A 71574-nucleotide genomic window follows, 5' to 3' on the forward strand; every position below is an offset into this window, starting at 1 on the left:
TAGGAGGAGGCGTCCTAATGTCTGCAGACATCTATGGCCGCCGCCCAATCTGTTGCTCGCTGCGTTCATTTCACGCACTGCCAGAAGTGCTTTGTGATTATCCTGATGTTGATGAAGGCTGATTCCGGCGGCTCGTCGCCGGCTCCTCGGCTGTTTCTACGCATCTCAGCGAAACGTCTCTCTCCATTACCGGAGGCAAATTAATTTCCACTCAATGGCCAGACCTGTTGATCATCCGCAGCATGAGCGTGTGAGTGTGTGTGAGTGTGTGTGAGGCTGACGACCTCATGCGATGATCGTCGTAGGTGTTATCTTGACACTAATGCAAACTGCACATGATAGCGTAGAAATACTGAGCGGTGGCTCTGGAGAATCGGCGCCGGACCCACCTGCTCAGTGAGCTGAACATTAGCTTTCCCTTTAGCATTAGATTATGCTGCTGACACTCCAGGCCGTCGTCACTGTGACTGTCAGGATTAGCATTAGCATTAGCAGCTACAGTTTGGGCCCTGCACCCCGACTCCAAATGCTAATTATGACCGTTATCCAAAGTGATCGAGATATTTCGGATATGCAGCATCTGCTGATACTAACAGTCACATCAGTCGACGGTTCGTAAAGAAACATTATGCTAACATCTGAAGAACAAGTAGCTTCTACTCATGCTGAAGCTAACTGTCCAGATTACTGAGTACTAAAGCTAACTTATTTAAGCTCTTAATTTTTATTTATCATCATATCATTTGCTGTAAACACACTTCTTACTGCTGAATGGGCAAAAAATACTAATGGAAATCAACATTCTGCTCACTTCCTCTCCTGTTCAGCATTAAGGCTCAAGATCAACACATGCATCATAACACCAACAACCAAAAAAAAAAAAAAGCCGAAATGCAGCCAAGAACATGAAATCCGGTCTGCTTGATTCATGCTGTAAATGACCACTTAGACTAAATACGGCGTCACTACAACCTGCTGTGATGTATTGTGGCGTGCTGGAGATCCCCTCCACCACGGCTGCACCGAGGGTAAATAAATACGCTTTAAAGGAGTAAATGAGCTTGAGCAAAGTGGCCCTTTGAGTCCCCATGTTTGTGGAGCAGCCATAATGGAATCTTTAGAGCCGTGAACGGTTTATAGGCATGACAGCCATGTTTCGGCACGATGGGCTTATCCCTACGCACGGCGCTAAGGATATTAGGGAATCAGCGTAAAGCAGCATGGAAATGATGACTGGAGCAAAGCCTCAACTCGCTGGTATTATAAGCCCTCAATTCTCCTGCTCTCCATCCTCTGGAAGGGGGGAGGAGGGGGTGGGGGGAGGATCGGACTTGGCAGAGCTCCACCGTGTGATATCCTCCATTATTTTCCTGCTCAGTCGCACAATTAAAAGGATGTCACTCAATCTGGGGATCGGGAAAATTGAGAGGAGGTCAGTGTCGCCCATTGTGGCGTTTTTCCTTTCAACGCGGTGCAGGATTCCCCCGTTGGTCCATATGGAGCTGGGTTGGAGGACCTGGAGCGCTGCCAGCTCCTGAAAGCCTGGCAGCCAGCTCCAGCCCTCTGGTACCAAGCCCCGAAACAGACGGGAACCTTTTCTCTCGTTGCATTTCACCGGGCCAACTGTTAGCTTAGCTTTAGCAGAAGCAAAACAGGCTTTTTGTTGAATTCACCTCACTGACTCGACCAGGAGTTTTTTTTTCATATGATCTCGTGCTGAAGTACCCGGGAGCGGTCCGGCTTCGAAAGCCTGAGTCTTCACTCAATCTGGGCCCCTTAAAGTCCCACTCTGGTCTTGGTCTTGGCTCGATCTTGGGTTCAGTGGTCTTGGCTAACTGTTAGCTTTAGCAGAGATGCCACTCTTTTTTTTAAGTCAAACCTGCTGTTAGCTTTAGCGTTAGCAGAAGATGGCGTCTCTCACTGTCCTGCTTACTGAGCTCTCTGCCAGCTGGAGCTTTAACACCAGTCCCTGCAGAAAAAAACTCCATTATGCTAACGCATAATTCAATGCATAATCAGCCAAATACCACGTATTTTTGCAAGGAAACTTTTTTTGAAGATGCCACACTTTCACCACATAAATCATTGATTTCCACATAAAAAGCGTAACATATCCGGGGCTTGCTTGACACATGTATCTCCGCAGAAAGTTTGAAAATGTTGTGTTTACTTCACAAGCAGCCATTTTGCCCCCGCTGCCTTGTAAAGGTAATGAAGCAACGTTGCTCGATGTGAACATCATCGGAAAGCTGCTAGCTAACCCTCTGAAGAAGTACGGTTATTCCAGGAATAATAATAATACAGACAATAGAGTCCTCTTTCAAATCGAGTCGTTTCACGCTGGAATCGATCTGTGGATGATGTGATGTGAAGGAAGGTCTGGCTTCGCCCAAATTATTTTCTCATCTCTAACAAAATAAAAGAATAATCCTTCAAAATTCTACATGTAAAAGTTCTCTAAAAACATTTATATCAGATGTTAGTACAATGCACTTTTTATAAACCTTCTCCTGAAATAGCCACTCATTTATTTTGGCTTTTTTTTTTTTCTTTTTATAAATTACCGCAATTCCATCGGATAAAATTGTACATATTCTGTCACTTTTTTTTTAAAGAAAACGTATCGCATGAGCAGTGGTTTTTGGCAGCAACAGTCACAAAAAACTTTAACATAAACATCTCTGAAGCCCTCTTGCTTGAGCATCGACAATCCTTGATGTTGTCGTCTCCTCTGTTGCTAACTGGCTAAGCTCCTGTTTACACCCGAGAGAGAATGCAAGCAGCATGAGCGTTAGCATCAGTAGGAGCTAGCTTCCCTTGACTGGACCAGAGCCAGCTCCTTCCAGCCGGGCTCGGAGACGTGAAGCCGTTCCGCTGTCGTTGGCTTCACTGATTTCACAACGGCTGCCAGTGTTTGTGTGTGATTAACAAATTGCGCGTACACATTAGCATCGGAGTGCTAAAAGCCGGCGCCGCTCTCTGCAGGAGAGGCCGGCGTGTCGGGGCCGGCCACAGCAGAAGGATGATGAATGTCCCGCCTCTTGTCCCCCACCGTGAATTACAGACCACGGCTCCAAACTATTTTTCTTGGCGAGCAGGAGCACGCTCGTGGCGACAAAAAGGGGCAAACACTGTTCATCATCTGCCCCACGACAGGCCTCCCCGGGGCAAATTAGGCAGGCGGCCGTATCGACTGGCACGAGCCGGGAGTCAGTGCCCCTTCACTTTGATTAATCTGCCCACGTTCCTCCTCCAACTCTATCAAAGTAATCTAAGTGAAGACGCACAGCATTGATCTGTAAACAACACGGCTCACGTCTCACCACAACACCGTCTGCTGGAAATAACGCACATGACCTGATAGTGCAGCAACGAATGTTATGTCCCCCGTTGGAATTCAGTAGAACTATTGAACAAATCAATGTAAATCTGAATGAATATTACAAAAATATACAATAAAAATTATGTTATTGATCAAAAATGATTAAATATCTGTTAAATTTGTAACTAAACATACAATAGAAAACTTGACATCAAACTGTTTCATGCAAGTGTGGGAATATAAATAACAGTAAAAGTCACGTCCAAAATCTAACAAATATAACACTTACAATGCTAAATGTTTGATAGTGATGATAAATGTTACCAGCCATGAGTGTAAAAAACTCATAAAAGTGGTAGTTTCCATATTAAAAAATGTGTTGTTGCAATTCCAACATTTTAATACATATAACCATTAAAAAAATTAATATGTTACTGTTCAAGTTTTTCCTTTTGACTTTCAGAGTTGTATTTCGTTGTTTCCCAACTTTTTCAGTAACTACAGAGCAGTTAGCTATTACATAATAATTTTGCTGTCTGTGTAAGAGTTACTTTTTTAAGTAATCAGTTACTTTTGCAGGAAGCAGTAACACAACGGGAGGAATTATAGAGTTCATTTCGAAGGATTTATCTATCAAAGAAACTGGTTCCTTTTTTAGAAAAAGGTTCAACTTTCAGCTGCATGTGGATGGCAGGTTTTCTAAACTTACACGATCTCAGTGAATAACAACAGATGAGCAGTGGCACTGTGATCTCAGCCTCAACGTGTTGTTTTATGTTTTCATGCATTTGTAGTTTCAGGCAGAATGCGGTCGACCGTCATGAGGCTCTGATTGTCTGATTCATTCTTTTCTTTTCTGTTAGTAAATATGATTTTATTTACTTCAGCTGCACAAACAAAATTTCCTTCACATTCCTGCATTACATTAACAGAAGATAATGGACAGATTTTCATTCTTATTGTTGTTATTTTATTTTAATGTTTTAATTCTTATTCTTTTTTGTTTTTTACACAGCTTTAAAAAATGAGCCATCATTTAGAACGTTTTAATTCTACAAAGTTATGAATAAAATATTTCATTAATATTCTAAAAAATAAATCAAATAAATCAAATAATAAAAAAAACATAAGTATATTTTAAAAAGTGTTAAATGTTTTTATTTTTGATAAAGGCTGTTTGAGCTCTTTTATTTTTTGCCTTAGTTTATAATAAGCATGTATAACTATTCCATGTCATTTTAGAGATAATTTATGGCAACTTTTATTAATACTTTGATTTCATTCTCAGTGCGCATGTCCATGACGTAACGCGCTCTTGACGTCACTCCGTCAGCCATCATGGCGGCGTCCTGTGTGCGCTCACTGGGCTTGGTTCTGGGGAAATGTGGGACTTACAGCTCTGGAATAAACACATTCGGGTCTCAGCTGAACCGCCAGGTAAATAAATACGCCCGTTTTTCATAAAGCCTCTGCTGCAGCACTTAAACTGCGTGCAGACTGAAAATGAAGCGCCATGCTAACGCTCCGGCGTCCTTGAGTTAGCGTCCTGTTGGAGCCTGTTAGCCGGAACTCCCTTAAGGAATCATCCAATTTCAAGTTTGATTGTGTCCTGTCTGCTTAGGCGACGATATCAGATTCCTAAACGTGTCCTGATTTAATAATCGAAGGTGTCTCTCCCGTTCGGCCACAATTTCATGTCAGTCTAGAAGCTGCATGTGTCTAAATAACAACATTTTGTGTGAATGCTTGTCGCGCAGATCTGTGTGAGCGCTGGCCTCCGCAGGAAGAACCTGGCGGCCGCAGGGCCGGAGAAGTTCACCATGGAGTTCATCCAGAAGCAGGCGGAGGAGTTTGACATCGGGAAGAGACACTTGGCCAACATGATGGGGGAGGACCCGGACAACTTCACCCAGGATGATATCGATGTGAGTCCCGAGCTGCACACATGTCCGCCGATTTCACTGGCTGCAGTGCAAGTGCTTATTACATTTCTGCAAGAATCCCCGAAATAACAACCAATTTTACCCCTTTGCATCACATGCAGACCTTTATTTGGCTTTATAGATTTATACTATCAACAATAGCATGAGATTTTAGCTATTGATGCTATTCAACAACCATTTCGAGAAAATATGTCTTCTGTAAAGCAGCTATCCGGCAGATATGTTATTCTAACGAGTTAGCATTTAAGAAAACGAAGCACAAACATCTGAGTGATAGGATAAGACTTCAACCAGAAATAGTTAAACCTGATTTGTCAAAAAACCGTAAATATTAAGTATTTGTAAAGAGGATAGGGTTGGGACTGACTGTGTGATAAAAAAAAAAATAAAAAAAAATAAATAGATGATGGTCATGTCAACAACACAGTGAAGTTTAATAAAGCATTTTAAAATCTTAAAAACAGTTGGACCAAACCAATGTAAACATTGTACCATCAGTAGACAGTATATGGGATACGACAAACGCTAAAGGAAAAGACCTTGGAGTTGACCTTCTTTATGTTTTTTATCAAATCAGATGATCGGGGCGGTCGCTTTAGAGAGTAACAACAAAACCTTTTTGATAAATTAATGAATTGTTTTTTGGTAACACTTTACTTGAAGCAGCCGGTATTACACATTGTAAGTAGTTATAAACACTCATAAATGATCACAATGCTTTATAACCCACTATGCAGCATAGGATTAGGATTAGGGTTAGGATTAGGTTAGATCCTGATGTTATAAAGCATTGTGATCATTTATGAGTGTTTATAACTATAGTTATACAGTGCTCATGTACTTATAATGTGTTAGGGGTGCTTCAAGTGAAGTGTTACCGTTTTTTGGGTTTTTTTTTTTTTTTGCCAAATGTTGATCGTGAAGTAGCCAACTGCTGATCACAGAGTAATCATTAAAAGGTTATTTTTTCCAATTCCTGCTTACAATTTCATGAAATTGCTTCAGTTTCTGATTACATTTCTTAGGTCTTGTGCTGTTTTGTTTTACTGCCTGAAGTGCAGCGGTGGCTCTGAGCTCATCCACACCGTTGGACCGGTGTGTCGCCCTCTGTTTAATCCGCTGCATCATTCAAATTGGAAATGCCTCAGATTCATGTGATCACCTCAGATTTTGGCTCTGCTGGCTTTGATTTCCTGGCCGATAATGAAGTGAGCCGTCGCCGCGGCGCTGTGAAAAACAAAGCGACGGCTGGCAGATGAGGCGGGAGGCGGAAAAGAGGCGGGACGAATCAGGCTGATGTTTACAGCCACAGGAGAGGCGGACGCCGACCGCAGAGACAGGAAGACACTGAACACCTCCTGGAACCAAACAGAGCTGTCAGATCACCACGACTCCTGTTATCACATTAGTTCTCATGATTCCACACTTTATTGTCATGATTAAATCACCTTCTTATCTCATTTATTGAACATGGAGAGAATAAAAAAACAACAAATGTCATCTGAAACAAAGGTTTAAAGTGCTGATGACACCCAATAAAGTACAAATACATGTCAAAAATTGAGTATATCATGAAAATATGTTGTATTTTTTTGTTGCTCATTTCCGTAAGTCAAACCGGTGTGTGATATGGGTTCATGACACATTTACTATTCCATTGATTTAGGCTGTGAAGAAGAAAACGATGGATGCATCGTGTGAGATTTAGTGAGTTAGGAAGTTGAGATTCAAAGAGGGGAAAGTGAACAGTGGAGGAAATACGAGACGGCGTTTGGCGGGTCCGTACGATCTGACGGCTCACAATCGCGAGGATCAGATGAAAGCATGAAATCGTGTTCAGACTTCTTCTCTCTGCTCTGGTTGTGTAACCGTTTCTGACCGCTGAGCTCTTCCCCGGAGAGCTGCCATATTGCGTGGACTCTCTGGAGACACACAGATGTGTCTTCATCTGTTCCCGCGCTTCGCCGCTCGCTTCACCTCATGGCGCCACGCGACAGTTTAACTCAGAGTGTGATTTCCATCACGGTGCTGCTGTGATAATCCTGCAGAAAGCTCGAGAAAACCTGCGTGAAGTTTTAATTTGAATATTGTAATCTCTTTATGTTTTTACTATTCGGTCTTCATACCTGTAGAAAAGCTGTGAACATCGACGTGTCGGTGTCTCTCCATCATTTCTCCAGAACAGTTGGGATCTGGTTTGTGAACGCGGATCAAATGTCCGGGGAGCTTTATCTGAGCCTCATTAATGCCGCAAGCGGATTTTAGCCCCTTTCTGTCTGATTTTGGTGGTTCTGACAGCCTTAAAGGCAGCAACCTGCTCCCTGCAAGCCGCACCTGCTGCCGCCTCGCTAATTGAAGCGAGGAGGAGGAGGAGGAATAACGGCGCCATCTGTAGCCCCGCTAATGACACTGTCGGAGGACGCTGAACTCGGCGTGAACCGCGGGACGTCCACGCCGTCCTCTGCTCGCTGTCAGCGAAGCCAGAACTTCGGCCTCTCCGCCGCTCCTCGCCTTTCCTTGAACCCGCCGGCAGCTGGCGCCTCGTCCGGCGTCACTTCGACCTCCGCCGTCCGAACACGTCTCTCACACCGTCCACTCTTCCTTTTTATTTTTTTTTCTCTCTGTTCACCTCTTTTTATTCGTGTTTTCTCTCTTCGCTCTCAGAGGAGCATCGCCTACCTCTTCCCTTCCGGCCTGTTTGATAAGAAAGCTCGGCCCCTCATGAAGGTAAATCCAAAGAGAAAACTCAAGTATCAAATCTTAATCTTACATTTAAATAATTCTGTTTACAAGCAAGATTTTCCTTTTCTGTGCAGCATCCAGATGAGATCTTCCCCAAGCAGAGAGGTACGGTTCCCACAGCTCTGACCTTTGACCCCACCACCTCCTCACTGACCTCTGGGTGTTTGCCGTGACCCCGAAATGAGCTGCTTGTGTCCCGTCTCTGCCGCAGCTGTGCAGTGGGGTCCAGACGGACGGCCGTTCCACTTCCTGTTCTACACCGGCAAGCAGTCCTACTACTCCTTAATGCACGTGAGTGCAGCCGCGGCAGTGTGACGCTCTGCGGGGCTCGAACATGAAGTCACCCTGAAAACAGTACTCAAAACTTTTCCAGTTTCTTAAATTGATGCAGATTAAATGAACAATTGAATTATTACGGTTTTGAGTGAATACAGTGACAAGATGAACGAGACGAAGAAGTGACGGTGTGAGTGGATCTGAACCGCACAAACAAAACACCGCATCTCTCACTTTGTGGAATTAAAGAAGCTAATCTGGCCCCCTCCACCCGCCCCTCCGTCTCCTCCGCACACGGCCAGTTGCTCCTGGCCTTTGTCGGACCTTCTGTGTGCGAACATGCCCGGCTTATCCTCTCCTCTGGCCTCCTTTTCTGCACATAAAATGGGTTTTTGTGCCTCCTCCTCCTCTCTGGTCGCAGGTCGGAGTGGCAGCGGATTAGCTTCACCGAGGAATTAAACATGTGGAGAATAATTGACGGGGATATGAGCTCTCACTCGGGCTGCGGCTGGCTGCCTCAGGAGGAGGAGGAGGAGGAGGAGGAGGAGGATGTGACCAGCATCGCTCCCCCTCCCCCTCCTCGGCTGGCCCGTCTTGGTGCAGCAGCTCGGACTCCAAATCATCAGACCTTGAAGATCCACGGCAACACGAAAGCTTCAGTCAGCCTCGATTTACACACAGAACAGCTGTAATTGGCAAAAAACTGATAGAAAACTGTCACATATGGACGACAAACGAGACAAAAAGTGCTGAACTCCCTCCAGAAGACAACAAATCCACATAAAAACAAGCACAAAGAGAAACAATGAACGCAAGAAAACAGTCACAGAAACATCGAAACGTTAAAGAAAAATGACTAAAAGGTTATCTGTGAACCAAAGATCATTTTCTTTATTTTCTTGTTCACTGTTGTTGGTGAATTTCAGGAGCTTTACAGTAAAATCCTGAACATCGAGAAGCACCAAGACCGAATGAGGGCCAAGGGAGTTTTCTCCCCGGACGCCAAGCTGATGTGAGTCCAGAGAGACGCTTCAGTTCTGGACTTGATTCTGTCTTTACTGACTTTTCTGCCCCGGCTGGATCAGATCTGAGCTGCTCGTTTCTCTTCCAGCTCTCCCGGGATGAGCAGGTGGCTCACCAAGGAGGAGCTGGAGGCGGTGCTGGTGGAGGCCATCTCTCCTCACGACGTGAGACCCGCCGCCCGCCGTCTTTTAACCCTCTCCGCGCCGCGGACGGTGAATGTGACGCGTTCTCGTCTCCTCAGTACGACCGGCTCATCCAGCTGATGGAGCGCCTGCTGGCCGCGCCGTACGGCGCCGCCGAGGGGGAGTTCGTGATGCGGTACCGCCGCCAGCTGGAGGCGCAGTCCGCCCAGCAGGTGGCGCCGGCGCTGGAGAGGGACGAGAGGGGCGTGGCCTACAGCGAGGCGGACGGTGGGCACTTCCTGTTTAATCTCTGGCTCGTTTCTCCTCCTCATATCTGTAGAGTAGCTGTGAACAGCATCATGTCCTCCAGTGTCTCATTCAGTCCCTTCCTCTGTCACTGACGGCTCTGGTTCTGCTTCTGGTTCTGGTTCTGACCGGCAGGGCGGAGGAAGACGTCGACCTCCACAGTCGTCCTCCGGGACTGCGGCTCTGGACGCATCACCGTCAACGGCCGGGACTACGTGCACGCCTTCCCCGTGCTGCAGGACAGGTAGGAAGCAGGGGAACTCGCCGCGGCCTCGGCTCCCGCTTTAGAATGCACGAGCTGACGTGTTTTAGTCTGAGCACCCCGAAAAAATTAAAAAGCAGCTTTTTCACTCTTCACAGCATCTCCTCGTTTTTTATTTATCTCCTTGTACTAAGTTAATTACACAGTTGAGTGACTGTGTGTGTGTGTGTGTGGGTGTGGGTCTGTCTGTGTGTGTGTGTGTGTGTGTGTGTGTGTGTGTGTGTGTGTGTGTGTGTGTGTGTGTGTGTGTGTGTGTGTGTGTGTGTGTGTGTGTGTGGGTCTGTCTGTGTGTGTGTGTGTGTGTGTGTGTGTGTGTGTGTGTGTGTGTGTGTGTGTGTGTGTGTGTGTGTGTGTGTGGGGGTGTGTGTTAATGTCCAGAGCTGGTGTTGTCACGCAGTGTGAGGACGGGCTGTAATTGGAGCGGAGAGGTGACAATTGACTTTGTCAGCAGCCATAGGCCATTCAACACACACACACACACACACACACACACACACACACACACACACACACACACTGATCCGGTTCTTGCTGAGTCAGAAGTTGCTCTGTAATATGTGCTGGTGAGATTGTAAAAGAAAGCGTTGTCTGAAAAGTCAGCCATGCACACACTCAATGAGCTCAGCCTTTGATACCACTATCTGTTAAATGGCTCACACTCATTCAGCCACGCTCCATTCTTTCATTATCTCCTCCTCCTCCTCCTCCTCCTCCTCCTCCTCTCAGGGAGCAGCTCATGTTCCCGCTGCAGTTCCTCGGCATGCTGGGACGCTTCGACCTGGAGTGCACCGTCAGCGGCGGCGGCCGGTCCAGCCAGGCGGGGGCGCTGCGGCTCGCCATCTCGCGGGCGCTGCTCAGCTTCGGGTCGGAGAGCGACCGGGAGGCCATGAGACAAGGTTCCATCAACGCAGTTTTATTGATTATTATTAATACTGCTGACTGACGCCGTCTGAGGAAAACTTGTTTAGGTTATTGAAATGATCACATCTGACTTTCAGGATAAGAAGAACAGTTTTAAATGTGGGTATTTGACAGTAACTATTTCTGTAGGGAAATGTATAAAACATAAATGTTGGGAGTCGTTTCAAACTGTAATTTATTGGAACCTCCTTCTGCGCCGCTGTTTGAAACTGAAGAAGTGTTTCTTCTTGCTGTTTGTGTCCAGCCGGTCTGCTGACTGCCGATCCCAGACTGAGGGAGAGGAAGAAGCCTGGCCAGGAAGGAGCCCGACGCAAATTCACCTGGAAGAAACGCTGAGAGACCTCTTCCGGACTCGAACCTGCGGCCGTCGGTCCGGGCCGTGCCGTCCCCTCCACTGTCATTCAAAGTGAACTTGTGCTCCTCGGTGGTCGGGTGCAGCTGATGGAGGCCGATCTTCCTCTTGCTTGAGAGCCAGAGACAGAGTGCAGTGACACCTGTGTGCCACCGGAGGGAGCTGTTTCATTACAAGTCTGAACTGTTCAAGAGTCGTGAAATAAATTAAATGTTTTCATATTAAAAACTATATTTATTTGATGTTTTATTATTTAAAACATAGTTTGATGTCAGCATTGTTGTTGAAAAACCCCTTTAAAGGTGGCAAAATGTTGGAATAAAACAAATTTAAGAGGAAATCCGAAGAATTTCTCCACCTTTTGAGTTGAAACATATCTGTCCCTCTATTCCGCTTCATCCTCTTCAGGGTCACGGAGCGCTGGAGCCAAACCAGGTAACCATGGCTGAGGGCAGGAAACGTCCTGAACAGGGATTAAAACCATGTGCACACAGGGAGAACGTGCAAACACTGTACCGAAGTCTGCGTCCTAATTTGAACTCTGACCGTCCAGAGAATGCAAACGTTTTATTCCTGCTAACATATTGTCAAAAAACAACAGTTCAGATGACATTCAGTGTATCAAAACAATTAAAAATAAGTTCAAGGAGGAAAAACGATCGATATATAGAAGGAAGGAGCAAGTTTCATCTCATAGCCAGCGGTTTGAGTTGACAAATTCATTTAGCCTAGACTTACACTTTTTTCATGGCTTTAAGTCTGTTGGAGTGTTCAGAAGACAAAATGTAATGTTGGAACTTGTTATGAAAAGTAATATATCAACATTCATGTAACCTCAGTGAATGTAATACTTTGACATCAGGAATAAAAGTTTTAAAACGCTTTTAAGCATCCAGTTATCAAACGGCCCCAACAACACATTTTCCCCCAAAAGAGGTGAAATATCTTGAATATTAATTTGAATGAAATTACACAATTTCTGCCAAATAATTGCTTCAGGGTATTTATTTCAAAGACTGCATTTTATGTCAACATCTTTCTCAAATCTATCTTTGAACGATGTTTTAGCAGGATAGATTTATGGATCAAATTAAAAGGTTTCCACATATTAGGGAGGAGCTGAACCTTTTTCCATCACATATCATCCAGAATATGAAGTGACCGGTGAAGTTGTAACTTCTTTTTGGAACATGGTCCTATTAGATTAATTTTGGAGAATATTTGGATGGGCAGATTTTCCCTGCAGGAGTTTCTTTTAAGACGAGACCTTTTTGTGTATGGTTTAGGCACAACTCTGGTTCAATATTTAAATTCTGGACATTACAATAATTAAAAAAAAAACAGAATACCGTGAGATGTAATATTTTTCAATTTCTTCTTTTAGCATTTATTACAACTTTCTTCCTTGGATTGTTCATATGTATTTGTTTTAGAAGATGATGCTCGGTGGATGCAATTTTTTTTAATTACATGGAAAAAAATGTAATTTTCTTAAAGTGACAACCTTTTATTTTTTTAATTAAGAATGGCTTCATTAGATAATGAACCTATGTATCTGATACATTTATATTGAATAAATTGTGTATATTTACCTGTTTGTTTTTATTTGTTGACACGTGAGGCGGAAGTGACGACATCTCGACGGCAGCGATGACTTCCGGTCGTCAGCGGTCACGTGACCCGTCTCCAGCCCGAGCAGGAAGCAGCGCAGCAGAGCCGCTCCTCCGTGTTTCTCCCCGCGACATGTCTCCTCGGCCCTCCGGGGCCTCGTCCCGCTGACAGCCCGCCGCCTGGAGCCCGCGGCGCCGGGTCATGAGCCGGCGGCCCCGGCCGTGACTTCCCCCTCGGAGCCCCGTGTCGCGTCGGGCTAGCTCGGCGGCCGCTAGCCGCGGCGGCGTTCATCCGGAGCGGATTTAACGGCGGCGATGATGCAGGGAGAAACCGCAGCGATCCGGATCACCGACGGCGAGGCCAAGCTGGAGGTCTTCCCCCAGAACCGGACCCCCAGCTCGGGGAGGGCCAGCGCCAAAGGCTGGCAGTACAGGTGTGTGTTGTGTCTGCCTGGAGTGAGTCACGGTCAGGACTGTGTGTGTGTGTGTGTGTGTGTGTGTGTGTGTGTGTGTGTGTGTGTGTGTGTGTGTGTGTGTGTGTGTGTGTGTGTGTGTGTGTGTGTGTGTGTGTGTGTGTGTGTGTTAACCTGTCCACTCTCCCCAGTGACCACATGGAAAACATCGATGGATACTTGATGAAATACACGAACCTGGTGACGGGCTGGCAGTACAGGTGAGTCCGTCTCCAGCCAGCTGCTGTCTGAACAGCGTGGCTCTTACTCACCTGCATGACTCAGGCCTGACTTATGGCAAACACACAAACATGAGACACACAGAGCAGAGGAGGCACGGCCACACACACAATCAAAACAAAACACAATGTGACAGATGTGCCTGCAATTTAGAAACAACAGAAGTTACAAGACTGGCTCATGAAACGGCTGAAACAAGACACGGTGTGACAAAACCGGTTTCCCAGCTCGACTCAAATACAGGAAGACAGAATGAGGCACAACAACAAGAGCATGAAGTCATCATGACAAAAACAGACCAAACATGACAAGAAACAAACACACTGAGTGAAACATGGCAGCTCAACTCACACCAAGGGTTTGCCCTCATGTTGTTGTTGTTGTTGTTGTTGTTGTTGTTTGTGTTTTCAGGTTCTTCGTGCTGAACAACGAGGCCGGTCTGCTGGAGTACTTTGTGAACGAGCAGTCGAGGCCTCAGAAGCCGCGCGGCATGCTGCCGCTGGCGGGCGCCGTCATCTCGCCCAGCGACGAGGACTCACACACTTTCACTGTCAACGCCATCAGTGGGGAGCAGTACAAGCTCCGGGGTGGGTGTGACACACACACACACACACACACACACACACACACACACACACACCTGGGAACAGGGAAAGCGATCAGAATGCAGGTTGTGAGAGCCAGCAGAAAAACAATTGAAAAAAATCTCATTTAAAATGCTTTTGACACAGATTTGGTGTACGACTTTCGATGTGGTTTTAATGGAAGTTTGTCACGATGTTCATAAAGGAAATTCGTGTGTATATTTTGGTGAAAAAATTCATCTTTCCACATTTATTTTCCAAGGAGTGAAGAAATAAAACTAAACACATGGAGAAATGAATTATTGAATGCCAAATGAATTGAATAAATGTACAAATGAATGGTATGAGGGAAAGGAAGTGTGAACTGATGTGAATGTTTTCCCTCTGCTTCCTGTAACTGTGGCTGTAAAGCGGTTTCTGCCGGTCGTGGTGCCGTCCGTCAGGCCTCCCTCCTCCTCTCTTTGTATCGATCGGGATGTTTTCCACTCTCCGCTGCAGCGCCTTGCTGTGGGTGACCTCTGACCCTGCTCCCTGTGCTTCTTTAGCCACGGACGCCAAAGAGCGGCAGCACTGGGTCAGCCGGCTGCAGATCTGCACGCAGCACCACACTGAGGCCATGGGCAAGGTAAACACTGGAGATCACACTCATCCTCCACTGGAAATACAGGAATCTCACCCCTGGTGGAACCCCCCCCCCCTTATCACCCATTGCTGCCCCCTTGTTCCTCGGTCACATGACCACAGTGTGCAGCCGTGACGCATTCAGGGAAACTGGGAAATGCTCCAATTTTTAGGAGTCATCACTAGAAGATTCCTGTAAAACCGAGCCACTCAGCACTTTTCGGTTTCCTGTTTGTTCTCACGAGGAGGAGCGATCGAAGTGAACTGAGCGCAGCCGTCTGCCCCCCGGTGAAATATTAATGTTTCTGTGAAAAAAAAAAAAAGCAAAAGACAGAAGTCTCAGCGCGTGTGCGTGAGAGCAGAGATCATTAGCATCGATCTGCGTATTGATCCACATCCTGCTGAGGCTTCTAACGCAAATGTTTCCAAAGAGTTTCTAGTGAGCCCAACATTTTAAGAGCAATAAATGTAAATGGACACACACTCACAGCTTATTATGGTCTATTTTTGGACTGATTTTTGTTTTTGCCTTTTTTTTTTTTAACGGTACATTTGGTTCTGGTTCTGTTTTGAGGTAGTTTTAATGTGTGACGGAGGTTTGTCGTTGTGGGGTCCTCCTCAGAGTAACCCGCCGCCAAAGTCCCGCAGCTACTCCATGGCGTCCCAGGGCAGCGGCAGCTCGCCCATGAGCCTGCGGCGGACCAGCCAGAACCCCGCCTCCCTGTTCGGCTGGTCGCAGCTCCACAAGGGCTCCTCGCTCTACTCCAGCAAGAGGTCGCTGCTGCCGGACCACCTGATGGACGCCCGAGAGGTGCAGCCAGGAACACACACACACACTTTACAGTTAAAATGTTGTGGCACACATGCCATAATTACACATATTAGTCACCAATATAGTCAGTAAAGAAGTTAAAAGTCTGAACAAAATTAATTGAGATCAATAAAAATGCTTTGTTTTGTTAAAGGGTACTTAGATGAAAACAATGTTCACTGAAAAAAGGTTGAGAACCACTGATCTATACAGTGTTTTAGTGACATTAATAATAATGAAGTGTAATTAAATGTAAGTCATTTAAAAAAGAATTAATTAAAACATCTTAAAAGTGAAATAAACTTCTCTCAGTCTTCACCTGGCATTTTGAAATTGTTGAGTAAAAAAATCATGAAGTGGAGCTGCTGTCATGCTGCAGTTTGTCCACCAGATGTCGCCGTGGTCTCGGCTTCAGGCATCAGTTGACAGTTGGAGGAATGAGCTCAGAGATTTAAGGACTAATAAAGTTGTGTGGAGACCTGATGAGGAGGAAAAAGTGTGGCCTGAATGTTAGCGGTGAACGTTTTGGAACAAGTGGACAAGATGAGTTTGTCTGGAGCAAATATGGAGCTTCCAACCTGCAGAGATCTGGGTGGAGAACGTAGATCCGTGTGCTCGGTGTCTTCTCTGTCAAACATGGAGCGGATTGATTTCAGGCTGTGACTCATAACAGGTCAGAGGTCACCGTGCGGATGAGAGAACTAACCCCCGATTCCTCCCCCAGATGATGAGCCAGGCCCAGGGCCAGCACCGGGACCTGATCCAGAACATCGAGGGCCTGCCCGCCGCCCCCGGCCTGTCCCCCCTGGACCAGGACCTGCTGATGCTCAAAGCCACGTCGATGGCCACCATGAACTGCCTGAACGAATGCCTGCACATCCTGCACCTGCAGCAGGTGGCCCGGCAGAGGGGCTCGCTGGGAGGTCAGTGCGCCCCGCCGCAAATCATGGCCGTGCACGCCCACGTGCGCACGCCCAATCCGGACAAACGGCCCGTCCGGACAGTGGAATTATTTTGCATTATTAATGGCGAGCGGTACCTATTCTGACCGCCTGTCTCCGAGGTAATTAGATCTCAGATGGTTAAATATCCGTCTGCAGCGCCGACAGGGGCGCTCGGTCGGAGACAGGCGGCGAACAGCCGGCGGGACCGGCGGGACGTCACCGCTGCTCCCCCCTCAGCGCTGTTTAAAGCAAACAAACAGAAGCAACATGCCCCACTTCTTCCCAGCAGATCTCGTTCCGCGATGCATTTTTCATCAGGCCGTGCTCAAAGCGGCAGCCAATCGGATCGCTCCGTGCGACAGCACAGCGGGTGAATTTGAATGAGTTCTGCCCACCTGTGAACGTCGGGGGGGCTCGGCCAATCAGAGGCCGGCGATGTTTCCTGTATCCTGATACCTGGCTGCTGGCGGCGTCGGGTTACACTCCTGTGGCGGAGGGCGGCCGTGTGGGCAGCAGCCAGGCGCTCGTATCTGTGTGTGTGTGTGTGTGTGTGTGTTGGGGGGCCTCGGGTGGGAGGCGGGGGTCGTACCATGAGCGCCTCTGAACCCGCCGCCGTGCGCTCCCCGTCCTCCGCAGGCCCCACCATCGAGTGGCTGGAGCCCAAACTGCCCGACATCCTGAAGAACGGCAGCAGCTCGCTGGGCAGCTTCGCCGGCGCCGAGGGCCCGCTGGAGGGGGGCCGCCTGGAGCTCAGCAGCCCCGAGTCCGGCAGCTTCCCCGGGGTGAGAGCTCAGCACACACACGGATCGATCCAACAGTACAAACAATGAACAGAAGTGTTTTTTAAAAAGCCCTTATGAAAGACAAGAGAAAGAACAATCACTGTTTGTAATTTTTTTCTGAAATATGAGAAGGATTCATGACAGAAATATATTTAAAGTCTTTAATATAAGATTAAACACAACTTGCAGCAGTGTCGTCTGCAGTAAGGTCAGATTTTCTGAAAGAAGACACAGAAAACAACATTTTGTTCATTATCTTAAATTCACAAATCAAAACAAAAATGTCTAAATAGTTTTCCAGCTCCGGTAATTTCAAATTGGACCATTAAAAGGGATCAAAATTCTGTAAATGTCATTTAAAGTCTGTTTAATCCAATAGAAGTAGAGTATCACTCAGAAGAGTGACAGAAGTGGACGCTTTATGAATGTATGAGATAACGGTCACATTGATTTTTCCTATTTTACAAAGCGATTGAAGGCGTCTAAAATGCTAAATCTATTTACTAAGAGACAGTTTAAAAAGATAAAAATCATGTTTATTTGAATGAGATGGAATGAAGTGGCGTCACAGTTCAAAAAGAAGTGTGAGACTGAAACCTTTCAACTAACGTGAGCTCTTCAGATCTGTCAGGAACAGGAGCTGTGCATTTTAATCGTCTTTGAAATGCTCATCGGTTCAGTTTTTTATAGAATGAAGTGTCAATTTTCCTCTGGAGAAATGTTTTAACCAGTAAAAAAGTGGAGGAAGGCTGATAATCAGACATTCGAACCCGAAGAACATCTTAAATCAGCCCCTCCCTCCTCTCCTCCCCCCCATGCAGGAGCAGGAGGACATCGACGCCGAGGACGAGCTGGAGGACTCCTTCTCGGATAAGGAGGAGGACCTGGGAGCGGTGGAGGAGGAGCGCAGCGTCATCCTACACCTCCTGTCACAGCTCAAGCTGGGCATGGACCTCACACGGGTGGGTCGAGTTCCACCGGCCTGCCGGCGGTGCTCATCCTGAAATACGTCACTTCTGGAAGTTGTTGGTATCGGAGGTCTGGAGGTTTCACGCTGAACACTCGGTCAAATGTTCGCAGCTTTTCTGAAGATATGAAGAGAAACGACGCAAAGAGGCTCCGATGTTACTCCGATCTGTGTCTGTAGTTTTTACCCAGATGTTGAGTGTGTTGGAGGTGTGTCCAGATGTTGAGTCAGATGTTGGGCAACCCGGGGGTGCTTCCAGATGGGCGAGCGCGGCGGACATCCTGTCTCTGGCAGCGTTTGGATCTGGTCCTCTGGGGTTTGTGATTGACGGAGCCCTCAGCTGGAGATCCAGGGGCCGGGTCAGCCGGCCGTGCTTCGTGAAACGGGCCGTGCACGCCGTCGATAGCCAAACGGCGCTCGGCCTCCACGTCCAGGCTGGAAGCGGCGCAGCTTTGACGTGTCTGAAAGTTTAATGCTCATTTTAAATTAAAGGTGGAAAAGCGAGCGCTCGGGTCAGAGTTCGGTCTCAAACTGTCCTGAACAGACGGGTCACTGAAGTGTTTGGAAACCTTTTGGCACAAAGACAAATGGGTTTTCATTCACGTAATTTTTTTCTTTTTTGGCAGACCAGGTGAAAGCGCTTCACTGATGCCTGATTTGTACTTGACTGAATTGCTCGGCTCCCTGCAGGTGGTCCTTCCCACCTTCATCCTGGAGAAGCGCTCTCTGCTGGAGATGTACGCCGACTTCATGTCCCACCCGGACCTCTTTGTGACGATCACGGACGGGAGCAGCCCTGAGGACCGCATGGTCCGCTTCGTGGAGTACTACCTCACCTCCTTTCACGAGGGCCGCAAGGGCGCCATCGCCAAGAAGCCCTACAACCCCATCATCGGCGAGACCTTCCACTGCTCCTGGAAGGTCTCCAAGGAGCCCCCCCAGGGGGACCCGGACCCCCCCGCCCCCGCCGCCGCCGCCGCCCAGGACTTCTACCAAGTGCGCTTCGTGGCCGAGCAGGTGTCCCACCACCCGCCCGTGTCCGGCTTCTACGCCGAGTGTCCGGAGCGACGGATGTGCGTGAACACGCACGTGTGGACCAAGAGCAAGTTCATGGGGATGTCCATCGGAGTGTCCATGGTGGGCGAAGGTGAGCCGGGGGGGTTGTGGTTCTGGTTCTGGAGGACCGCGGTACTTTGTCAGACCTGGACTGGTTGTAGTTTCTTGTGACTGCGCAGGCTGTCTGTATCTGCTGGAGCACGACGAGGAGTACACCTTCACGCTGCCCTGTGCCTACGCCCGCTCCATCCTCACCGTCCCCTGGGTCGAGCTGGGCGGCAAAGTCACCATCAACTGCGCCAAGTCGGGCTACTCGGCGGTCATCACGTTCCAGACCAAGCCTTTCTACGGCGGAAAGTTACACAAGTGAGTCCGCGGCCTGGCGCCGTCTCGCCGTCGCGGGTTTTTTTGCGACGCGGCGCTCTAACCGTGACGCCGCGTCTCCAGGGTGACGGCGGAGGTGAAGCACAACGCCACCAACGCGGTGGTGTGCCGCGTGCAGGGCGAGTGGAACGGCGCGTTGGAGTTCAGCTACACCAACGGAGAAACCAAAGTGGTGGACGTCACCAAGCTGCCCGTCACCAGGAAGTGCGTCCGGCCAGTCGAGAAGCAGGGACCCACGGAGTCCAGGTGGGGAGACCTCGCAGTGTCGGCATGGAGCCGCTCTAATCAGAAACACAGGGAAAACGATACTGCACAGCTGTATTTATTAAAGAGTAGGGGTCCCAGCATGCATCCCAGTGGAACGCCACTTACAAAATCAACTTTTTCAACCTTATCAAATGTTTTTTGTGATAAATTTTCACCTTTTTTTTTCTTTTTTTTTGTAATATCAGAGCTCTAAATGTCACCATGAGCAGATGAACAATTTAGTCAATAAATAAGAAATACTACGTCCCATTAGAGATCACGGATAAACATAACTCACATAATTTTAAAAGTTTCCGTCTCTTCTCCCGATGAATCGGTGATTAAATGAAGTGTTGCACTCAGAGTCACTGCTTCAAATGAGAACATTTGAATCATAACTGTATTTTTGCATCGCTGTCTAGCAGTGCTATAAAATGAGGCGCTGAACGTAAACTGAAGTCTCTGATCTCCTTCTGCGGTGGCTGTGGTGCGTTCAGGCGCCTGTGGCAGCACGTGACCGAGTCCCTGCGGCAGAAGGACATCGACAAAGCCACCGAGCACAAGCGCATCCTGGAGGAGAGGCAGCGGACGGAGGAGAGGCACCGCGTGGAGACCGAGACGGCGTGGAGGACCAGATACTTCGACAGAGACGTACGTTCAGCGCCGCGCTTCCCGTCCTCGCAGCGTTGCCTCGTCAGTAATGCCAGATTGACGCCTGTCCTCCCGCAGGGTGAAGGCTGGGTGTACCACAAGCCTCTATGGAAGAGCTCTGCCGTCAAGTCCTAGTGTCCTCTCCGCAAACCCTGGGATGTGGAGTATTCCTGTGTGTGTGTGCGTGAGCGTGAGTGTGCGTGCGTGCGTGTGCGCACGTGGTGGACCTGCCGGCTGGTGTGCCGTCTGCGACGCGGTGGATAAGTGGAGGTGCCCCGCTGTGATGACGGACGTCTGTGAAGCTGACGGCTCCTTTCAGGACACAGAAACCCACACGGGGGGGGCGGGGGGGTGCGTTTGATTCGCTCACCTGCAGAAGCAGCGGCTCATCTCACTCGAGCGGCTCCTCTTCCGGTGGCGGTTTACAGGAATCTCTCTTCACGCTGTTCAAACGGGTGATTTTTATCTGCAGACCTCTCTGTTCGGGAACATTTGAAGCCGATGTGATGTGATGTCCACAATGTCCACAACAGGACTTTATCTGAGGACTGGAACTGGAACCACCTGTGGGACGGTTTGGGCCACTTTTAGGATCAAGAATAAAGACTTACCATGAAAATATATTGAAGTTTTTCACAATTGGAAGTTTCACATCAAGCCGAGTAAAAATCTCAAATAACACAACACGGTGGAAATCCAGGGGGATGCTACTTTCACATGTCTATTGTTGATTGTGTCAGGATAGGAAAAGGTGTGTTTAATTTGCAGAAACGTAACTAACGAGCTGAAATTTAAGAATTGAGGTTTAAGTTAAAACCAAGTTTAAACCAAGCTGAAGTTGTGAATATTTACATGTGTGAGAAACGGGCAAAATTCTTCCATTTTTCATGAACCTTGATATATACTCCAGGCTGAAGGCAGTCATCCCTCAGTGAGATGAAATAAAAAAGATAAAGTCCTAAATAAGAGCAAATTCCTTCACTGAAAATCTATTTGTGACGAGCTGCAGGAGGTTCGACACCAGTTTCAAAAACCACTTATAAAACATTTCCGGTGTGAACGCTAGTGGAAAAAACGTCTAAGATTTGTTGAAAAATGAATTCAAAACCACTTTGAAACCCATGTGCGGTGAGAAACTGGTAAAACGGCGAGAAGCCCGTTCAGCTGGAGTCTGAAGGTCCGTCAGAAATGAGTTTCTTTGTCCAGTTTGTCTGACGTGAAATTATTCACAAACCTTTTGACATCGATCGTCAGATTTAACGCTGATGTGCTGCTGTCGGGCGAGAAGCCGCGAGCCCGTTGCCCCGGTAACGCTCTGAGGTCTTGCGTGGGTTTTGGCGTGTGGGTTTGCGGTGTCGGGACGAGTCTCTCCGCTCGCGTGTTTAAGTTTCCTTTCCTGCGCTCGGACTGAGGAAAACCTCCATGATGAACTCCTCCCTCCACGTCTCGGTGCCTTACTCGCCTCTGTGTGTGTGTGTGTGTGTGTCTTCCAGTTAGAGGCCTGACGTGCACGGCGTCGACTTGGGTCATTGTGTGTGTGTGTTTTGGTTCTTTGTGTTTTAGTGCGGGCACGCTGTGGAGAGACAGAGCTCCATTCTGATCTGTGAAATGCACTGAAGGAAACGACGATGCAGAGAAACAAATATGACGAGTGTGATGTCAATAATCCAATAAACTGCGTATCGCTTGAAAACTGCTCCGTTTGCTTCACTGGTCTGACTCTAAAAGGAGCAGAAATGTTAATTATTTTTTTAATGTGCCAAACCAGCACTAAATGTCGAGGAAGGCACGGGAGAACGCAGCGAGAAACCAGGTCAAAAAGGGGTGACAGGTGGTTTAAACTGCCCAGATCCGCCAGTTTGAACATGGTCTGGTCTGGCCTGGTTATTGGGGATGTGCAAGCTTGAGGATCCAGGTGTCAAATTACAAACCAGGGCATCAGGAGAGACCTGACAGAGACAGACATCAGTCTCTGACGCACCACAAGACAACAGGGTGACTGTGTGCGTGCCTGAGAAAGCCGGCGGCAGTCCCGGAGCCCAGCCACCGCCCCGGGAAGGCGTCCACACACCGGTCCAGAAGGGGGGCAGAGGAAGGCCCCGGCCAGGACCCCCAAGAGCCACGGTTGTAAATCCTCCTCCGAAAGCCCTACATCCTGCAGCTGTTCGCCAGCTTCGCCACCACTGCTGACCTGAACTCATGTTTGCAGGACGTGTTCGCCAGCGTTCTGTCAGGGCTTCTTGTTCTCGTCCAGACCAGCACCGATCGGCCCAGTGTCTGCTGGACCTGCATGTCTCCACAGGTTGAGACCCAAGATGCCTGGGACGCTCTGCAGCTGGTCGAGGTCGAGAAACCCTCCACTCTCTTGGTAGAGATGTCATTTCGTCTTCGCAGTCACAAACTGCCACAGGTAGGGGTCACGTCAGGCCGAGTACAGCTGCGATGCCACGTGATTAATGCCGAGTGCACTTTGATGTCGGCTCGTCTCGCATCAAAACATGCCTCCAATCCAGTCCTTATGAATTTAACTTTGATGGTCACAACAGGTTATTTTTTACTGCTGCATTACAAGACATTTATTTAACAGGACAGTATATTTTTTTAAACGTGTTCAACAAATGCTTTTCCAAATTCAAAGACATGATCGTGGTTGCGGAATTGACCAAAACAAATGGTGGTTATGATTGTTTTCCATTATCGGGTAGTTCTAATTTCAGGTGTCTGTTTACTCGATAGCGGTGCTAAGAGCCACTGAAAACACAACTTTAGAAGCTGCTCCCAAGGAGGAACTTTCCAGAAATGTTCAATCATGGAGTGAGGACCAAGAATGAGGACCAATCAATCAATCAAACCTTATAGCACTTTTCATATTAAAACAAACAACAGTAAGTGCTTCACAACATTTAAACTATACAGTAAAACATGGAATACAGTAAAACAGACATCGTATACACACACATACACACCCATCATCACCGAACAAAACAGAAACATGTTGCATTTAGATGTTGCCTTTGTTCAGTGTTTGTTCTGAATAAATTGATCAGCTGTGATTTTATTGGGTCACAATTGAGTGTTTGACCGATTTAAACAAATGTAATTGGGACTGGAAAAGAGAATGAAATATTTCATGAGGTTTCTCAACAAAATTAGCAGATATAGCTTCATGGTGCAGTCATGCTTCATGATTCACTTTAGTTATCGATAAAAACCAAAACATTTGTTCTCAAAGTCCTGCAGAGGTTTCACAGCTTGCGTTCACCTGCACAGTTACAACGATTACATTTAATGGGGGAAAATCAGTTTGAAACAAAATCACTCCAGAATTCATGTGATGACAAATATTTTGACTATTTGAGGAAAAACATTTGTTTTTATTAACAAATGAAGGATATGCCAAAAATCGAGTAGCTTGATCGTGAGGCGTCCTTCAGGGCCAGACTCTGGAGCTTCCTGGTCCCGTGCTGCCCTCTGCTGGCCACTCGGTGGAAGTGAGCGGAGCTGATGCTGCTGGTCTGAGATCAGATGTGGGTTTTTATGAGATGAAATCAAAACAGGACTTCTATATATAGACATACTTAAAGTATATTTAGTGTCTGAAGCCGCCCTGTGTTTGTGCCTCCCAGTCAGGTCCGGGTCCTGGAGGGTCCTGGAGGGTCCTGGAGGGTCCTGGAGGGTCCTGGAGGGTCCTGGAGGGTCCTGGAGGGTCCTGGAGGGTCCCGGTGAGTCTCTGCCAGTGACGTGCAGTCAGAGGAGGCAAGGGAGGCTGTTTTTACGCCCTCTTGTGGACAGATGTAGAAATTACAACAGTGAGGTGAACCTTCACACTGTCAGCAGTGTGAATCCAAATAACAGCCAAGTATGAAACGAGCGTGAAAAAGTGTTTTACAGTGTTTACTTGTTGTAGCTACTTGACAATAATTACTGTTGAAGATAAATGGCTGTCACTAAATATTTCAGTTCTTCCTTTGAACTCCAGTAACTGAACCACTTCCTCTCAGATTTTCACTTCAAAGAGATGAATTCTGTGATTTGTGTGTGAATCTCGGCACTAAAACCAAGACTGACTCTAGTTTGAAGTCCAGCCTTTAACTACCATAGTTAAAAATCAATACAGAAATATAAAATGGGTCAATATAGAAATGTATTTGCCAATAAATCAGAAAAAAAATAAATATATATTTTTCCTTTCATGAGAAAACCTATAAAAAGACTGAAAACATATATTTATTTTGTCATTTTCACCTCAGTCCATATTTTTATTTGGTGATGTTTTAAATATCTTTCATTAATTTTTAAGCCTGTATTTATTTCTGTATTGTTACTTTAACATTCTTTGTTCTTCAAATTAGATGTCGGAATTTTATTTTCATCGGGCATTTTATTTATTCATCGACACTTTTTTAATTCTGTCACATTTATACCTTCATTTTTTTCTAATCTTGGATTTTGTTACTCTATTTTTTTCCACACATATTTATTTGTTTCCGTATAAGTGAGGGGGCGGGGTTTCAAGGCATGTCTTGGGGCCAGTTGGCCAATCAACTTCAACATGGTCCTCATCCAGGTAGAGTAGAGCAGAGTCGAGCAGGGAGGTGGAAACAGGCCCGTCGTCTCTCATTCCAGCCTCTTGCTTCCCCTCCTCATGTCTGATCGCTGTTCTCCACCCTGATGTGCTTCACCTGTGTCTCGTTGGTTATGGGGGTCCCCAGGTGCTCGGGGCTCATCAGGGCTTCTGTCTGTCTTCAGGTTGGGGGGTCGTCTTGTCTTCCTGCTCTGAGTCGCTGCTGTTCCCGTTCAGTCGGTCAGCAGAGAGAGCTGCATGCTGAGCTCCTGCCAGGCGCTCTGGAAGATCTTCTTTCCCGTTTCCCTGCCCTCTGCTGAAGCAGCTTCTGGTTTCTGGATCTGGATCCTGAGTCCATGCTGGACTCCTTTTGTTTTTGGAGACTTTGGATTGTTGTTTCTCCTCAGGGACAAAAAAAAAAAAAAAAAAGACTTAAATGGGACGTATTTGTCATTTACATCAGTTTGGACTTTTGTATGTTCGTTGGAGTTTTAGCTGTGGATGTTTGTCCAGGTTGAGACACTTTTGTCACCATGTTGAGCAAGAAGTGATTTCCTGAGAAACTGACTTGTATGATCAGATCAGGTAGGAGGCTGCCGTCACGTCAGGAGGTGGTTGTGTTTCCACGACAGAATTAGAGATCTCCTCTCAGATTAAAACAGTCTGATTTATCTCTGTCATGGAAATGTCACGGGGCGGAGAGCCCCAGTTTACTTAGGTCACAATGGGGAGTTCCTCTGAATAAATAAAACATGCAATGCCAGGAGTAAATGTCTCTAAAACTTGATTTATTGATTTCAAAAGATAGATAAAAAAGAGAAGTCCTAAAACGGCACCACCTAAAAATCTAAAATCTAATAAATATATCCGGTGAACATGGGATCCAGCTCAATGTCCTTGGTGCTCTGCTCCTCTTCTGCTGTGGGGATCAGCCGGGTGGACAGGGGCTGGTGGACACCCTCCTCCTTCGACGTGTCTGTCTCTCACACGCAGGCAGAGACGGGACCTGTATGAGGGGGCAGGGTCGGGCGGCTGTCACTAATAAAGGGGGGGGCAGCGGCAAGCGTCGAGCAACTGCGTTTGGCTCGGGGTTGGTTGGGCCGGAGCCACTGTCAGTACACACTGCAGCACACCACACAAAACATCAATCGGTGTACTCCGACCTACAACCACCAACCAAAGCCATGAAGGGAAAACTTAGCTCGAAGGAGGGGGTTTGCACTCTCTCCCCCTCCTGTGTTCCCACGACGCTTCCTGCCACTGCCTGGGAAGCTCTCGCTCTTCCTCTCTTCCTCTTTGGTCCACCGTCCCTCCGGGTCCGTCCCAGGGTCGCTTTGGTGCCCTCAGGTCTCTGTCTTCTTCGCTCCTGCCCCAGGTCTCTCCGTCCTCTCTCTTCTCCCTGCTACTGGAGTCATGCACATGCCGCCCACACGCACACATCTGTGCCCAATTTACTGATTCCAGGAGGGAGGCGGGGCACAGCCACATACACTCCAGCCCAGCCCAGCTCTGACACCCCCCCACAGAATCACCCTGTGAGAGAAACACAACCACATCCTGACGTGACAGCAGCCTCCAATCAGATCTGATTATACAAGTCCGTTTCTTCAGGAAATCTCTTCTTGCTCAACATGGTGACAAAAGTTGCGCAACCTGGAGACATATCCAGAGACAGTTGGTAGAGAGACTCAGAGAGACTCAGAGAGACGTGGTCTGGCTGGACATGGAGCTGAAGCTGCTGCTGCTGCTGCTGTGGAGCTCAGGTAGGACTCTGCTGCTCACTGCTGCTTCTCTCTCTGCTGGGAATTCTCCTCCATCGGGGAGTTTCAGTGCTCCACCAGCTAGAAGGAAGACATTAGTGTGGTCCTGAAAGCTGCTTCATGGATCCTCCTGACGGCTCTGTTCTGCAGTGAGGATGTGGAGCTGCTGCTCCAAACCTCCAGGCAGTGGTTCCAGTACGACAGTATCAGGGAACCAGATCTCATCTGGAGAGCTTTGCTGTTCAGGAAGGATTCTGCTCTGCTGAGGACTGAAGACTTGTGGATGTTTAGGATTCAGCATGTTTGATGGGAGGTTTCCAGCAGATCTTCTTGTTGATTTCTGGAGCTCTGTCTGCTTCTACACCTTCTGTCAGAACTTTAGAGTCTCTATATTCCCCTCATGACTTCCAAACAACAGAATTTACTGAGAGTTTGTTTGAATCAGGTTAAACTCAGCTGCTGTCTGAGACGGTTGAGAACCAGCGATAACGGGAGGGTCACAACGACTCCTTCCGACCCAAACAAGATACCAAGAAACCTTCAGACTGAATCTGGCGCCCCTTGGAATTCAAACATCTCCCAGAAGAGGATAAGGACACAAGGTCGCTCCCTATCTCCCACAACTGATCCCCTGGAATCACCCTCCCCTTTCTGGACTGCTTCCTTGGAGGACATCCCCATGACAACGGAGGTCACCAGCTGGAGCGCAGAGAGGACGGGCCAACCACACACACATACACGGACTGACGAACTGATAGAGCACACACTTGCACACACCCCCCCTCCCCTACTTTCAACGTCTCCTCCCCTCTCTTCTGCTGACGACTGGTGGTGATGGTGTGTAGCGCCAGTGAAGGCAGCAACCACAGATCCACCAGTTTGATAGCAATTTGTCTCATGTGTTTTTGCTATGTTTGTGCAGGTTGGCTTTTTTTTTGGTTTCTCACTTCTTATCACGACTCCCTCTTGGAACCGCGATCTGAATTGATGTATCTTTTTTTTACCACCACCCCCCCCCCCCCCCCCCCCCCCCCAATTTCTGTCTGAGTTCCTTTAACTCTGTTTCTTTTTCAAGACGGAGCGCTGTTACTGGCTGCCTGGGCGTCTTTAAAACCCATGAAATTTCGTTGCACTTGTAACTTCGGTAACTTGTTGCAATGACAATAAAGACGATTCTGATTCTGAATCAAAGCTCTTCTTGAATGTGTTCAGTTCTGAGTTGGTTTCCTCTGAGAGCTGCTCTAAATTCTCCCTGGACAGAAAACATCTGTGTCCTCAGAAAACTAGATAAACTGCAGTATTTTCCAGGTTTTCCCTCCTTCATGACAGTTTCTCTCAGTGGCTTTGGAGCGTTTCTCTCAGGACTGTTTCCTGCTGCTCAGCAGTCAGTTCAGCCTCCTCAACATTCAGTCATTTGTTCTCATCACAGCAGCAGTTTCTCTTCCTTCTAACAAGTGTCCACTGCTTGTGGACGGTCCTCAGCTGCTGTCCTCCAGCTCTGTGCTGCTTGATAACATGAAGGTTTGCTCGTGTCCCGTCAGTCCAGATGAACTCTGCTTCTCTTCTTGTTGGAGCTTTGAGCCAGGAGAGCGTGGCAGAGTTCTCCTTGTTTTTTCTGAACTGAAGAGCTCCGGTTCCACACGCTGTGGCTGGACTGCCATGTTTACTGCAGGCAGCTTGAAGCAGGCATGCGCACGACTGTGGTGAAGCCCAGGGCAGTATGGGTAATGGAGTCTGCAGGGTGAAGGGGTGACCGTGCTCTGGGCCCTGTGAAGGCTGATGTGCTCTGATAAGCAGCTGTTTGAAGGACTCAAAGAGATGCTATTGAGCGTAGTGATGCGTTGTTGGAGCTTGGAGAAGTGCCAGGACGCTCAGTGGACGTTTTCAGAAGTCCTGGAACTCCGACCCGGAGCGTACCGGACCACTGAGACCACCAAGTGGCTGTCGACATCTGTTAAGCAGATTTTAGACATTTTTAATCTGTTTTTCCTGAAAATGTCTCCTAAATTAAAGTGTTATTCTCAGGTGAACTTCAGCTTTCACTGATGCGGAGTGTGTGAAGCTAATCTGATCTTATTAGTTATTAGGTGAAAGGACTCATTTTAATGACACCGACATGTTCCCTGACTGGTAACTTGCTTTTGAGAGATGAACTGTCCATTTTGAACAAGTGACACATTTTTGCAGGTTTTCTACTCAGTTTTATTTTTTGTACTAATTGTTTTGACAAATGCATTCACTGTTGTGCAAAGTAAAACAACATTTCAAGTAGAAATAAAATCATTCTGGAGTTTTTGTTTTGGAAAAGTTTTGCACTTATGAATAGAACAAAAGTTTTGTTGTGTTTTGGAGTTTCTGTTTACATGACAACAATGTTCCGACTCACTGCAAACACCACTTTTTGGAAATGGCTTCCAAGGTGGAAGTTGTTGAAAACACTGGGTCTGTGTCTCCTGGCAGAGGAGAGAAAAAGAGACTTTGTGGAAACGCCCGGGGCGTCTCTTGGTTGACTTCGGAAACTCTGCTGCTGCACATGCACAGCACGGCCGGGTCGGCAGTTCCACCATCTTCTGCAGGAGCTGGGCCTGGACGACGGCCGGTTCCAGCCCTACTTCAGGCTGACACCCGGTTTCCACCTGAAGCGGTGAACAAATGAAATCGGGCACGCCACTCGCCACTCTCCTTGGCATCACGCCAACTGTTCTGCGTGGTCGGAGCCCTGCAGGCCCTACGTCAGCACGTCCATGACGATCTCCACGCTGATAGGCTGTCCTGGTGTGAATACGCTTCAAAAGTTCAATTATTTCAACTTGAGTGACAAGCGACGAGCAATGGAGTGGCGGGCGGCGATCGTCGAGGGACGGGCGGCGGGCGGTGGCAAATGGCAGTACAAGTCGACGGGCGCGCCAATTTTTCGCTGGAAACGCTTGTGCTGGCCGCCCGCCGCGTCATCATTACATCATTACATACATCATTACATTGATGTATGTAATCTCATTGCATGAAAAATTCGCGTCGCGTCCAGTGGAAACACAGCGTTAGATTTGCTTTTAGAAATAATCTAATTCTTGACCTTTGACCTCTTTTGGCCCAGTCTGGATGCTCCTGACCTGAGCTGGACTCTTCATACTTCCAGTTCATCTTCAGATCAAACATATTTCACTGGAATTTCGACTCTGAACTGAAGCTGCATGATGAGAAGTGAGAATCACTGAAACCTGAGGAGTCCTGAACTCTGTCTCTGTTTCCCCTCAGGAGTCCATCTGGAAGACAGAAACCGTCCAGCTGGTAAAGACAGTCCTCAGAGACGAAGACAGAAAGAGAATCTTTGTTCTTGCTGACTTTGTGCTCTTTGCTCAGAGGCTGATGGTGAGTTCAGGTTGGTGGGAGGAAGCTCTGGCTGTTCAGGTGGACTGGAGCTGAAACTCCTCGGAGAATGGAGACCAGTGGAGGACCTCTACTGGAACCTGAAGTCATTAACTGCAGTCTGTGAACGTCTGGACTGTGGCTCTGCTGTTTCCATCAATACAACATCTGAGTTCTCATTCAGATCTGCGTGGATGGTCAACCCTCGATGTTCCCAGCCTCTGTCAGATTTGAAGAATTGCTTCAGGTCCTCTGATTCTTCCTCTCCCATTAATCTCACGTGCTCAGGTAAGACCAACGAGGTTTCATTAACTGCATGTTCTCAACATGGTGAGTTCAGACCATAGACGAATTACTGTATGGGCAAAGTGGGCATGTGCCTAGGGCCCAAGAGCCAATTGGGGCCCTCAGCCAGGCTTTTACAACGCAGAAGCGTAATTTATGTGGAGTTGGCAGGTAATGAAAACCAACGGGCCCTCTTGTGGTGAAATCCACTGCTGAGGACTTTTGTTTGTTTAAATCCGAGACGGAATGAGCGCAGCAGCTGCTTCTCTCCGGCCAGAGGTGCCGCTACACACAGGGCCCCGGGCTGGAGGGGGCCCCGAGGGACGGCTGACATCACTCAATTTCAATGACAAATTAAAAGTGCTACACTAGACGCTGCAACGACAGAGTGTCGAAAATCCCCCGCATGGGGCCCTTTCCGAGTGCTCAGGGGTTAGTTGCTAGTAGGAGGGCCCTGACAGACGACGGATATCAGTGACACAACTTAAATCCCACAGATAATTTACAATGACACGTCGGGAATCTACCTAATGGGGCCCCACGACGACCCGGCTTGCGTCAACGTGATGCATTACATGCAGTCAATATGACGCCATGACTGCATTTGCACTTCATGCCACTAGGTGTGCTGTTTGCATGTTCAACCTTATTTTACACAGACACCACAGAAGAAGAAGGGCCCCTGAAGTGCAGGCTCTCTCTGCATGTTGTGAGAAAAAAACGGCAGGACACCGTTTTTTTCAGTAAAAGAGAAGAAGTGAACTTGTTACTCTTATTGTAACCGGGTTGAACCGATAAAAAGTGGTTGTAAACAATAATGGCCCACATGTAATGGGCTTTATGTTTGCACTTATGAGTGTTTCTCATACATTTGTTAACTCGTGATTGTCCATCCATCCATCCATCCATCTTCAACCGCTTATCCGGGGCCGGGTCGCGGGGGCAGCAGTCTCAGCAGAGATGCCCAGACTTCCCTGTCCCCAGACTCTTCCTCCAGCTCTTCCGGGAGGATCCCAAGGCGTTCCCAGGTCAGCCGAGAGACATAGTCTTTCCAGTGTGTCCTGGGTCTTCCCCGGGGTCTCCTCCCGGTGGGACATGCCCGGAACACCTCCCCAGGGAGGCGTCCAGGAGGCATCCTAAACAGATGCCCGAGCCACCTCAGCTGGCTCCTCTCGATGTGGAGGAGAAGCGGCTCTACTCCGAGCTCCTCCCTGGTGACTGAGCTCCTCCCCCTGTCTCTAAGGGAGCGCCCAGCCACCCTACGGAGGAAGCTCATTTCAGCCGCTTGTATCCGGGATCTTGTCCTTTCGGTCATGACCCAGAGCTCAAGACCATAGGTGAGGGTGGGAACGTAGATTGACCGGTAAATCGAGAGCTTCGCCTTTCGGCTCAGCTCCCTCTTCACCACAACGGACCGATACAACGACTGCATCACTGCAGACGCTGCACCGATCCGCCTGTCAATCTCACGCTCCATCCGTCCCTCACTCGTGAACAAGACCCCAAGATACTTAAACTCCTCCACCTGGGCCAGAGTCTCTCCACCGACCTGGAGAGAGCAAGCCACCTTGTTCCGGTTGAGGACCATGGCCTCCGATTTGGAGGTGCTGATCCTCATTCCTGTCACTTCACATTTGGCTGCGAACTGCCCAAGTGCATGCTGTAGGTCTGGGTTCGATGAAGCCAACAGGACAACATCATCTGCAAAAAGCAGAGATGAAATCCTGTGGTCCCCGAACCAGACCCCCTTTGGCCCCTGACTGCACCTAGAAATTCTGTATATAAAAATAATGAACAGAACCGGTGACAAAGGGCAGCCCTGCCGGAGTCCAACATGCACCGGGAACAGGTCCGACTTACTGCCGGCAATGCGGACCAGACTCCTACTCCGGTCATACAAAGACCGGACGGCCCTTAACAAAGGGCCCCGGACTCCGTATTCCCGGAGCACCCCCCACAAGACACCACGAGGGACATGGTCGAACTCCTTCTCCAAGTCCACAAAACACATGTGGACTGGTTGGGCAAACTCCCACGAACCCTCGAGCACCCTATGGAGGGTGTAGAACTGGTCCACTGTTCCACGACCAGGACGAAAACCACATTGTTCCTCCTTTTTTTTTTTCTTTTTTTTTTTTTTTTTTCTCCCTTGTCCTGTTCGGTAGCTGGGGCGTGCAATATTGTATGATTGTAGCCTTTTACTATCCGAACAGATTTTAATATTAGCAGCAGGACGAGACTGAGTCTCCTCCTGCTGCTGCCTTTATTTAAAGCTGGCATCCGGCATAGCTACCGGACAGGACCGGGATGGAAATGCTCAGAGAGCAGGGACAGAAAGAGAGAAAGATAAAGAGAGGGAGAACGGAAGAGGGGGGGGGGGGGGGGGGGGGCACAACCTATGTACAAAGTCACAATACAAAACAGTGTTGTCGACGCACCACACGCAACCTAGAACAATCCCAAACCCCCAATCTAGACAACACCAAAACAGAGCCGACAACCAACACAGAAAATTACAGAACCATACATACATTTTTTTTTTTTTTTATTTTCCTTCCTCTTTTTTTCCAAACCATATTAGTGAACAGACCAGGCCACAAAAATAAAAGGAGGTGTAGGGGAGGAGGGAAATGCAAGGACACCACAAACCGTATTTTTTTTTTTTTTTTTTTTTTGAATATAGCTAGTCGTAACTAGTAGTAAACTAGGGGCGTGCATCAAGAGAGGTCTGCTACAGATCACCATTATTGTAACCACCACAAGAAGACAAGGTAACCCAGTATGTAAAGAGTGATTAAAGATCAACGTGATCATGTGAATATGATGGTGACAGTGATGGTGATAGTGATCATGCATATATGACCTCTGAGAAGGCCAGAAGCAGGCCAGAGAGGCCCTCAGAGCCCAGACAGCCGGCGGACATCACAGAGCCCGGATCCAAGCCGCCCCCCCAGGCAGACGCCCACGCTGCAGTCCAGAAACGGGGCAGAGGAAAGCCCCGGCCGGGGACCCCGGCAGTCCCGGGGCCCGGGCCCCGCGGAGCCACGACCGGCAGGAGCCGGTCCACCCCGGGCGCCGGACGCCCGGGGCGGGCAGGGCCGAGAGCCCAAGGCCCAAGAGCCCAGGAGCCCACCCCCCACCCAGGCGAAGGGCTATGACCCACCCGGGAGAACCAGCCCACACGGGCGGCTACCCACCCCGGGCCAGTGCACCCCCCAGCGCTCCGGCCACGCACCCCGAGATCCAGGGCATCACCCCCCCCCCCCCCCACCCCACCCCACCCCACCCCCCACCCCACAACCCCCACCCGGAACCCACCCCCCCGCCCGTCCACCGCCCGGCCCACCCCTCCCACCCCCTGTCCTCTCCCGCCTCACTCCTCCCCGCCCCAACCCAACACTCATACCCACTCACTCATACTAACACACACACATGCACACACGCACACACACAACCACTCATCCCTAAACCAAACGCACACACACACACACTCACATTCCAACACACTCACACCCTCTCACGCACACGCTAACAAGCACGCGCATGCACACGCACATACACACACACGCACACACACACGCACACACGCACAGACACAGACACAGACACAGACACACACACACACACACACACACACACACACACACACACACACACACACACACACACACACACACACACACACACACACACACACACACACACAGTCCATCCTACCCCAAACACACTCACATTCCCGCGTCATCCAACTGTCACATCCTGTGGGAGACCCCCCCGGAAGGCAAGGGAACACCGAACCCCACATCCAGAACCCCCCACCACCCACAACTGCCGCCCCCACCCCCCCACCCCCCCGCCGCAGACAGGTATGCACCCCCCTGAGCCAGCAGCCCCCCAAACCACAGCCGCTCCAAACCCCCGGCCTGTGGGGAAAACAACAGCCCCCCCCCGCCCCACCCCCCACCAGAAGGAATCTGGAAACGGGGGCGCAGAAGACCCCATTGCCTTCCCTCCCCCCCCTCCGTCTCGTGAGTGTTGATGGAGTATATGTTGTTTGCGATTAAAATTTGAGGGTCAGTAACCACACCGTGCCGCGAGTGAGGCCAAACGAGCAGTCTCATCCACCTGAACAGCCCCACCCCCGACACAGCGCGCCAAGACCCCCCGATGTGTGTGTTTGTATGTATTTGGTCGTGTTAGATGACTAAGTGCAATTAAGACTGAGAGGCGAGCCACTGAAGGGTGCAGTGATTGGGGCCACTTAGATGGCCCCCTCCACCACACCCAACTTGATAAGCCCGCCTCCCAAAGCCCTACGTGTGTGTGCATGAGAGCGGGGGGGGAGAGGGGGGTCCGGGGATGCCGCAGCACCCCCGTCACCCAGGAGCCCCCCGATGAAGGACAGGGCCAGGAGCGCCACCCCCCCCCCCCCCCCAAGGACCAGGGCGGACAGCGACCATGGCCAGAGAACCACCGACCCAAGAAGCACACACCCATCATGCATCAGGAGGAGTGAAGGTGAGGACAGACAGGGGGCAGCAGAAGGACCCAGACCCAGGGCCCACCGCCCCCAGGCCCACCGGGGCCCCCCCCCACAGGACACCGCACTCTCTCATACATAGCTCCAGTCGCCCACACATATACACACACGTACAGACATACATACATACTTACAGATACACACCCTCACACACATACATACCCCGCTCACAGATACATACCCACACACACATACACACTTACACATACATAGTCATACACAAACATATCCAGATACACACCCACACACTCACATACACCTACATAAATACCCACACATACAAAAACATATATACATACTCACACATACACACCCACACACATATACACATACACGTACACGCACCTTCCCCAACCCCCTAACCCCCACAGCCCACCACCCCCCTATCTACACCCCCATCCACCCCACCCTGTCCCCCACCACCCACCCACCTCCCCCGCCACCCCCCACCCATCCACCCCACCCCACTGTCCCCCACCACCACAACCACCCACCCCGATGCCCTGGATTCCGGGGCAGCAACCAGGCACCAGGGCGTGCAGCGACCCAGGCCGCGGCAGCACGCCCGAGCCGACCGGCCCCCCCAGCCAGGTCGACCCCCCCACCCTCACGGAAGGAGAGAGCCCCCAGGCACCAGGGCCCAGGGCCCCCAGGTACACCCGCCCCAGGACACCCCGGCCTCCCGGACATGAACCGGCACCCGCCGACCCCGGCCCCCCGGGGCCCCCGCCCCACCGCCGCCAGACAGCCCCAACAACCGGCGGCCCCCCCACCCCCAATCCAAACCAAACACGAAGACAGCCCCCAGCGAAGCTGCCCAGATCCCGAGCCCAAGACAGTGCCAACCACCTGCAGCCATCAGGCCCCCCCCACCAACAACCGACCCTCAAAGTGGAGAGGCCCTCATCTTCCCCTTACATTAAGTGATGGAGCTGATCACAGGGGACCAGAGGGAACCAGATTCAGCTGATTGATCCTCTGAACAGACAGACATCGTCTCCAAGCTGATATGATCTAATAGAAGATTCTTAAACTGCCCGTTACTCAGATTATTTCTGGATTTCCAATTTACAAGGATAGTTTTCTTTGCGATGCACAAGATGGTGAGAACCTTGTAGACAGAGTTTATCGACATGTTAATTTCACCCAGATCACCTAAAAGGCACAGTGTGGGAGTTGCAGGGATATTGCATGTGAACCATGTTGACAGGTCTTCACACACCTGAAGCCAGAACCTCTGCACTGGTGTGCAGGACCACAAGGCATGGAGGTAGTTGTCAGTCATGTTATCATTGCAATGTGAACAGATATCAGATTGTGATAGACCCATCTGGAACATCCTTCGTCCTGTGTAATGAATTCTATGCAGAATTTTGAATTGTATTAGTTGTATATTTGAATACTTTGTCATTTTGAAAGTATTTAAACATATTTGTGACCACGCATTTTGGTCAAAGTTGTTAGATAAGTCAGCCTCCCATTTTAAGGTCGGAAGGAAGATTTCATCTTCTACCTTTGATAATATTTTATATATCTTTGATAGCAACTTTGGGGAACTGAGGTTTAAGAATTCTTCGACCCCAAGAGGTAGCTGTCCCTGCAATTGATTAAAGGTATACTTTTTGCCTATGATAGATTTAAGTTGATGATATTCTAAAAATGCTGTGCTGCTGATTCCATATTGTGAGATGAGAGTATTGAATGATAGAAAGTTGCCATTTTCAATGATATGTTCAAGCTGGCTGATTCCTTTATTTCTCCACTGAGTGAAGTTTATCATCTTTTTGTTTTGCAGGATGTCCGGGTTGTTCCAGATGGGTGTGAGTTTACACGGGATCAGAGAAGATTTGGTTAGCTTTAGAAAGTCCCACCAAGCCATTAAAGAAGAACTAATGTTGACACTTTTAAAACACCGATGGGATTTGATGGTGGGACTGATGAATGGCAGGTCAGAGATAACTAGATCCTCACATAATGCTTGCTCTACATCCAGCCATGGCTCATCTAAATTGTTCGGTTTAAGCCATTTGGAGATATATTGCAGCTTGCTGGCTATAAAGTAATTACTGAAGTTAGGCAAGTCTAGTCCACCTCTGTCTTTAGTCTGTTGTAGCGTCTTTAAACTGATACGTGATGGTTTATTTTTCCAGAGAAATTTAGATATGTATGAGTCCAGTGATTTGAACCAGCCAGACGATGGTTTGGTTGGTATCATTGAAAATAAATAGTTAACCTTAGGTAAAGTCATCATTTTAATGGTGGCAACCCTCCCCATAAGAGATATAGGTAAGCGTCTCCACCGTAAGAGGTCATCCTCTGTTGATTTCAGTAACGGAACGTAATTTAGTTTTAAAAGTTCTGATATCCTTGGAGAAATGTTTATGCCTAATATCTAATGTTTCCAGACTGGATTGTAGCATTGGGTATACTTTGTAAATCACAGTTTATAGGCATGGCTGTAGTCTTAGACCAATTGATAGAATAGTCAGATATTAGTGAAAATTTGTCAATAAGTGTGATTGTCTGGGAGATAGAAGATGGAGAGTTCTGCAGGAAAAGCAATACATCATCTGCATAAAGACTTATTTTATGTTCTATCTTATTGTTAGCCAGGATCCCTCTGATGTCTTTATTTTGTCTTATAGCAGCTGCCAGAGGTTCGATAAAGATGGCAAACAGTGAGGGAGAGAGTGGACAGCCCTGTCTGGTTCCTCGCTGCAAACAGAAGCTTGGAGAAGTCTGCTCGTTAGTCTTCACACATGCAGCTGGGTTGTTATATAAGATTTTAATCCAATCTATGAAAGACGTTCCAAACCCAAATTTGGTTAATATTCCAAATAGAAATTTCCAATTTACTCGATCAAAAGCTTTTTCAGCATCTAAAGAGATAATTATGGATTCCAGATTGTGTATTGTAGCGTAATCTATTATATTAATTAATCTGCGCATGTTAGTGGATGAATGTCTACCTTTAATGAACCCTGTTTGGTCAGGATGTATTATGAGCGGGGTTATCTTTTCTATTCTTCTGGATAGGGCTTTGCTGATTATTTTGAGATCTACATTTATTAATGAAATAGGACGATAACTGGACGGAAGTGTGGGGTCTTTCCCTGGTTTAAGTATTAAAGTTATTTTGGCTAAGTTCATATTTGAGGGTACTGTTCGTTTATTTTTTATTTCCATTACCATTTTATGAAAAGTGGGAGCCAACATGGTCCAGAATTCTTTATAGAATTCTGCTGGATAGCCATCTGGACCTGGAGCTTTATTGTTGGGCATATCCTGCAGAGATTTATGGAGTTCATCCAGTGAAAGAGGAGAATCCAACGCTATTCTATTTTCATCTTTCAATTTTGGAAGGTTAATATCATTAAAAAACGTATTAATTTCCTCATCTGTTGTGTCTATTTGTGATTGGTATAATCCTTGATAGAAATCTCTAAAGATATTATTGATCTTGTCTGGGTCATGGCTGATGTTTCCTTCTGAGTCTTTAACAGCTGAAATCGTGTTTTTCTCCTTGTTTGTTTTTAACTGATTCGCCAGGAATCTTCCAGATTTATTACTATGCTCAAAGTTCTCTAAACGGAGTCGTTGGATCAGGAATTGAGTTTTTTTATCTAGAATTTCATTCAGTTCAAGTTTAGCTTTCCTTATATCCTTCAGTATGTTCTCTTGTGGGGGGACATGATAAGCCTCCTCCAGCGATTTAATTCTTAATTCCAATTCTAAAGTTCTTGAAGCTTCTTTCTTTTTCTTGTGTGAGGAGAAGGAAATTATTTTTCCCCTCATCACCGCTTTCCCTGCCTCCCAAAGAACACATGCTGAAGTATCTGGCAAGTCATTATTTTCTAAATATATAGACCATTCTCTTGTTAGATAGCTAATAAACTCTGGATCTTTAAGTAATGATGTATTAAATCTCCAGTTTCTAGTTGGTGGTTTATTCGTCTTATTTCTGAGAGTAAATGAAACTGGTGCATGATCACTTATGACGATGGGATGAATTTTGATTTCTGAGATGTCATTCATCAGTGTGCTGCTAGTTAAGAAATAATCTAATCTAGAGTAGGAATGGTGAACTGAAGAGAAGAATGTGTATTCTCTTGCAGTGGGGTGGTGAGAGCGCCAGGCATCGCAAAGACCAGAATCCTTCATGTACTGTTTCACAGTTTCTGAGGATTGCCAGAGTCGTTGACTTCCTGTGGTACTCAGTCTGTCCAATTGTAGGTCAGAAACCATGTTGAAATCCCCTCCTATAATCAATGTGTGACCTGAGTGATCATCCAGTGAGGAGAAGAGGGAGTGAAAGAAGGAGGGGTCATCAACATTAGGTCCATACACGTTAGCAATGCAGAATTTAACATTCTGGATAGATAATGTGATAATAACAAATCTGCCTTCTGGATCTATGATTGAACTGTCAGTAGAGAAGTTTAACCTTCTACTGATAAGAGTTGCTACTCCTCTTTGCCTGGAATTGTAACAGGCTGAGTACACGTGTGGAAACTGTGTTGATCGGAGAAGATCTACTGATGAGTTTGTTAGATGAGTTTCCTGTAATAAGACAATGTCTGCCTGCAACTCCTGAAGCCGATGGGTAATTTTTAATCTCTTTTCCCTTGTACCAGCCCCACGGATATTCCAGGAAACGAAATTAAGAGTGTTCATGACTAGACAGCTATGAGTGTTACATGCATTTCACTAAACCTGGTGTCTGAATGGAGCCCGTTGTTTACTGGTGTGCACGCGTGCATGTCAGCTGAGTGTGCGTTCTGAATCTGTCTATCAACATGCTTATAGTGCGCTTGAACCTGTACAGTGATGTGTGTCAATAAGCCGATGTCCCGGTGCGCCCCGCGTGTCGGGTTACTATGGTAACGGGTGCAATTACAGTGAAGCGTGAGAGGGTGAGAGTGAAAAAGGGTGAAGAGAGAAAAAAGTGAGAGTGAAAAAAGAAACAAATGCTTAAAAAAACACATCCACGGTGAGCAGTGCAGTGGAGACGGGCAGTGACTTACTATTAATTAATTTATGGCTGTTTTATGTATCAATATTTACGGAGTGATTATGGGATAGTGAGAATGCAGCACCTGAGATCAGTAGAGCCACGGAGTGATGTTTGGGTCACGGAACAGCTGGCCGTTGATGAATAATTTATCCACGGCGATGACGGCGCGGGAGCCCTCCGAGATGGATTTTTTCCTGATCGGGAACAGAACTCTGCGCCGATCCAGGATCTCCTTCGGGAATTGATCATTCACGCCGTAGTGGGTTCCCTTCAGCTGCCGGCCCTGGCTCTTCACCTGCTCCTTCTGTTTGAAGTTGACGAACTTGGCCACGATGGGTCTGGGTCTGGACTCGCCGGGTCTTCTCCCTCCCAGGCGGTGGATCCTGTGGAAGGAGATGTTTTTCACCGCTTCCTCCGGGAGCTTCAGCTGCGTTCTGATGAATCTTTTCACCGTCGCCTCGGGGTCCTCCTCCGTCTGCTCCGGGATTCCAGAGAACACTAAAGCCGGCCACACACTACAGGATTTTTTCAATCTTCCCCGATTCAGACACCACACACTACACGACAGCAGAGGACAGATCGTACCCGATCTTCCTCTCCTGATCTTCTAGTGTGTGGTGTCACTCCGGAGCAGACCACACACCAGCAGATTCTTCAGCCGAGAATCGGCTCCTCACTCCTCCAAATCTCACGTCGTCCGACGTGACTTTGTGCCGTTTCCCTTCATTGCTGTTTTTACATTCATCTCCACTTTCAATAATAAGTGGAGAACTCATTCGTTCCCTCAGTTCATTCATTCACATTGGTATCGCTCCTTCAGTGCAGACCCCCACCCGCCGTGCGCACGGAGCACGGACTGTCAGCACCTTGTTAGAAAATTTAAATGTTCCAGTACAGAAGAGGGAAACAGTTTCAGATCATTTTATTATAATTTACATTTAATAATAATTCAGCTTATTAGCTAATCTGTTTGTGTGTTTTTTTTTGTTTTTTTTACTTTTGAGTCCCGAGTGCAGCAGTAGAATAAAGTTATTAGCAGACCGTGTCAAATAAAAGCTACTTTTTAAAATCTTTTTTAAATCATCAAATATCTTAAATCATTCTTTATGTCCACAGATTTGATAGTTTAAATCAGAGTAAAAATACGTTGATTAGGAAAGTTTCATTATAGTCCGCTCTGTCTCTGAGGGCACGGAATCAGTGGAAAGTTTTTTTTTTCTTTTATTTTTTTCTTCCCCATTCTTCCGTGATGGTTAATAACGGAGATTAATTAAAACATTGGGATTATTGCAGGACTGGCGGAGATGCAGATATTAGATCGGAGTTTGAGTCTGAATGGAGGATCCAGTTCATCCAGGAGCGACAGGATTAACCATCACTTTCTGCACGGCTGAGTTTAGGAGCTCTGGCTTTTCTGTTTCACTGTCATATATAGTGAATATATTTCACAGACATATATTCATCATCCAGCTCTGACAGCTGTGAGTGGATGTTTTTAATCAGCAGCACCTTGGTGAGACGGAGCTGTTCATCCAATCAGAGAGCTTTATTTCGAGGGTGTGGACAGCTCTACTCGGAGCTGATCGGCGCCTCTCGGAGCGCACCACACACTACAGGATTTGCGATCGGAAATATTGAACATGTTCATTATCTCCGATCTCCCCTTCCGACGCCTCCCGAGAGGCTCCGACCGGAAAAAATCTCTCGGAACACACCGCACACTACAGGAAGATCGGACCCGAACTCATTTGCATACTCCCGACAATCGGACCCTGTCGGCCTCGATCGGGAGGAGAGGATCGGGGCAAAATTCGGCCCGATTATCCTGTAGTGTGTGGAGGCCCTAAGTTGTCCCTCATGCTCCTGGCCTGGAGATCGATCACCGTTTCTTTAATCTTCTTGTTTTCCTCTGACAGTCGGGTCATCCCCTCCGTGAGGGTCTTCACCGACTCTCTGAGGCTGACGTTCTCCGCCGCGAGCGCCTCGACCTGCTGCTGGCTGAATTCCAGCGACTCGCGCACAGCCTGGAACTCCTTGTGGAGGATTTCCAACAGGTTCAGGCGAGCATCGAAGCTGGAAAGTTTCTTATCTATGGAGATAAGAACGTCCGTCGAGTCGTTCGCAGGTGGAGAAATAGCTCCAGACGATTCCTCCCGCTGTCTCTTGGCTTTAGACGAGGAAGTAGAGGGGGTGGATGTTTGATTCGGCTTCCCCATGACGATCCGGTCGAAGCAGCGATCTATGTACTCTGTCAGGCTGGTCGAATCCTCTTCACTGTGCTCCAGGGTGAACCTAAAACACACTAATTTCTCTACTTCTACGACTTTTTAGAGCCGAGTTAGTGAAATTCAGTAAACAAATGAATCTGTCAGCGCGCTTAGTTTGAATCTGCCGTCTCACAGGAAGTGCGTCACTTACCACATCACACGTCACCTACCTGCGCCCGCAGCCGCACCTGCGCCCGCCAACAAGATCACTCTATTGTTCCTCCTGAATCCGAGGTTCGACTTTCGGTTGGATCCTCCTCTCCAGTACCCTGGAATAGACTTTCCCAGGGAGGCTGAGGAGTGTGATCCCCCTATAGTTTGAACACATCCTCCAGTCCCCCTTTTTAAACAGGGGGACCACCACCCCGGTCTGCCAATCCAGAGGCACCGTCCCCAACCGCCACGCCATGTTGCAGAGACGTGTCAACCAAGACAGTCCCTGCACATCCAGAGACTCGAGGTACTCCAGGCGAATCTCGTCCACCCCCGGTGCCTTGCTACCGAGGAGCTTATCAACCATCTCGGTGACTTCGGCTTGGGTGATGGACGAGTCCACCTCTGGGACCTCAGCCTCTGCTTCCACCACGGAAGACATGGCGACGGGATTGAGGAGGTAGGACGTAGGAAGTATTCCTTCCACTGTCCAACAATATCCCCAGTTGAGGTCAGCAACTCCCCACCTCCACTGTAAACAGTGTTGGCAGAGACCTGCTTTGCCCTCCTGAGGCGCCGGACGGTTTGCCAGAATTTCTTTGAGGCTGACCGATAGTCTTCCTCCATGGCCTCCCCGAACTCCTCCCAGACCTGAGTTTTTGACTCCACAACCACTCAGGCTGCAGTTCGCTTGGCCTGCCGGTACCCGTCAACTGCTTCGGGAGTCCCATGAGCCAACAAGGCTCGATAGGACTCCTCCTTCAGCTTGACAGCCGCCCTTACTTCCAGTGTCCACCACCAGGTTCGGGGGTTGCCGCCACGACAGGCACCGGAGACCTTATGACCACAGCTCCAGGCAGCTGCTTCGACAATGGAGGTGGAGAACATGGTCCACTCGGACTCAATGTCCCCAACCTCCCTCGGGACATGAGAGAGGCTCTCCCGGAGGTAGGAGTTGAAAACCCTGCTGACAGAGGGTTCCACCAGACGTTCCCAACAGACCCTCACAACACGTTTGGGTCTGCCAAGTCTGTCCGGTTTCCTCCTCCGCCAGCGAATCCAACTCACCGCCAGGTGGTGATCGGTCGACAGCTCTGCTCCTCTCTTCACCCAAGTGTCCAAAACACGTGGCCGGAGCTCAGATGACACGACAACAAAGTCAATCATTGACCTCCGACCTAGGGTGTCCTGGTGCCAAGTGCACTTATGGACACCCCTGTGCTCGAACATGGTGTTTGTTATGGATGGACCGTGACTAGCACAGAAGTCCAATAACAAAACACCACTCGGGTTCAGATCAGAGAGGCCATGCGATCCAATCACCCCCTTCCAGGTCTCACTGTCGCTACCCACATGGGCGTTGAAGTCCCCCAGTAGAACAATGGAGTCCCCAGTCGGAGCACTGTCCAGCACCCCTCCCAGGGACTCCAAGAAGGCCGGGTACTCTGCACTGCTGTTCGGCCCATAAGCCGAAACAACAGTGAGGCACCTATCCCCGATCCGAAGGCGCAGGGATGCGACCCTCTCGTTCACTGGGGTGAACTCCAACACATGGCGGCTGAGGTGTGGGGCTATAAGCAAACCCACACCAGCCCGCCGCCTCTCACCGCGGGCAACGCCAGGGAAGTGGAGAGTCCAGCCCTTCTCGAGAGGGTTGGGTTCCAGAGCCCAGGCTATGTGTGGAGGTGAGCCCGACTATATCTAGCCGGTATCTCTCAACCTCCCTTACAAGCTCGGGCTCCTTCCCCCGAACGAGGTGACATTCCACGTCCCTAGAGCTAGTCTCTGTGTCTGAGGATCGGGTCGCTGGGCACCCTGTCGTCGGCTGCCACCCAATCCACATTGCACCCGACCCCGACGATTCCCTCGGCGGGTGGTGGGTCCGCCGGAGGGTCGGCCCACGTCGCCCCTTTGGGCTGAGCCCCATGGGCAAAGGCCCGGCCACCAGGCGCTCGCTTGCGAGCCCCAACCCCAGGCCTGGCTCCAGGGTGGGGCCCAGGCTGCGCCATACCGGGCGACGTCACGGACCTCGATTGCAATATATTCATAAGGGCTGTTGACCTGCCCTTGGTCTGGCCCATCACCCAGGACCTGTTTGTCATGGGAGACCCTACCATGGGCATAAAGCCCCGGACAACATAGCTCCTGGGATCACGTGGGCACTCAAACTCCCCCACCACTTTAAGGTGGCAGGTCAAGGGGGAGGGTGGCAGGTCAGGGGGGAGTCGTGATTATCATTATTATTATTATTGTCATTATTATTATTATTTACTGCACTTTTTGAGCTTTTTTTTTTTCTGTCCTCTATTCTTGTATGCCAAACATGCAGACCCCTTTGACACATGAAAAACCCATGTGGAATACATCCGAGCTACATCACAACAGTTTGTTTTCAAAATAGAGGAGCGGGCGCTCAGCGGTTCGGAAAAACGAAAGCTAAGGAAAGAAAAAGAGGGTAAAAATTTTGCTTTGGTGGAGCAAATACCAACAATTTCAACATTTTTCTCAAGAAAACAGAGGCAAGTAGTTCTACTCATAACAGCAGTGGCAGCTGGACTTTTCCTCGAGGAAGGCCAGGAAAAAGACTGCGGTCAAGTGAGCCAGCGCTCTGACAAACAAAGTCAAGTGAGCCGACACGTTTCCTGGAAGAAGTTAAATCAAGTCTAGCCCAAGGAGGGGTAGTTGGAGCAGTTTTCCTTGACTTGCGGAAGGCGTTCGACACACAACATCCTCCTCACTAAATTAACACACTTTGGACTGTGCCAGCATACAATAAACTGGTTTGCATCATACCTACATAGTAGACAACAATGTGTCAGAGTGAATAACACCCTATCCTCTCTTAAAAACTGTACTGTCGGTGTCCCACAAGGCTCAATCCTTGGGCGCCTACTTTTCAGTTTGTACATAAACGACCTTCCTTCTGTGTGTGGTGTAAAGATTATAATGTATGCTGATGACACTGTCTTATTCACTCATGGGAAAAATGAAACTGAGGTTGCCACGAGACTGACTGCAGAGATGCAAAGAGTTGCGACTTGGCTTCAGAGCTCTTGTCTAACGCTCAACATTGACAAGACCGTTGCCATGTATTTTACAAATAAGCGTAATTTAAAAGATCCTCCAAATATTTTTATTAATGAAAGCAAAATAAAAATGGTTAATGATTTTAAATATTTAGGAATTACTCTGGACTCAAAACTAACATTTAAAAGTCATACAAAGAAACTCTGCAACTCCCTCAAATATATTCTCTCAAACTATAGTACATCAGAGGGTCACTGAGTAATGAGGCTTCTTTCATGTATCTAAATTCTATGATTATGTCACGTTTTATGTATTGTATGACATCCTGGTCTCAGGCGTGCAAAACAGTGTTGGAACCCCTTGAATCATTATATAAACAAGCGGTCAAGATTCATGATAAGAAACCTCGACGATTCCACCATTGCTCTATTCTTACTAAATACAAGATCCTAAGTTTTGAAAACTTAATTATCTTTACAAATCTCTGTTTACTGTTTAAGGTACTTCATGGTATGGCTCCACCTCTGAGAAGTTTCATCTCTTTAACATCAGAAATATCAGAAAGAGTTACGCGCTCCTCTTCTGGAGGAGAATGTCGTGTCTCTAACAATAATACGGCTTTAGCCAGAACAACCTTCTCATATGTGGCCATAAAACATTGGAATAAACTCCCAATAGAGATCTTGACTTGCACGGAATTTCCCATTTTTGCACGTCTGACTAAGAAATGGCTGCTCTCAAAACAAATATGTCTACATTAGCGCTGTAGTGTTGTGAGTGACAGAGACTGGTGATCTGAAGGAGAGTGAATGAGGGAGTGATTGGGTATATGGGTGTGCAGAAAGATTGCTCAAAAACATGTTTTTATTTAACAGTTTATTTATTCTTTTTTTTTCTTTTTTCTTTTGGTCATTGTAATCTAACTCTAAATGTCTCTCTGATAAACATCAACCTGCCCAGGGACTACTGGTGGAAATTAGCATTTGGCGATAACCTGGCACCAAGCATCTCTCCTCTTTTGGTTAATGTTTTGTTGTGCACTGTCCCTGACAAATAAATGCATACCATACCATACCATACCATACATCATTAAGCGGTGCGAACATATTCTATGCATTACGGTAAAAGCGAAACTGAGAGGATTGCAAAACAAACAACTCACCTTTTTAATAATGAATAGGAGACACATGAATACTGTTAAAAAAAAATCAAAACTGACCAACAAAGTACATTAAGGAAAGCTTATGCTAATGGAGATTTTCAGTCAATATAGGTCAAATGAACAGGGAGATAATGAGCTCAAATACTGCATTTCTCTTAAAAATATATATATATTTTTTTACAGTATTTCAAGCTAAAACAAAGAGATATGTCTGAAAGAGACACTAGAGTAATGTGATTCACAAGAGATTTGGAGTTAATAGGTCAAAAAACCTGGAAGCTATTGAGGAAAAACTTTTTTTCATAAAAATAATAATAAAATTTATTAATTAATTTTTTGAGAAAACAAAGAGCTGTGTCTGAACCACACAATACAGTAATGTGATTCACAGGTGATTTGGGGTCAATAGGTCATATAACCTGGGAACTATTGAGGAAAAACTTTGTTTCATAAAAATATTAATAAAATTTATTAATTAGTTTTTTTTGAGCAAACAAAGAGCTGCGTCTGAACCAGAAGCTACAGTAATGTGACTCACAGGTGATTTGGGGTCAATAGGTCATATAACATGGGAGCTATTGAGAAAAAACTTTTTTTCATAAAAATATTAATACAATTTATAAATTAATTTTTTTGAGCAAACAAAGACCTATGTCTGAACCACACCACACAGTAATGGAATTCACAAGTGATTTGGAGTCAATAGGTCAAATAACCTGGGAGCTATTGAGAAAAAAACTGTATTTTTAATAAAAATTATTAATAACATTCCCTGAGAAAACAAGGAGCTGTGCCTGAATCACACACTATAGTTGTGTGATTCACAAGTGATTTGGTGTCAATAGGTCAAATAACCTGGGAGCTATTGAGAAAAAACTGTCTATTTTTCATAAAAATACTAATAAAGATTATTCGCGATGTTAAAAGCGAAAACAAAGAGGTGTGTCTGAAAGAGAAACTACAGCAATGTGATTCTCAATTAATTTGGAGTCAGTAGGTCAAATAACCTGGGAGCTATTGAGCTTAAATATTGTATTTTTCAGAAAAATATCGATAAAAATTGTTCGGAACAAAAACAGAGTAAAGAAAGAGGTGTGTCTGAACCAGTATAAATCAGTGTAGTAATGTGATTCACAACTGATTTGAAGTTAACAGGTTGAATAACTGGGAAGCTGTGGAGTTAAAAAAAAATTATATCTTTGAAGGCCTTCAATATTTTCTATCATTTTTCAACCTATCATATTATTCAACCTATTGATCTCAAATTACTTGTGAATCACACTACTACAGTGTCTGGTCCAGACACACCTCTTTGTTTTAGCTTTTAACATTTTCAATCATTTTTATTAATATTTTTTATGAAAAATAGATTTTTTTATGAAAATAGGTTTTTCTCAATAGCTCCCAGGTTATTTGACCTATTGATCTCAAATCACTTGTGAATCACCGCACAACACTGTGTCTTTCAGACACATCTCTTAGTTTCAGCTTTTAATATTTTAAATAATTTGTATTAATATTTTTATGAAAATATGATATTTTAGCTCAATAGCTAACAGGTTATTTGACCTACTAACTCCAAGTCACTTGTGAATCACACTACTGTAGTGTCTCTTTCCGACACATCTCTTTATTTTAACTTTTAACATTTTCAATAATTTTTATTAATATTTTTATGAAAAAAAGTTTTTTCTCAATAGCTCCAAGGTTATTTGACCGATTGACTCCAAATCACTTGCGAATCACACAACTGTAGTGTGTGGTTCATACACAGCTCTTTGTTTTCTTGTTGAATGTTATTACTAATTCTTATTAATATTTTTATTAAAAATGAACAGCTTTTTCTCAATAGCTCCCAGGTAATTTGACCTGTTGACTCCAAATCACTTGTGAATTCCATTACTACAGTGTGTGGTTCAGACACAACTCCTCGTTTTCTCGGGGAATGTTTTTAATCATTTTTATTAATATTTTTAAGAAAAATAGAGTTTTTTTTCTCAATAGCTCCCAGGTTGTATGACCTATAGACTCCAAATCACCTGTAAATCACATTACTGTAGCTCTTTGTTTGCTCAAAAAAAGTAATTAATAAATTTTATTAATATTTTTATCAAAAAGAGTTTTTCCTCAATAGCTCCCAGGTTTTTTTGACCTATTAACTCCAAATCTCTTGTGAATCACATTACTCGAGTGTCTCTTTCAGACACACCTCTTTGTTTTAGCTTGAAATATTGTAAAAAAAATATAGATATATATTTTTAGGAGAAATGCCGTATTTGAGCTCATTATCTCCCTGTTCATTTGACCTATATTGACTGAAAATCCCCATTAGCATAAGCTTTCCTTAATGTACTTTGTTGGTCAGTTTTGCTTTTATTAACAGTATTCATGTGTCTCCTATTCATTATTAAAAAGGTGAGTTGTTTGTTTCACAATCCTCTCAGTTTCGCTTTTACCGTAATGCATAGAATATGTGCGTACCGCTTAATGACGTGTCGGCTCACTTGACTGTGTTTGTCAGAGCGCTGGCTCACTTGACCGCAGTGGAAAAAGCCAGCAGTTTTGGTTTATTTTATTTGAGGTGTGTCTTATTGTTAGGTGGCCTGGTACGTGCGTCAGTGCTGATATATGTAGATGGATCATTGGGCTGAGTGTCGTAGACAGCGCCAGAGCTTTTTTTTGTGGTTGTGTATTGCCCAGTGTTATGTGTGTGAAGCACACTCTGTTTGTGTGGTGGTATGGTGGCCGTGGGCCCATGACAAGTTTGTGTCCAGGGCCCTTGGTGATGATAATCCGTCTATGGTTCAGACAGAAAGCTTCTAACATGACAACAGGATGGATCAGTGAGTAAAGATTCAAGGTTTTTAATTTCTATTTTTTCACATAAACCAACAGCTCAGGATTTCATGTGAGGAGTTTCTGTGGAAGTTAAGTTAAAAACAGATTCGTTTATCAAAAGTCGGATTAAACAGCCGAGGTTGGCTGTGGTTCAGTAGGCGAGAGCAGTTGTCCCACAATCGGGAGGTTGTGAGTCTCTCCCTGGCTGCATGTTGAAGTGTCCTTGGGAAAGACACTGAACCCTGAATTGCCCCCAGTGGACGGACTGAGTGCCTTGCATGGCAGCCGCCTCAACTGGTGTTTGTGTGTTGTACGTCGCTTTGGACAAAAACGTCTGCTAAATAGAATTGTAGAACTGTCAATAAAGACACTCAACAAGAGTGAAATAAAGAATAGATACAAAAGAAAAAGAGGACGAGATGCTGCTGAGGAATGAAAGTGTGTGTATAATGTTGTCTTCAGTTTCACTGTCAGGGGAAAAACTCTTGTGAAAACATGTTTTGCGTTCTAATCCTGTCTTCTCTCCTGTGTTTCAGTGTAGCTACAGTGTTTCTGGTTGTAGGTACAATGTTTTTCAAGGCTGTAGCTGCAGTGACCTCCTGTCCTGTGTTCAGACTCGTTGCGGCTGCTGAATGGATCCAGTCGTTGTTCAGGCAGACTGCAGGTGAAGACTAACCCGTCTGACCAGACCTGGTCCTCAGTGTGTGAAGCAGACGTGGATCTGCAGGATGCACAGGTGGTGTGTCGGGAGCTTGGCTGCGGGGCTCCTTCAGTCCTGCAGGGGGTGCTCTATGGAGACGTGCAGACTCCCAGGTGGAGCCCAGAGTTCCAGTGTGGAGGCCATGAGTCTGCTCTGCTGGACTGTAGAAGCTCAGGCTCAGCTAGAAACAGCTGCTCACCTGGTAAAGCTGCTGGACTCACCTGCTCAGGTAGAAGAGGAGCTGCAGGTTCCACTACTCTTCTCTTCACTCTCACTCCATCCTCTCTCTCTTCTCTCTCTGCTCTGGGTTCAGGGGATGAGATCAGGTTGGTGGGAGGAGCCAGTCGCTGTGCAGGAAGTCTGGAGCTGAAATATCTTGGTGAACAGAGACCTGTGACAGGTGGTGTCTTCAGCATGAAGAGAGCAGCTCTCATCTGTGAACATCTGAACTGTGGCTCTGCTGTTTCCTTTGAACCAATTGATGTGTCACATCAATTTTTGTGGAGAATCGACTCACAATGTGTTGAATCTGGATCTGATCTGTGGAACTGTGTGGTATCATGGAGATCTTCTTACACCCTGAAACTCACCTGCTCAGGTATGTTTTGCTGACTTTAAAAAAATGAATCTTTCTTTCCTGGTTTTACAGCAGATTATATATGTCTATATATATGATTCATATGTCTGGAATATTCAATCTGATTTTCAAGTGTAATCCTCATCAGTAATCAATGCTTTTATCAGATATACCTGTAATGAGATTACAATTGTTTTATGTACTGTAAAGGATTACAGTTACACTTCTTTTGTGTTCCTTTTACGTAACTCTGTCACATGTGATCTGTTCCTCCCCAACCCTGGTGTTCAGACGGGGTGCGGCTGCTGAATGGATCCAGTCGCTGTTCAGGCAGACTGCAGGTGAAGACTAATCTGTCTGACCAGCCCTGGTCCTCAGTGTGTGAAGCAGACCTGGACCTGCAGGATGCACAGGTGGTGTGTCGGGAGCTTGGCTGTGGGGCTCCTTCAGTCCTGCAGGGGGCGCTCTATGGAGACGTGCAGACTCCCAGGTGGAGCCCAGAGTTCCAGTGTGGAGGCCATGAGTCTGCTCTGCTGGACTGTAGAAGCTCAGGCTCAGCTAGAAGCAGCTGCTCACCTGGTAAAGCTGCTGGACTCACCTGCTCAGGTAGAAGAGGAGCTGCAGCTTCCACTGCTCTTCTCTTCACACTCACTCCATCCTCTCACTCTTCTCTCTCTGCTCTGGGTTCAGGGGTCGATGAGTTCAGGTTGGTGGGAGGAGCCAGTCGCTGTGCAGGAAGTCTGGAGCTGAAATATGTTGGTGACCAGAGACCTGTGATGGGCGATGGCTTCACCCTGGAGACAGCCGCTCTCTTTTGTGAGCATCTGAACTGTGGCTCTGCTGTTTCTCTTGAACGAACTGATGCGCCACTTCAATCTATGTGGCGAATCGACTCAGAATGTTTTCGATCTGGACCTGATCCGTGGAACTGTGTGGTATCATGGAGCTTCTTTCGCACACTGAAACTCATCTGCTCAGGTATGTTTTGCTGACTTTAAAAAAATGAATCTTTCCTTCCTGGTTTTACAGCAGATTTATTTCCTATGAGGTTCTGTCGTTTCTTCTGATTTTCTATTGTGCCCTCTGAGGTTTTATTGATTCATATGAGTTCCTACTGTTTCCTCCGGAGTTCTATTGTTTCTTATGAGGTTTGATTGTTTCCTGTGAGGTTCAACTGATTTCTCTGAGCTTCCAGTATTTCTTTTGAGGTTCTGCTGTTTCCTTTGAGATTCTGTTGTTCTAAAGTTATGTACCAGAGTAGTTTAAATCAGTTTTAGACCAGTAAACATAGAAATAAAGACAAGGACAAACACAGTGTGTCATCCACTCAGTGTTTTGACAACTCTACCTCACCACAAACACTAAATCCTCTCAGTAATGTGATTACCTGCTGAGCTCTGTGCTCAGCCTCAGTTGCTCCCAGCAGCGGTTGTTGCTGTGGTCAGTGTGAACAAGCGTCCAGGAAGCAGTCCCTGAAGGAGGAGCTGTGCTCCATACAGGTGAACTGTACAGGAGCTGGATCAGCTGGAAGCAGCTGCTCTTCATACATTCACTGCTGGGCTGCTTTGGTTTCCTGCGCCCCCTGGTGGCCACAAGGAAGAACAGTCAGTTCAAATGCAGTCCGGACCAAGAGTTTCCTCTTCATCAGTATTGGGCAAGTTACTTTTAAAAGTAATTAGTTATAGTTGCAAGTTACTCCTTCAACAAAGTAACTGAGTTACGATGTTTTAAAAATAAGTAATTACTAGGAAAAATCACTTTTGTGTCAGAAAAAAGAACTTTTTAAATACCTCAGAGTCTGGATCCCTCTGAATGGAACTTTAAAGCTAAGGTGGACGATGTTGTCCAAAAGCATTTTTAGTCATACTGAGTGAAATGCTCATTGCCCCCTGGGAGAAGTCAATACATTATTTGGACGGAAAAAAGTGCGGAAAAAAATCTAACAACTGTAGCGGCCACAGGACAGTAAAAACTCCGACCAATCGTATCGCGCAGACCGCTCTTCAGGAACCAATCAAATCCCTTCGCCGTTCTACCAGCCCCCTGCGCGTACATTTCAATAGCGTGCATTGGCCCTGGTTCAGTGTGCGCACGTGTTTCCAAGGTGCTCTCAGCTCGCGTGAAAAATAGAACGAAGCGGAGCAGGCGCGCTGCGCTCCTATGCGCGTTGTGTGCGGGCAGTCAGAAAGGCGATCACAAACTCCGTGCAAGTGGTGCTCCTGCACGCGCGTGCGCGCGGCGCTTCTGCGTCCAGTGCGTTCGCTGCCAACGGGAGCTCCTCCAAAGGGGTGGGAGCTGGGCGGAGCCTTGGGAGATGCTACATTCGTGCTACATGCTAGTTTTCCAAGATTGCCAACCCTGGCTTTAAGATGTATGTTGAGTTACTTATTATAAAACTGAATATATGATTAATGAAATAAATGGACACTTGACAGACTAAATTGCAAACAAAAAGAATGACATTAATCTAAAATATTCAAATTTTATTGTGTGATAATATGAAACACCAGTCAAATCTGATCTGTCACTGTAGATATATAGCACTTCCACAGCTACTGACATGGATATATGTCAGTAGAGGTCTGTACTTCTTTTTAGTTTAAAAGCTGCCTTTGAATGATCAGGGCTCTCTAGGGCTGTATGTCTGGCACATCACGTGACATATTTTGGACCAATCAGGTTCCTTCTTTCTGTAAACAACTTCCACGCTCTGCAGCGCCACTGAACTCTGGAGGAGGAAAGACCAGCTGAAAGCGGTGAATTATAGTAGCGGAAACACACAGACCTTCATTATCAGTAATGGTAACGTTGTAATGCAGGGAAAAGTCATTAGTTAAGTTCAGTGTCGTCGTTAGGCCCATTTTAGGGGGCTGAAGCCCCCGAAAGCCCCATCTTGACCCTGGGACCTCCAGTCCGTACTCGGTACATATGTTCCTGTACATGATGCCCCCTACCTGGTTGTGCCGTTCCATGTATGCCTTGCCTGCCAGCATCTTACCCCCTGCTGTGATGTGCTGTACTGTCTCTGGGGCTTCTTTGCACAGTCTGCACCTGGGGTCTTGTTTGGCGTGGTAGATCCCGGCCTCTATTGATCTTGTGTTAAGGGCCTGTTCTTGTGCAGCCATGATTAGTGCCTCTGTGCTGTCCTTCAGTCCAGCCTTTTCCAGCCACTGGTGTGTTTTCCCAATGTCAGCCACTTCTTCAATTTGTCGGTGGTACATGCCATGCAGGGCTTTGTCTGTCCATGATAGCTCCTCTGGCTCCTCCTTACTGGGCTTTTGATGTCTGAGGCATTCACTTAGCAGATCATCACTGGGGACCATCTTCTTGGTATACTCATGGAGGCTCTTGGTTTCCTCCTGGATAGTGGCTCTGACACTCACTTGTCCTCGGCCTCCCTCCTTTCTCTTGGTGTATAGCCTCAGTATGCTGGATTAGGGTGGAACCCTCCATGCATTGTAAGGAGCTTTCTTGTCTTGATTAGGCTGGCTAACGCCGCCTGAATCACAAGTGAGATTCAGGCTGGGAGCCACTTGTTCACTTTCTTGTAGGGGAGGAGCAGTTTAAAATGTTCTGCAGCTGTTGATTGGGCGCTGCGCATGTCTGTCAGTCTGGGGCTGTTGGAACCCAGAGCCAATCATGTCAGTTCTATTTTTTTTTTTTCCTTTGTCCTGTTCGGCAGCTGGGGCGTGCAATATTGTATGTAGCCTTTTACTGTCCGAACAGATTTTAATGTTAGCAGATTAATGTTAATAGATTTTAATAGTGTCAGTTCTAGCTGCTGACGTAACTGCAGAGCGACAGCAAAACCAGGAAGAAGAAGAAGCATTGCTGTGTTTACTTCTTTCGCAATGGCACCGGACGATTATTGCCGTTTGTGTAAAGTAAACATGAGGGGAAGTGGTCCCCGTGTTTATGCACACCCCACAGATATGTTTGTGACCAAAACAACGCCTAACATATCAGAGAGCTTAGCGATGATGGACCTGATAGTCGCCTCGGAGCCGGAGCAGTCACACAGATTCTGCTAGCGCTGCGGCTCCACACTCGGTCGGCAGTCGCTTACTCGGTGTCATCGTCTAACTGTCCCTCCCCGTCCTGTGATTGAGTCCCGGACTTAGGGACAAATTCTCTTCTTGGTCGCCAGACTGCCCTGCAAATCGAAATGAAATGAGGGCGCAGGCAGGATGGGAATTCCCAGGCTATGTCTTGATATCAGTGGCTTGCATTTCTTCCAGTGGCCAGGATATTATGCCAGCAGAGTATCTGACTACTGGTAGGGCGTAGGTGTTTATGGCTTGGGTCTTATTTTTGCCATTCAGCTGGGTCTTCAGGACCTGTCTTACTCTCTGTAGGTATTTGGCTGTGGCTGACTTTCGAGCTGCTTCCTCATGGTTACCATTTGCCTTTGGGATCCCCAGGTACTTGTAGCTGTCCTGCACATCTGTTATGTTCCCTTCAGGTAATTCAACTCCTTCAGTTGTGATCACTTTCCCTCTTCTAGATACCATTCGTCCGCACTTATCCAGTCCGAATGACATCCCGATGTCATTGCTGTATATCCTGGTGAGGTGAATCAGGGAGTCGATGTCACGCTCATTCTTGGCATACAGTTTGATGTCATCCATGTAGAGGAGGTGGCTGACAGTTGTTCCACTCTTGAACCGGTATCCAAAGCTGCTCTTGGTAATGATCTGGCTGAGGGGGTTCAGGCCTATGCAGAACAGCAGGGGGGACAGGGCATCACCTTGGTATATGCCGCATTTGATGCTCACCTGGGTCACTGGCTTTGAGTTAGCCTCTAGACTTGTCTTCCACAGCCCCACTGAGTTATGAATGAAGCTCCTTCGAGTCCTGTTGATGTTGTACAGTTTCAAGCACTCCAGTATCCATATGTGTGGTATTGAGTCAAAGGCTTTCTTCTTATTAATCCAGGCAGTGCACAGGTTGGTGCTGCGGGCCTTGCAGTCTTGGGCGATTGCCCTGTCAACCAGTAACTGGTGTTTGGCGCCCCTGGTGTTATTGCCAATCCCTTTTTGTGCTTTACTCATGTACTGATCCATGTGCCTACTTATCTTGGCTGCTATGATGCCTGATAGGGGTTTCCTTATAGGCCGGTAGTTTGATGGTATTGTTCCCTTCTGGGTGTCCTTCATGATGAGGACTGTCCGACCTTGGGTTAGAGACTCTGTGTGGGTCCCTGATATTCAATGAAATTACATTGAAACGAGATAAGGAGCAGAACTGGGAGCCGGTTCCACATGGTAGGAGCCCGGGGTTAAGTAAACGCTTACACCCACTGGGTCCGGGTTACCTCAGTTAATCAGTGGAGCAGCTGTTTTGTTTGATGCCCAATTAGAATTGCACCCATTGGATCCAGGCTGTCTCAATGGATCAGCCGCGATTGATGTGCTGTCTGCGATCCCTCAATCAGGGCTCTAGTCCACCTAAGAGACAGCCTCTTCGTCCAGGGTTTCGGTGTTCTGACTTTTTGGTCTCCCACAGTGGAAAGAGAGAGAGGGGGAGAGATCATTTTATTTCTATTGAAGTGGACACAGGTTCACAGATTTATACAATAAATCCACGACTCATTTTCCCAACATCACCTTACAGAACAGTTACATAATAGTTGAGAGAGAGAGAGGACGTGACCCCTAACTGTAAGCTTTATTGAATAGAAAGGTCTTAAGCCTCGTCTTAAAAACCAAGACTGTGTCAGCCTCCCTTACAGACACTGGGAGCTGGTTCCACATAACAGAAGCCTGATAGCTAAAGGCTCTACCACCTGTTCTACTTTGAGAGAACCTAAGAACCTCCAGCAGACCAGCACTCTGAGAACGAAGCGTTCTCCTGGGACAGTATGGGACTAACAGCTGTTTCAGATATGATGGGGCCTGATTGTTCAGGGCTTTATAGGTTAAGAGGAGGATTTTGAATTCTATTCTAGATTTAATAGGAAGCAGTGAAGGGAAGCTAATATTGGGGTGATATGATCTCTCTTACTGGTTCTTGTGAGAACTCTTGCTGCAGCATTTTGAACGAGTTGGAGACTTTTTAGGCAGTTATTGGGGCCCCTGATAACAAGGAATTACAGTAGTCTACTCTGGAGGTAACAAATGCATGGATTAATTTCTCAGCATGGCTTTGAGTCAGCATGTTCCTGATTTTAGAAATAATACGCAGGTGAAAGAAGGAGGTCCTGCAGACCTGTTTAATGTGGGAGTTAAAGGATAAGTCTTGGTCAAAGGTCACTCCCAGGTTCCTCACAGTGTTACTGGGAGTTAAAGCAACACCATCTAGGGTCAGTATTTGATTAGATAATTTTTGATGAAATGAATTCTGTTTTATCTGAATTTAGGAGGAGAAAATTATGACTCATCCAGGTTTTGATGTCATTAAGACAAGCTTCTAATTTGACAAGTTGATCGGTGTCACCTGGTTTCAGGGATAGGTAGATCTGTGTATCATCTGCATAACAGTGGAAGTTAATGGAGTGTTTCCTGATGATGTTTCCTATAGGAAGCATGTATAATGTGAAAAGTATAGGTCCTAAAACAGAACCCTGTGGGACTCAATATTTAACTTTGATCCGGGCTGAAGAGTCATCATTAACATTAACAAAGTGAAACCTGTCTGTTAAATATGATTGAAACCAGTTTAATGCTGAACCTTTAATCCCAATAGTATATTCTAGTCTCTGTAGTAGAATATCATGATCAACAGTGTCGAATGCAGCACTGAGATCTAACAGGACCAGAACAGAGACCAGTCCTCTATCTGAGGCTGTGAGAAGACCATTAGTGACTTTTACCAGGGCTGTCTCTGTACTGTGATGAGCTCTGAACCCTGATTGAAAAGACTCTAATAGGTCATTGTTATATAAATGGTCGCTAAGCTGACTTCAACAGCTTTCTATAGGATTTTAGAAATAAAGGGAAGGTTGGATATTGGTCTGTAACTTGTTAGAACACCTGGATCAAGGGTGGGCTTTTTGAGGAGAGGTTTAATATTTGCTATTGCAGGCCCTGAACTTTGGAATACTCTTCCCGCTAATATCAGAGTTGCTTCCCCTGTTGAGTCTTTTAAATCATTGCTGAAAACCCACTTCTTTTCACTGGCTTTCAATTCAAGTTGATTTTAAGGCTTTTTGGTATTGTAATTTTATCGTATTAGCAGTTTTTGTATTAGTCTTGTGTTTAATGTTTAGTATAGTTGACCTTTTATTATATAATGGCGGTTTAATAATCGTGGAAAGCACTTTGGGGCAGTATGTTTCTGTTTTTAAACGTGCTATATAAATAAACTTGACCTTGACCTTGACCTTGACCTTAATAACAGCAACCTTAAAGACCTGTGAAACATAGCCTGTTACTAAGGATAAGTTGATCTGATCCAACATTGATGTACTAATCATGTGGAAAATGTCTTTAAACAGCTCCAGCTGACAGCAGAAAGTCCCATGGTATTAATGAACCAAATGCTGCTTGTCTGACAACAAGAACAAGAAAAAAAACCTGGCTTTAACATTAGAGACCAGGGTTCTCAAACTTTTAGGATCCAGGGACCTCTTACAGGGGAGAACATTTTTCAATGACTCCTCATAATCCTCGTGTTAATTAAACACAATCTGTCGTCTGTAACCCCAAATGCTAAATGAATTATCTATTTTTTTGAACGTTCAAACCTAAATATTTAAGATCTGTTGAGTAGAAATGAGCTTAAATAAATTAAATTGAATTATTGTCAGTACAATTTCTATAATTTTAAGCACAAGGAAAGTTTCATTGAAGCTACATTTTCACTTCACAGCATTCCGAATTTTAAATGTCTCTCCTGCTGCTGCTGCAGGGGGCGCTGTGGCTGTACTGTAAGGTCCTGTTCACCTCTCTGCTGATGCTCTGGAGCTCTGGGTGGAGCCAGACTCTCCTCACTCCTGTGTGTCGTCATGTCTCTGCAGGCCAGCAGGGGGCAGACCGGCAGACCGGCAGACCGGCAGACCGGGCGGACGCTGAGCGGGTGCAGTGGAGGGATGAATTCGGTCCTCTGAACCTTCCTGCTGTGAGGACTAGATGGTTTTTATGAGCTTCTTACAGCAATGATGAATCTCATCACGTTCCCACAGACAGTGGAACAAGGTTCCTTTTCCTTTTGTGGACCGTGGCGAAAAAAGAGCGTTGTTTTGTCGTATACTGGACCACAGTGGATGTCCTTTTTTAATCTCCTTTTTACTCCTTTTTCATTGATGTTTTTCAGTCATATCATGGATGCTCATTTCATCATATATTATCATCTGCTCCGCTCAGGCCGACTGTGTTTAACAGAGGAGATATTTTTGTGATTGTAATCCAACTTATTAGCTTGTTCTGCACCAAGGTGAGGCAGGATGTGGTTTGCAGCAGGTGTTGGACCGTATGGAACCTGACCGGTTTGTATTTAATCCTGAGTGGTTCCATCGTGGCCTGAAGAACTCATGTGGATCTCACCGAGTGCATGTTGTGTTTTTCTTCTCTCTTCGTTCTCTTTTTGTTGAGAACTGAGGCTGTGGTTGGTTTTCTTGGTAACAAAACAGCATCAGAGGACATGTCCATGGGACCGGAGCGTATAAGTAGACCCTGTTTTCCAGTGGATGGCGCTCTCGCTTTCCCTTTCTGAATTATCAGAGAAAAGATCGAACCCTGACCTGAAATCTGGAGAGAGGTGACCTCTGAGGTTGATGTCAGCCAGATACCAAATTTAGACAAAAAACTGATCATTGTGAGCAGCAGAATCTAAAAGCCGCTCACTTGAATTGACCATATTAAAATAATACATGCCAAATATTTGAGACGTAACAGAACCAACGCAAAATCAGTTCTCTTTGATTTCTTCATTTTTTGGTATTTTACTTTTTTTTAATCAATTTTGGATTGTAACCTGTAATCCTTTGAGTGAATAAAAATCTGGTGAACATTTCAAATCTCCGGTGGAGTGGAGTTATTTCTCTGTGTGGGACCAAAGAAGGAACTTGGAATCAGGTTTGAGAGATGTTTTTTGGTCCCTGAGAGGGAAGCCTCAGGAGAACCGGCACTACTGCACATCACGCAGCTGCTCACACTCCCGCTGTGCAAGATGTAGCTGAGTGTATACACACCCACACCCACACCCACACCCACACACACACACACACACACCAATTTTTGGATTTGTTACAATGATGTTATAATTTGCACACATAAAAAATGATTTAATCACAGTCAGATTTAATCAAACTCTCCCAGGGTCAAAATGAAACATTTCAGTCCACATTTCCAGATGGATTTATTCACTTAGATAAATATATTTAGTGGCAAATTTATTATTCTCGTTTCAAATCTTACTTTTATTTGAATGTAAGAAAATATATGTAAAAAGGAAACAAACTCACGAATGAAAAAGTAATCTGTACCACCACTTTGACATCTTGAGCAATCAAAGTGGAAATAAAGCAACAAACAAATGTAGATTTTCATCAATGAAGACAAAAACATCCAGGTGATCAAAATGTTCTAACAGTTTCTTTTCTTTCCTCCAGAGCAGCAGGTGGAGGAGTGGAGACAGGAGACGGTCCAGGCACTCTTTTCACTCTTTCACTCTCTCAGCTTGGACTTTCTCAGGCAGCAGTTGGTCACAACATCCGCTTCAACTCATTTCCGGTTCAAATGCTGCAACTAGAGAAAGTAGAAGTTGACAGATGTTGTGTGAAAAGAGTCTTTTACCACAGTAGAGCCGCAGCTCTGAAGAGGGAAGAGTTTTTATTTATTCATAAATGTATCCAGCATCACCCCCTCCTCCGCCGGGGAGAGGCTGGGCAGGAACTGTTCCACCCACCCATGGATTTTTCCAGCCCTTCCCCTCCACCCTCTTCCCTGCCTGCCTCTCTGTCCTCTTCTGGTGAACGTCTGCTCTGTTCTGAATGTCAATCCAACTCAAATCCAGTCTGACACGACTCTGAAGCAGTGGCTGGTTGAGTTTCCTTGTTGTACTTTGGCTGTTTGTTATTTATATGTCTTCCTTGTTCAAACTGCAGCTGGTGGCGGTGTGGCGAGAGGGAAATAACAGAAGACGACTCTCACAGCTGGAGGAATCTGTCCAGTGAAGACAGTTGTGAGACAGACGGAGTGATTCCACAGGACGGAGGACATGGAGGAGTGTATTGGTTGATGTGTTGTTTCTTCAAATGCCATCAATTAATCTAATTTCTGTTCATGTTTGTTTTTGGACACTTCTGGACATTGTTTGGTTTTTCTTTTTGCCAAAATTAGGACTCCTAGTGAATCCATGTCAGTTATTAAGTTTGCTCCTTCTGGCAAATCCAGCTCGATGCTCTCAATGTGAATATTTACAGTAATTTTGTGGTCCATTGGTTTAATGATTGATTGTCTCTTATTGTTGGACCACACACACGTGCACACACACACACACACACACACACACACACACACACACACACACACACTTTTGTCTTTCTCTCCTCGTGGGGACCTTCCATTGACTCCCATTCATATCTAACTCCTAACCCTGACCCTTACCCTAACCCTAACCCACACCAAAACAAAGCGTAGCCCTAAAGAAATGTTTCTGCAATTTTACTTTTTTCATTAACAACAACATGGTCAAGAAAACACTGTTTCCCCTCATGGGGATCCAGAAAATGGCCCCATGAGGCACATTGTGCCGGAATTTCCTATCCTTGATGGAAAAACGTGTACACACACACACACACACACACACACACACACACACACACACACACAGAATCTAAACAAACCAAATACCCAGAGCAGCCTGGTGTTCCCAAAATTAGGACATTTGTGTCCTGACTGATAATAAACCAGTCATCTCTATTACTGTTTGTAGGAGTGCTGACACAGTATATGTACAAGTGACTGTGAAATAAATCATGAAATGATCATTCACCATAAGACATGAGGACATAACTGAATAAAGAATTAAATATTTTTTAAAGTCATAAAATAAGAAAAACATGTCAATATATTTGCAATATCTTTTTTTCTCTGAAACAGTTCCACAATGTCCATTTGGACCCAGCAGTTCACCCCGACAGGGTCTGGATAATGGACTGCTCCGTGTGACGTCAGACAGGTGAAACATGGCCGCTCTGGCCCCGCCCCCGCCCTGAGGAGGAGACCGGAAGCAGGAGTGTGTGAGGTGAGTTGATCCAGTTTCACCAGAAGATGAAACATGGAGTGTGTGAATGAGACCGGGAGTAGTGGTGTAATCACTGCATGCCCCGGGTGTTCCAGTTAAATGAAGTGGTGACCTTTGACCTGTGGATGTTAACAGGTGGAGCAGCTCTTTCCAGCTCCACCCACGTTCACCTGGGAAACCAGCTGTCTACACTAACTCACAATATCCCAGCTGGATTTTAGACTAAAGGTTTTATTTTGAACTAGTCCCAGTTTGGCTTCAGACTGCTGTAGTTTGTGATTTTAAACTGGTTTCAGATCAGTTTCATTGTCGCACAAGCTTGGTTTTGTCTTTTGGCAGCGCTCCAGACTGACCCAGGATCAGTTTAGTCTCCCAACCAGCTGCGAATCTTTTCCCTGAATCTTCAGGGGAGGTTTAGTCTTCCAGCGTCGCCAGACAAGATCAGAAGGAATCTTGTTTTGGTGAAAGGAGCCTTTTGACCTTCCTCTGCTCGGTTTCTCCACATTCCAGACAGAAGCTGGGTTTAGCCCTCTCAGTGCTGGTGACATCCAACTTGTGTCTCAATCGTCTATAACCTAAACTGTCCACCTTTCAAAAGAGTTCGCACAAACGGTCAGCCTCAGCTTTTGGCCGTTGATTTGAAAAGACCGTCCTCCCTTGGGCGTCTTTTTGTCGTGGCGGTCTTCTTAATCCTCCAGAGGATCAGGTCGCAGCACCGGCCAATCAGCAGCAGGCCGATCATCATAAATCCGAAAATGTAAACATCCACAATGACCTTGACGGACAGGGGTGCCAGGCATTCGACACTCCTCCACTTCTCCCGGCCGTCCATCACATACCCAGCATGCCGAGTCCCGTCCGGACAGGCAGGATCCCCGCTCCTGCGCTCTTCGTTGAAAAAAAAAAAAAAAGGTTTATATATAGGTTGAGGATGGTATCAGGAAGTCAAGTGTTTATCACAAGGGGGTGGGGCTTCACACAGAGTACTTGTATATTCCATTTCATATCAGGATCACAGTGCACTTTGATTAGAGGTTACCAGGACGACTGACTATACTATACTGTCCCTCAGTGTTAGAGGGTTAAACTCACCATTCAAGAGAACAAAAGTCCTGGATCTCCTTATTAGGAAAAATGTTGACGTGGCTCTCCTATCTGAAACACATTTACAGCCGGCTGATGTTCGTCGTGTGCAGAACAAATATTACAAGGTGGTGGCATCTTCGGGGGATGGCTCTCAGACGAAAGGGGTCATGGTCTTAATGAAATGCAAGCTTCATTTGGTGACTGAGAAAATTCGCTCTAACAATTCCGGGAGGCCAGCTTGCTGTGGGGTCTCTATTCAGGGTTAAAGAAAATAGCCTTTGTAAGTATTTACGCCCCCACAATTTTTGATTCATCCTTCTTTCCCTGGTTGACCAAAGAGTTGCTGCGTCTCTCTAATTATTCACTTAATATAGGATCTGATATGAATACATTCTTTGACTGCAATCTAGAGAGGTCTCGTCCATCCATTACACGAACGCAAGCTTTATCCTCCGAGGCCTTAAGGAACTTTGCTCAGGATAGAAACATAGTTGATATTTGGAGGGTTCAGAGTGCTACAGCCAGGGATTACACTTACCTTTCCCCTCATCATGAAATGTTCTCCAGAATAGATTATATTTTCTCTACGACAGACTTGATTCCAACCCGAGATAAGATGGTGTTCTTACCGCGTAATATTTCCGACCACAACGCAAAGTGCAATTTTGCATACCAAAACAATAATAATAATAATAATAATAATTATTATTATTATTATTGTTATTATTATTATTATTATTATTATTACATTAATAATAATACAAATAAACTTAGTACATATGCACACAGTAGTGACAACTGAACCGTCTCTCAGCACTCACATACTTCTTCTTGCAGTTCTTGTCGCTGGTGGTACGAGTTTACCACTTCCCCTCAGAATTTAGCCATCACCTTCCCTCTCCATAAATAAGCCTTGAATATTGGCTTCAATATTGATATTTTTCACGTTTATTGTTTATTTTATGTTTTTGGACAGGGCAATGTTTATTATATAAGTTACAAAATGTGTCCAAGAATAAGTTATAAGCACTGTCCACATCCTTTTCTCTCATCACAGTGTTCCAGTCTTGGATTTCTAGGTCCTGTTTAAAGACTTCAGTACTTCTCACTGATAATATTATTCTGTAAATATGATTCAGTATTTCCCCTCTCTTCCTGTAGCCATCATCACAAACAGTAAAAACCGGTAGATGGTCCGTTAAGTCACAAATCATGAATCCACTTAATTTGATTATTTCAATGTTGTTTGTGAAAATATTGTCGATAAGAGTTGCACTCTGCGCTGTTATTCTGCTAGGCGTAGTAATTGCAGGAAATAATCCCATACTGTACATGTGATTGATAAAATCGTCAGTTATTTTATGTCTATTGTGATTAATTAAATCTATATTGAAATCACCAGTGATATATAATATTTTTTTGTGTGCTCGAAAACAGTTTTCCTGTCCAATCCATAAATAATTCAATACTTGACCCTGGTTTTCTGTATAAGCAAGTAACTATAATGTTTTTTTTCTTTTCACAGTTTATATCAATTGAAATGCATTCCAGGAGTCCCTCAATAGCATCCGTCATTTTGCCAACAATTTTATAATTTATTTCCTTGTTTATATAAATCGCTTCTCCTCCTCCAATTTTATTATCTCTGGTTCTGTAGCTGAGCTCATATCCATCCAGTACAAAATCTATACCTTTGTCTTGATTAAACCATGTTTCCGAAATTGTAACAATGCTAAAAGGGAATTAAAATTTTTCCAGGTATTCTTTAATGCTGTCAAAATTGTTGTACATGCTCCTACTATTGAAGTGTATAATTGATAAATTACTTTCAGTATTCATAGAGTTATAACCGTCATCTGAATAATATTTACAGTTGATATTTATATTCGAGTAAAAAGTGTTGTCTGGATCAAAGTCATTTTCTGGATCATGGTCTTTGTGCTCTGTAACCTCAAAAGGATTCAACTTAAAGAAGTTATTGTCCAATATTCGATCTCTCCAATGTTGATAGTCAGTTGTTGAGTTCATATGAGCCATGGCTTGAGAAGAAGTTCTTTACCTTGCTGGGTCAGCCAGCTGCATCATACTTGTCCAGCTCCTCCACACTCCTGATAATCAGAACTCTGGCATTCTCTGGTGACCCATTCAGTTTGACGTATATTTTGCAGTTACTCACCCATGTGTGTTGTATTTTGTTCTGTTTTTTCAAGAACCTTGCTTTGCGGGCTATTTCACCATTCCTTCTTGTCAGATGATCATTCATAAATACGTTGGATCCTTTTAGTTTTTTTCCTTGCTTTAACACCTCCTCCATCAGCTGAAGAATTTTGTTTTGCCGTTCTTTAATCACTGTGGTGTCCTCCTTCAAAGTGACGAGCGTCTTTCTGATTTCTCCAGCGTCCACGTCAGCTTTTGATTGTTTTTGCCAGTCTGTTATTGTCGCCACTGCCTCCGTAAGTGAATCGATCGCTTTTCTCAGGTCTTCGACGTCCTCCGCAGCCGGGTTTTTTTCCGGCGGCATTGTGTTTGCGAGTCACTTCACAAGCACAGATCATAAAGTTCACAACAAAGTTAGCTTTTAGGCTCTGCTCGTGCAGAAACGAGCCTTTCCCGATCCGGTATCCGTATTCCAATCCGCGTCCATGAATATCCTCTGCTTAACTGTGAGGATGCTGTCGCAGGTTAGACGTTTATTTGCTTTGATTTCGAGTTAAATTCAAGTTTTTCCTCGAGTTGCAGCACAGCGAAAACAACGGCGCGCAACCACCACCGGAAACAGGAAGCAGACTTTGCTGAGAGATGAAAAATATCTTGCACAAGTGAAAACTAAATCAGTGGAATATTATCAATATTAATAAAGACTCAGTTTCAGACAAAGCAGTTGTATGGCTAGCGATCAAAGGCTTCCTGCGCCACAATGCAATCGGCTTCTCATCCTATCTTAATCGTAGCAGAACACAAAAGATTACCCAATTACAGGCTTGCTGGAAGTTAGAAAGGGAACTTAAGGACAACTATAGTGATGAGGTAGCAGCAAAGCTTAGGTCGGTGAAGACAGAACTAGACAACATACTGAGACAACGGGTTGAATTTCTGATGCATATCACCAAACACAGATACAGTATTACACTGACGGCAGTAAACCAAGTCGTCTCCTTGTGCTAACATTAAAACAACAAGAAAACCAATTCAGCATTCCTTCTATAAACTGCCCAGTGAAAGGCCTGGTGACCACAACAGTTGATATTAATAATGCGTTCAAGTCATTTTTTTGAAAACCTTTACTCGTCAGAAGATCGATTCTCACAGGATTCATTTGATTCATTCTTCGGCAACCTAATCCTACCTGTGTTATCAGACGATGAAACTAAGGACGTAGATAATCCCTTGACATTAGATGAATTACATACAGCAGTTAAATTAACCAACAGGGGGTGTTTGCCTGGAATTGATGGGATTCCAGCTGAGCTGTACCTTGAACTTTGGAATATTATTGGACCTATTTGGCTAGACACTATTAATTCAGCTATAGACAGGGGCTTTTTCCATCGGGATCTCAATACAGCACTTATCTCAGTACTCCATAAGCCAGGGAAGGACCCCCAAAACTGTTCAAGCTATCGCCCAATCTCCCTAATTAATGCTGATATAAAAATTTATTCCAAAGTTATTGCCATGCACCTGGATAAAGTTAGCGAGACGTTAATCAATCCTGATCAGACTGGTTTCCTTAAAGGACGGTTGGCATCAGATAATGTCCGCCGGCTTTTGCGTATTATCTCTGAAACCAAAAAGACAGATCTTCCCTGTGGACTCCTTTTTCTCAACGCGGAAAAGGCGTTTGATCACCTGGAATGGGAATATTTGTGGAATGTCCTGAAAAAATTTAAATTTGGCCCAAATTTGATCAAAATAATTCAAGTATTATACTTCAATCCCTCTGCAAGGATTGTTACAGCTGGGCACCTTTCCGATCTTTTCAGTATATGTCGCGGTTCCAGACAAGGATGCCCAGCATCCCCTTCTATTTTTAATCTGTCACTCGAACCGTTAGCCCAGTACATACGGCAAAGCACATTAATAGCTCCAATCAAAATAGGATCCACACTACATTCAGTCTCTCTATATGCTGACGATACACTTGTTTACCTCTCGGATTTACAACGATCTCTTCCAAATGTTCTAAAAATCATCGATCAATATGGTACACTGTCTGGCTATAAAATCAACCACTCTAAATCTATATTAATGCTGTTGAATACGAAGTTGACAAAGTTAAACATCCAATCCTGCATACCGGTGGCGCAAAAGGCAACATATTTAGGCATTAAAATCAGTCCATGTGTCCTGGCAATAGCTAAAAACAATTATCTGTCTGTTCTAAAGAAAACTGAGGACGACCTTGTGAGGTGGGCAGCACTCCCCTCATCCATGCCAGCCTGCATGGCTATAATAAAAATGAACATCCTCCCATGTATAAACTTTATTAGCTCTGTGCTCCCATTGCCACCCCCAACAAAATACTGGCAAAAACCTGAAACTAAACTTAAAAAGTTTACCTGGAATAGGAAGAAACCACGCATTAAATGGTCAATATTACAACGAAATAAGTCTGAAGGTGGATGGGGGCATATATATTACGTTCCTTAAAATACTGGTCTGATACGGAATTTGTTTCACCCTGGCAAACACTAGAACAGGAGCTGGTTCATCCTCTAAGGCTTCAAGATGTGGTCTTTTCTGGTCTCCATCATAAGAAGTGTCTCTCAAAATTTGGGCCAATAGTTTCATATACAGTACAAATTATGAGAAATATAGAGAAGTATGTAGACTTCAGATGGATATGGCACAAACACTCTCCTATCTGGCACAATACTAATGTACTGACAGGCGGCAAGCCTTTAATTTCACGACTGTGGGCCCAGCATGGGCTTTGGACATTGGGAGATATATCAGGGCAAAACTCAATTTTAGACTTTTCTGAGCTAATGTCCCACTTTGGTATCCCAAAAAACTCACAATTTCTCTACTTTCGGGTAAGGTCAGCTCTTAATTCACTCAAGGTTCCCTGGGGGCCTGAATTAATGACTCATCCTATAGTGTCTCTCATGGAAAGATCACCCCGAAAGAAAACTGTCTCCTTCATTTATAATAATCTTATGTCATACACCTCTAAAGAATTACCAAGGTACCGTTCATGGGAGGTAGATATTCCTTTAGGAACAGAGACCATTAATTGGGAGGAATATGGAATAATGTATTTGGGTCCTCTAAAAACCCAAATCATCAATAAATCCATTACAAAGTTTGCCATAGGACTTATTTAACACCACGAAAAAGACATTTATTGGGTTTGGCACCCAACCCCTACTGTACATTCTGCAGTCAGAACATCATGGGTACATTAATACATGTCTTATGGGAGTGTCCAGATGTTCAACGATTTTGGGGGGGGGGGGGTTTCTTGGTTGAAGAATGTATAGTGTTTATTTGTGTTTAAATTTCTGGAATTAATGCATCCATTGAAGTTGATGTTGTATTGTTAGAAATTGAAAAAAAATAGTTGATTGCAAAAAAAAAAAACATGTATCAATGGCGTAGAGAGACCAGCTGATCAGTTCCATGGTTGATATTTGGTTTGTTTGAAAAACCAAGTCAAGTGATTACTCCAGTCAAACAGACGAGACAAGAGTGCAGCAAGCAGAGACGAGGGAGGGAGAAGCAAGTAGGGAGCGATGGAAAAAGCGCCCGCCTCCTCCGAGAGCCAGGAAAAGAAAGCGGTCGTTGTGTTGCGACTTTTTGATACCATAAAGTTTTTACCTTGGAGCGGAAGTTGCTGATTTCCGTTAATATTATCCATGGTTCATAATATGTGGCGTTGCTCAGCGTATTGTGAGTTGTGTGATGTACCCATCGTTCTACAGCATCGTTATTTCAGTCTATATAATACTGTTACTGATGCATCAGTTTGGGTGAAAGACAACTCAGCCTCATCATTTGTGTCCCTGTGGAAGCCTCGGCCTCTGAACAGAGTCAGCTTTGACTCAGTAGAAAGACTTCAGGACTTCAGGTCATTGAAAGTAAAGTGACTTCTGCTGCATCATTGGGGGGCAGCAGCCTTTCAGCTCCACCAGCCCTCCTTTTCTCCTCACCTTCATCGAGAGGCAGCTGGAGCTGCTTTGGGAGGAGATGAAGCACCACCACACAGGCCAGGTGGGGGGAGGACTCGCCCACCGCTCGCCATCTCACTGAGTCTGAACCCAGAAACATGAACCCTCCCATCTGTCTGTCTGCAGCCTTTCTTTAGAGACCACAGCTGCTGGACCTCCACCTCCACAGACCCCCGGCTGCTTCTCCAGAGCTGCTGGCCCTCCTCCATCACCTCACCCCCCCAGCGCCAAGACATTGTGCCAGCGGGTGAGAGTACACACACACGATTGTATTCCACATCTCCTAGTTTTATTGTGGAGGCTGATGTCACACTTTGCTCATGGAAACAAAGTGATTTGATAAGAGTCAAACTCTCCCAGAGTCCCGGAGCCAGCAGTCAGCTGTGTCTCCTTTTTGCAGCAGTTTCTCTGTTGAGGAATCTCAGCTGGTTCTTCTTGGTGAACCTGTCCAGCTCCTCCAGACTTGATGCTCTTCAATTCTCCCGACAGTGTCAGAAAAGTTCCCACAGGGATAACTGGCTCGTGGCGGCCAAGCGTTCATAGCGACGTCGCTTTTTGATCCTTCGATGTCGGCTCTTCCTGTCACTGTGAAGCAGAATTCAGCAAGCGTTGGATTGTTCACCCACTAATAGGGAACGTGAGCTGGGGTTAGACCGTCATGAGACAGGTTAGTTTTACCCTGCTGATGATGTGTTGTTGCAACAGTGCTGCAATTGTTGCAGTAAGATTCCAGCCAGAGCTCTGTGCAGCCATTTTTTGGACACTTTGGAATGGTCTTTCTTTCCAGTGATGATGAGAAATTTTCCTCAGATAGTTTTTGCATTTCCCTGTGCATTAAACTTTAAAGCATAAATCCAAACTGAGAGGAGTTTCATTTCAAACCAGTCTGATTTATGTTGGAGGTTCATCAAACCGGTGGAAATCTGGACTGTTGTAATGCCTGCATCTGTCCACAAGAGGGCGACAAAAAAGGAGGATCACTCTCTCTCTCTCTCGACCCCGCCCACTCCTGCAGCACAGAGAGAGAAAACAAACGCCACATAATCAGTAATTGACATTGAGAAGGAAGGAATCAAACCTGAAACACTGACATATAAACTACACCATGAAAACTCCACATTTGACCTTTTTAAAGTTTTTCAATCAGTTTTTATTCCTCTCAGACTGAAAGACAGAGGACTCTGCATCTTGTGTCAGAATTATATCACAAAAAAAACTGATCATTAAAAATAAGAAAACTAATCAATAAAGTGATTTCTCTGCTCCACGTGGTCGTTAATGATGAATTGGAAGTCATTCAGAGTCAAAATCACAGACTTGGAGCTGAATCTTTACACACTGTTAGGAGTGGAAATCTAATGAGAAACCAAGTCTGAAACCAGTGTGGAATCCAACATGAAACTACTCTAAAATCTGCTTGAAACTAGTTTAAATTCCAGGTTAAAACCTGTCTGATATTTAGAATGATGCGAGTTTAAAATCCAACCTGAATCCAGTCTGAAACCAGTTTAATATCAAGTGGAAAATCTACCAAACAGCGTTGAGGCCGACCAGGAGAAGAAACCCCCCCCCCCCCCCACCTGGCCTGACCCCCCTGACCTCAGCCTGGGCTCTCAACCCCTCCAGTGAGCTGAACCGCTGTGAAGAGGACTTGAACCTCTGCCGCTCTGCCAGCACCACAGTGTGTGTGACAGACTGAACCACTGCTCCACCGCGTCTTCATCTCTCAGGCTTCAGGCTTCAACATTTCAGCCGCTGCTCTTTGGCTTTTTTCTTTTTCTAGTAGTTTCTACCAGATGTCAGTCTGAATGGACCCTGAGCAGATCCTCCAGTGTGGCTGCTTGGCTCAGTGTGGTAGAGCACTGTCTGCCAAGAGTGAGACCTGGGTTCAATTCCCAGGCAGGGTGTGTGTTAAACAGGAAGTGATCTTCACAGAATCAACCACTGAAATGGACTTATATTCAAATTTTATGTCATTTTTGGGGATCAAATTTCAATAAAACTGGCCGGACTGCTCCTAACCTCCCACTTTTCTTCCCCCTGGCGCCTTGACACCACCTGCTCCACCACGCACCTGGAGGACTTTTGGACTAAGCCTGTTGTGACTCCGCCTCCACTTATTTATCTGTCCCTCAAGGTGGAGCGCTGTTGGCCCTGGCCCTGACTTAACCATCTAAAGGGGACCTACCCCTCCTGTCAGCTCAGTCGCCTATTTCACATCATCACACAGTGGATGATGAAGTGAGCTGATATCAAGGCTC

General features: G+C 46.1%; 2 protein-coding genes and 1 long non-coding RNA gene across 4 annotated transcripts; all 3 read left to right on the forward strand.

Annotated features, from left to right (window-relative positions):
- Positions 1 to 4622: 4622 nt before the first annotated feature.
- Positions 4623 to 12290, forward strand: mrps9 (mitochondrial ribosomal protein S9). The gene is made up of 11 exons (XM_030086532.1): positions 4623 to 4759; positions 5080 to 5247; positions 7930 to 7992; positions 8082 to 8112; positions 8219 to 8298; positions 9210 to 9295; positions 9395 to 9470; positions 9548 to 9716; positions 9870 to 9978; positions 10723 to 10892; positions 11162 to 12290. Exons 1-11 carry the CDS (start codon positions 4661 to 4663, stop codon positions 11251 to 11253), a joined length of 1143 nt encoding a protein of 380 aa, XP_029942392.1. The 5' UTR covers positions 4623 to 4660; the 3' UTR covers positions 11254 to 12290.
- A 657-nt stretch (positions 12291 to 12947) lies between these two features.
- Positions 12948 to 22313, forward strand: osbpl11 (oxysterol binding protein-like 11). The gene is made up of 13 exons (XM_030086396.1): positions 12948 to 13313; positions 13484 to 13552; positions 13983 to 14158; positions 14701 to 14780; positions 15399 to 15587; positions 16312 to 16510; positions 17168 to 17313; positions 18135 to 18275; positions 18971 to 19427; positions 19516 to 19702; positions 19784 to 19966; positions 20464 to 20617; positions 20696 to 22313. Exons 1-13 carry the CDS (start codon positions 13195 to 13197, stop codon positions 20750 to 20752), a joined length of 2157 nt encoding a protein of 718 aa, XP_029942256.1. The 5' UTR covers positions 12948 to 13194; the 3' UTR covers positions 20753 to 22313.
- A 28170-nt stretch (positions 22314 to 50483) lies between these two features.
- On the forward strand, positions 50484 to 59819 carry LOC115384075 (uncharacterized). Of its 2 annotated transcripts, none has more exons than XR_003930794.1 (3): positions 50484 to 50522; positions 51561 to 51848; positions 58828 to 59819. It is a non-coding gene; the product is annotated as an uncharacterized LOC115384075 (long non-coding RNA). The 2 variants fall into 2 exon arrangements; XR_003930795.1 differs by lacking the exon at positions 50484 to 50522 and adding an exon at positions 51413 to 51476.
- Positions 59820 to 71574: the final 11755 nt, after the last annotated feature.

The sequence above is a fragment of the Salarias fasciatus genome (assembly GCF_902148845.1).
Source record: "Salarias fasciatus chromosome 23 unlocalized genomic scaffold, fSalaFa1.1 super_scaffold_20, whole genome shotgun sequence".
Taxonomy (NCBI): domain Eukaryota; kingdom Metazoa; phylum Chordata; class Actinopteri; order Blenniiformes; family Blenniidae; genus Salarias; species Salarias fasciatus.

Coding starts and splice junctions, on each gene's coding strand:
- mrps9 (XM_030086532.1), top strand. CDS start 4,661: ATGGCGGCGTCCTGTGTGCGCTCACTGGGCTTGGTTCTGGGGAAATGT. Junction 5,248..7,929: donor TCACCCAGGATGATATCGAT/GTGAGTCCCGAG, acceptor CTTCGCTCTCAG/AGGAGCATCGCCTACCTCTT. Junction 9,979..10,722: donor TTCCCCGTGCTGCAGGACAG/GTAGGAAGCAGG, acceptor TCCTCCTCTCAG/GGAGCAGCTCATGTTCCCGC.
- osbpl11 (XM_030086396.1), top strand. CDS start 13,195: ATGATGCAGGGAGAAACCGCAGCGATCCGGATCACCGACGGCGAGGCC. Junction 13,553..13,982: donor GTGACGGGCTGGCAGTACAG/GTGAGTCCGTCT, acceptor TTGTGTTTTCAG/GTTCTTCGTGCTGAACAACG. Junction 16,511..17,167: donor GCAGAGGGGCTCGCTGGGAG/GTCAGTGCGCCC, acceptor CGTCCTCCGCAG/GCCCCACCATCGAGTGGCTG.